Source organism: Mirounga leonina, unplaced genomic scaffold, assembly GCF_011800145.1.
Source record: "Mirounga leonina isolate KUSES-001 unplaced genomic scaffold, KU_Mleo_1.0 Mir_151, whole genome shotgun sequence".
NCBI classification, from domain to species: domain Eukaryota; kingdom Metazoa; phylum Chordata; class Mammalia; order Carnivora; family Phocidae; genus Mirounga; species Mirounga leonina.
The window spans coordinates 49,389,506-49,461,594 of NW_023270377.1; the positions used below are offsets into that span (position 1 = coordinate 49,389,506).

The 72,089-nt window shown below is 39.4% G+C and overlaps 1 protein-coding gene across 1 annotated transcript; it reads left to right on the forward strand.

Annotated features, from left to right (window-relative positions):
* The first annotated feature begins 22,112 nt into the window (after nucleotides 1–22,112).
* FRZB (frizzled related protein) lies at nucleotides 22,113–55,243 on the forward strand. The gene is made up of 7 exons (XM_035007591.1): nucleotides 22,113–22,263; nucleotides 23,005–23,767; nucleotides 29,972–30,019; nucleotides 45,712–45,777; nucleotides 50,064–50,268; nucleotides 50,659–50,722; nucleotides 54,010–55,243. Exons 2-7 carry the CDS (start codon nucleotides 23,290–23,292, stop codon nucleotides 54,124–54,126), a joined length of 978 nt encoding a protein of 325 aa, XP_034863482.1. The 5' UTR covers nucleotides 22,113–22,263; nucleotides 23,005–23,289; the 3' UTR covers nucleotides 54,127–55,243.
* Nucleotides 55,244–72,089: the final 16,846 nt, after the last annotated feature.

Below are 72,089 nucleotides of genomic sequence, written 5' to 3' on the forward strand. Positions count from 1 at the left end.
GGATGGCTCACATGATGCTCTATCAAGGTCACTAGCATTTTACCCTATCAAGCTGAAAAACTGCCACTATCAGAACAGTTGGGCTTATTTTATTGGGAAAATAATTTTTTCTTCATACTTCTGCACAAATAGAGTGGTTCAGTAATAAATATGTGAGAACTTTTGTTTGAAAAAAAAAAAAAAAGCCGGTTAAATGAAGAGACTGAACAATACTGAGTATACTTAGTTCCAAGGAAGAAAAGTATTTTTGAAAAAAGAGCCAGCAATCTTTTTAAGGTAGCATGGAAAGGCTTAATTCATTCGCCCCCTCACAGAGGGGTGGAGGGGTGATCATGGTTACACGGAGAGGACACCTGTCTGCCCCCGCGGAGCCCACGGGCAGAGGGGCATCCCGGGAACGTTTCGCCGCAGCTCGCAGCTTGGCTCCCAACAATCGGGGGGCTGAAGACACCTGCTGTGGGAGCAGGTGGTCTGGAAGGTTCGCCAGTGTATGTGCGTGTGTGCGCACGAGTCTGCTCGTGTGAGTGTGAGAACGTGTGTGTGTGTCTGTACGGGGTGTGCCCCGCGCTGCAGCAGGTGGCCCGATGTGTGTGGGGGGGCGGGGGGGCGGGGGGTGCGCTTTTCATCCTTGTGAGCCTTTCTCGACAGCTTTGGATGCATTTGGCCTTTTAAACAGTCTTGCAGGTATTCTACTAGCCTCGGGCATAATACGGTTTAGGATATTTTATATGAAAGGGGACGTTGATTTTGAGGTCTTTGAACTCAAAAATCAATTTTCACCATCGGCAGAACCCACGGATTTGACATCTGTTCTGCCTTTCCTGATGTTGCCTGATAACTGAGATGGTCCTTTGTTTTTCATTCCTTGAAAGGAGGGAGGAGAATGAATGATGTTTATGAACTTCGTAAGCTCTAACTTGCTAGTAGTTGTGGAAGACGAACATCTCTAGGCTCCAGCAAGGACGGCTCTCCTCCGGGACACCTAAGCCTTACCTCAGCAGGGCTCATCAGCTCCGTTATTGACACGGGAGCCAAGAAGCTCTTCCACTTAGAACTGGCTAGAAAAAATGTGCGAATGAGGGGCAAGTTATTAGTGTGGTGTTTAGTAAGACAGAAGTAGAGTGATCAATAGGGCAAATGAAGAGGAGAGTCGAGCAGAGAAGGAAGGAAGGAAGGAAAAGAAGGGAGGGACGAAAAAAGAAAGGGACAGGGAAGAAAGAAGAGAAAGTGGTGGGTTGTGTGGGGAGAGTCTAGGGCCTACTAAGGGTTTATTCAATATTCACTAGAGAGGGAGTAGGGCCTGGGTATGAAGACCCAGTTAGGTATCCAGTCACTTTCTAATTATGGCATTGATTCACTGAGGGAGGTTGTGGAATATTATTTTCTGACCGTGTTTAGATTTTGGAAACTTCCAGGCTTCATTTCTGAGATCTGTGTTATCACTAAAAAGACGGTGTGGTTTCCTGTGCCCTGGCTGCAGCACCTGAAAGATTTCCCCCCACCCCGCAAACCACTCCCTGTTTAGGTGGTTTGGTCTCACGAAGGCAGCTGCTTCCCCTACATGCTTCTGAAGCATTTCTGTGGAAACAAAAATTTTAAATTTTACTTGAAAAATAGTGGGATTACAATAACATAAGAACCACATATCCTATCTTTTTAATGTCATGGTATAAAGTGGCTAAATTCCCCTCCGTCTGGTGTTGCTGGAGTGGAGGGTGGGTGGGAGGGATGGGGTGGCTGGGTGATGGACACTGGGGAGGGTGTGTGCTCTGGTAAGCGCTGTGAATTGTGCAAGACTGTTGAATCTCAGATCTGTACCTCTGAAACAAATAATGCAATATAGTTAAGGAAAAAAAAAGAAGAAGATAGCAGGAGGGGAAGAATGAAGGGGGGGAAATCGGAGGGGTAGACAAACCGTGAGAGACGATGGACTCTGAAAAACAAACAGGGTTCTGGAGGGGAGGGGGGTGGAGGATGGGTTAGCCTGGTGGTGGGTATTGAGGAGGGCACATTCTGCATGGAGCACTGGGTGTTGTGCACAAACAATGAATCATGGAACACTTCATTTAAAACTAATGATGTAATGTATGGGGATTAACATAAGAATAAAAAAAAAATAAATTCCCCTCCGTCTGCTTGCAGCCACATTTAATCGCTTCCTCCTGGGAAAATTTTACCCTCTCTTACATTTTTGGCTTATCCTTTCCAATCATTCCTACGGAGATGCAGTGGTTTCTGCAGATATATGCAACTATTTCTTGCTACAAAACGGAGTAGTTCTATGTATATTTGTTTGCATTTCTTTCCCACTTCATACATCATGGATTTGTTTTCAAGTCACAGTGTGCAAATCTTCCTTGTACTTCTCAGTTGCTCTACAGAGTCACCTTTGGGTAGCTACCATCATTTATTGAAGCAGGCCCCTATTAATAGCATTTATGTTCTTTCCAACTTTCTCTTATAACCGTCCAGCAACAAATGTCCTTTTAAAAGCAGGGCTAAAATTTAGAGCATGTTTTTTGAATTTTAGAGCATGGTTTTATGAGCATGTTTTTGAATTTTAGAGCATGGTTTTATGAATGAGTTTAGTGTGCAAAGCTATAGTTTCTGAACACTGGTAGAGACAAGAATTGTGAAGACCAAATTTCTGTGTTTTCTCCTGAAAATTGTGGGATGAATTAGTTAGAGTGAGATAATTATACAAATAAGTCTAGTATATGTAATTAACTTGCTGTAGCCATATGTCTTGGTCTGCTAAGGGTTATGGAAGTGTTAGGATCTTTTATTATATTCTTACCAGTCTTTTTTTATTAAAGATTTTATTTATTTATTTGACACAGATAGTGAGAGAGAGAGAGAGAGCACAAGCAGGGGGAGTGGGAGAAGCAGGCTCCCTGCTGAGCAAGGAGCCTGAAGAGAGACTTGATCCCAGGACCCTGGGATCATGACCTGAGCCGAAGGCAGACGCTTAACTGACTGAGCCACCCAGGCGCCCCTATTCTTACCAGTTTTAAGATCATTTGAACACAGTCCTGCTTCAGGGTAGGATGAAGAATGAGATGATATGCAAGATTACAATCAGTTATTAATATTCTAGTTATATTATAATTTGTTGTATAATTGGAATAATCTAATTATAATTAGGTAGTATTATATAGTTTAATGATATATTGCTGTGTACCTCAAGTCTAAGTCAGTTGGACCTGATTTCTGTAAGCCAGTGTTTCTGAGCCACTTCCCCCACAGCTTACCCTGTTTAGAAATCTATTTAATAAGTTTATTTCACAAAAAATTTAGCCATCCAATATGTAATGAAAACCTATTTGTAAACGAGAAATACAAAAATACATATCCCAAAATTTCTGCCCTTAAGAATCTTACTATTGTAAGCAGTCAGAAAAATTTCATATTTCATTTCATTTCAACATATGAAAAGTTGAGTGAATAAATATAAATGACAATTCATAGAACAGTATGTGATGAAATGCTAAATAAGTCAGACAGTAAGTTTAATAAAGAAGAAATGAAGGAATTGAGTCAACTTGTCCTTGAAATTTCATTGTTAAAATGATTTAACATTATCAAAACTACAACTTACAAATTTATACTGTTTTAATATACACTATCTTATTTCACCCTCAAAATTGCTTTTTGATATAGAGTGAGAAAGGACTATTAGGCTCATTTTACAGATGAGGACACTGAGGATCAGAGAAGTTCAATGACTTAGACAAGGTCAAGATATTAGTAGGAGATGGAACCAGAACTAAAACCAAATATGCCTTGCTAGACTTTATATTCAGTAAGGTTATTATAATGAATAACTTCTCAATGTTGCTGTTCTTTTCTAGAACAATCAGGAAAGATTCTTTTTCACACTCATTCATTAATTCATGCAACAAATATGTTTTGAGTATCTACTAGATGCCTGGTTCTGTTGTAGGCACTAGAACAAAATGGTCAAAGTACTATCCTTGTGAGCTTACATTCTAGACAATAAAATATACACATATATAATATTGTTTATTGCAAGGTGCTAACAGTTATGGAGAAAAAGCAGTACAAGAGGGATAAAGAGGGCCATGGGGTTGAGCATTTACCTTTTTAAATAGGGTTGTCAGGGAAGTCTTCATTAAGAAGTTAACATTTGAACTTACAGAACTTCAGACAGAGAAATCCACCAATCAGGAGCATTTCCATTCCCAGCATGTTCAAGAAACAGCAAGGAAATATATGTGACAGAGTGGAGTGAATGTGGCTAAGAGTAGTAGGAGATTAAGCCAGAAAGGAAAGGGAAAGTTAGATCCCATAGAGTCTGGTTGGCCACTCTAAAGACTTTGATGTCTGCTTTAAGTGAAAATGAAGGCCATTGGAAAAGTAACATGATCTGACTTCTATTTTTAAAGTATCACTCTGACTGTGGTGTCGGGATTAGACCGTAAGGAGCTGACAGTGGAAGCAGAGAGACGAGTCATGAGGCTCTATGAATAATCTAGACTTGTCCCACTGTGCTAACAGTTGAGGTGACGAGAGGTGGTCAGATTCCTTATATATTTTGAAGGTAGGACCGAAGGAAAGAATGGCCCCAAGGATTTTGGCCTGAATTACCTGGAAGAATGGAGCTGCCATTCACTGAGATTGGAAAGATTGTGAATGAGCCAACTTTTAAATTTTTTATTATTTTATTATTTGTGAGGGTTGTTGGTGGTGAAAGATCAGGTGGTGAAGATCAGGAGCATGGTTTGGGACATGCTAAATTTGGGATGTGTATTATATATCCAAGTGGAAATGTTGAGTAGGAAGTTGAGTGGAATTCATGGCCAAACTTGGGCTAAGAGACATAAACCTGGCAACCATCAGTTTCTAGAGAGAACATAAAAAGCCATGAGACTGGGTGAGATCACCAAGGGAGTGAATACAGGGAAAAGAATAGAATCAAAGACTGAGCCCTGAGGCTCCCCAACATTACAAAATGAGGAAGATGAGGATTTCCAGGATCATCTTTTAGGTGGAGAACGTAACAAGACTCTCCTACATATACAAATAGTCTGCCGCCGCCACCACCACCACCATCATCATTATTATTACTTCCATGACCACATAGCTGTTATATGATGCTGGTTAAGTGCACTAGATCTCCCATAATAGCGCTTTGCACAGCAAGAGTGATCTCTTTGCATATCTATGAGAGTGGTGAAATTGCTGAGTGGAGAAATTCCTTAGCCAACTTTCATATGATAATGGATACCTCTTATTCTACTACTATAGAATATTGATTCAGAAAGGGCTTTGCTCTGGATTAACATGCCGTGATTAAAGAAGCTACGTAAGGTAATTCTAGAGAAAACAAAAGCATCTGTTCTCATTTAGGTTACAATACTAACCAGGTACTATGGGAGCCACACACTGGGAAGTATGGTGAGACATACAAAAGAGTTACAATATAGCTCTCAACCTTGAGGCCTCACAAATTATTACATGCCTCTATAGCAAGGGGTAATCTGATTAAGTGATATGGTTGTGAATGAGTCACTTCCTGCGGCCAGGGTTGGGGAAGAGTTCATGAAGGTCATGCTTATACAGCAGCTTTCCTGGAACAGAGCATATGTATGAAAGGCAGCTCTGTGTTCACGTGGAGAGAGGAGTAGGTAAGATCTAAGTAAGGGGTAATGAAGAGACCGGGACCAAGGAAGTCTTGGGGTGGTGGTGGTCTGGAGGGGAGCATGGCCTAAGCAGTGGGAGAAGGTCAGGGGTCTGGCCATCCTGGGCCAAGTGTCTAAAGGGTTTTGATTAAAACTTCAAAGGGTAAGTCTCTAACCACTTACACTGCTTTAAAGACACATGGATTTGGGAAAGCTGGGACATCGGGACTCTGGGCACTTTCTCATACTGGAGATGGAGGCTGAGCAGCCTCACTGACCTTCTGGGTCCTTCCTAAATCTCAGCACGTGAGGGGCACAGGAGTGACTTCCAAGGATTGCTTTCTCTCTTCCTTTCACCCCCACTAGTGTTAGATTTAATTTCACTAGGAAAATGTGTTGTGAAATTTTTAAAAACATGATTTTTTTTACATGAAAACATCCTTAAAGAACAGAAAGTTGCTATACCAGAAAAAGTGACACATATTCTTTTGTTTATTTTTTCATTCCCTCTCTGCTTTCACAGTCTACATTTATTGAACATGTATATAAGACATGGTGCTGAGGACATAAAATGGATGGAGCCTAATTTCTGCCTTCTGTGGAGGTTCTGGCCTGTGCTCACATCAGATTATGTTATAGTTGGAATACTTTCTGGTGGGAAAAAAGTCATTTAAGCATGTGCCCCATCACATCCACTCTTCATAACCTCAAATAGTGGGTTTAGTTTAATTTTGCACCTGTGTGCCTCAAAGGAGAAAGTAATGACCAAGCATTTTGTTAAATAAAGCCAAACTGTTCTTTTAGCTGCAGTCATCATGTGCTCTCCTTGAAGGTTAAGAGCCTACAGAGAAACCTAGTGCTAAAATTACTGAGTTTTATAATTTTATTCCACTAACAAGTGATGGTTTTCACTAAGTAGGGAAGAGGCGTAAGGCATTTAGTGGGACAGATGGTTTCAAGACTTTCCTAGTCAAAGGATTTTTATTTCATATTAACAACATCAGATTTTCTCTGAAAGCTTTCTTTTGGAAAGACCATATTGAACCTCAGAATGTATTTTAAGTGCCTTAATCACTGTAATAAAAAAAGATAAACACTGTGGCTGTTTTCATAAATTTCAGAGTTCATTTTATGTCTTTGCTGCAGAAGAAAGTCAAGAGGGAAAAAATGAACTCCAGCACTTTGGTATAGTTCATCTAAAATTTGTTTTATTTTTGTTTGTTTGTTTCCTTAACCATTAGGGCTGTATTTACCATTTGGGACGGGGTAAATGCAGCAAAAATGACTTTGGCAGAAACTTTTTTTTTTTTTAAAGAAACTGAGAATTTTGGAACATTTCCAAAACATTACACTAAGGAACCTTTAATTGGTAGCAGTAAAGTTTTGTTTAAGCTTAGCCACTTGGTGTTTTATGCTTGTCTGAAAAAAGTTGCCTAGTCTGAGGCTGCCAAAGAGCATACAATACACACAATAAGTTAAATTTGTAGTTCAGTATGCCATCTTGAAACAAAATGGTGACCGAGGAGAATTTTCAAGTCAATGTAACATTTTATGGGTTTCTGGGAAATATTTAATGTAAACTATTGTAGAGTCTTCTATTTTAGATTGGCAAATTAATCAAACTGTAATGGAAAGTCTAACTCTAAAGTTTTTCTAGTTCGTTTGCTTTAAATCAATGGATTTAAAATTTGTTGGTGGATATTCATAAGTTGGAAGAGCTCTATAAATTAAAAATTGAAAATCGTATTCTTTAGAATAGAATGGAATGCCTTTCCAAAGAGTTGTATTTTGTTCGTGTTTAATCCAATTTCAAAGACTCCTGTCTTCTTATCAAGCTGTGCTGCACAGATAAAGGCTATGGGCAGATCTTGGCTACAGTTGACGGCGTTATCACAAGTGTAGACTGTCTTGTCTTTGCTAGATGCCCTAATAATGAGGCACTGAATCTAATCCTAACGTTATGGTGCTTCATTTGTCAAATCAAGGCCATCTAAATCAGAGCTGGGAAGAGGAAAAGAGGTGGTGTTGAGAAATCTCTGAAGAAACTGGCTTAGAAGGCTCTCCTCTCTCTCTTCCTGCAAACTGATTCTGAACCTTCGATGTTTTCTCTGCATATCTCGATGATCTGGGTTTTTTTCTCCTTCCTCTTTCTCCCCTAAATTATCATTATCAATAAAATAATTAGTATGTGCTGCTGATCTAATAGAGTGATTTAAGTTACATAAATTTAATTGAATTTTCTTATCATTGAAAATAGGATTAAAAAGCCCCAACCCCACCAACAACCAGATAATTCAAATTTCAATTATATTCAATCTGGCTTTTTGTTCTTAATTAGTCAAATTTGTTTGTTAATATATAGATTCAATCATAGGGATGGGTAAATTGTTTCTGTTTTCTTTGTGCTTAAAATGTAGGCATAACATTGATCTAAAAATAAAATCAAGTAGGGGTGCCTGGGTGGCTCAGATGGTTAAGCATCTGCCTTCGGCTCAGGTCATGATCCCAGGGTCCTGGGATCAAATCCCGCATCTGACTCCCTGCTCAGTGGGGAGCCTGCTTCTCCCTCTCCCTCTGCCATTCCCTCTGCTTGTGCTCTCTGGCTTTCTCTATCTCTCTGTCAAATAAATAAATAAAATCTTTAAAAAAAATAAAAATAAAAATAAAAATAAAATCAAGTATATAGATACAGGTACATATGTGTATGTATAGTGCGAGAAAGAGAAAAAGGAGGGGAATGGGAGAGAAAGGAAGGGGGGAGAAGGGATGAAGGGGAGAGAGAGACACGGAACTTTTGGTTTGGTAAGGGAATGGGGTTTGAAGGTCACAGGTGAAGAAGTTATGCATTCTATGGAATATTTGCAAATGTAAATAATTCCTAGACCCTGTCCGCTCTTAAGTACAGAGATACATTTTGAAGTTTTTTTTTAAGATTTTATTTCTTTATTTGAGAGAGAAAGAGAGAAAGAGAGGGGGAGCACAAGCAGGGGGAGTGGCAGAGGGAGAGGGAGAAACAGGCTCCTCAAGGGAGCCTGAAGCGGGGCTCGATCCCTGGATCCCATGATCCCAGGATCATGATCTGAGCGGAAGGCAGATGCTTAACCGACTGAGCCACCCAGGTGCCCCCATTTTGAAGTTTTTAATTTCATTTTTCTTCTCTGCCACTGTGTTTTCCCCTTTATTAGTTTGAAAGTTACATTTGTAGTGGTTACCTTAGATACTTTGAAGGACAAATTTAACCTAATACAATCTAATGTTAATAATTAGACAATCAAATAATCCTTCCAAACAATAAAGGACTTTAAAATGCTTTAGCACTAATCACCACACCTTTGGAATTACATGCTATTGTTACCCAGTAAATAAGTACCTATGTGTGGACATTCTTTATTTATTTATTTATTTTTTTAAAGATTTTATTTATTTATTTGAGACAGAGAGAATGAGAGACAGAGAGCATGAGAGGGAGGAGGGTCAGAGGGAGAAGCAGACTCCCTGCCGAGCAGGGAGCCTGATGCGGGACTCGATCCCAGGACTCCAGGATCATGACCTGAGCCGAAGGCAGTCGCTTAACCAACTGAGCCACCCAGGCGCCCCTATGTGTGGACATTCTTTAAAAAAAAAAAAAAAAAGAAAGAAAGAGAAAGAAATTGGGACAGATCAGTTAAGGGTTCAACAGATGTAAATTTTTATAAATAATTTATAAACTAATTAATAATGGAAATGTACAGGAATTTTTTATTCCTAAGACACCCATAGTTTGTAACCATTCCATATCATGGCAGAACATATTTATGTTCTGACTCGAGTCTTGGTTCACAGGTTCCTGTGAGCATACTCATTGATTATTTCTATCAATGAGGGTTGCAAATAAAATAAGCAGGAGAATCTTGGTGATAGGACATGATAAGGCTGGTAAATTACAAGCAGATTACACAGAAGCTCAGTGGTTTTCATGGATCTTGCCTCAGAAACTTATACTATTTTATGGCTTTAGCTACAGTACAGATCAGATTCCTGAACAGTACTCATATTATAAAAAGGTACAACATAATTTTGGCCTTATAGAAACATACAATATGCTAAAAGCACCTTCAGTCCTGGGTTTTCTGGGGAGGGGGGAAAGGTTTTTGAGCACACCATCTGTTCTGTCTTATATTTATGTAATGCTTCATCCCCAGGGCATTTCTGTTTATAGATAGGCAAAGAACGGTCAACATGAGAGAAAAGTTAGTGGGAGGGTCATGGCAAACATGAGAAAAATAAAAATGGTATGAGTTGAAGGATTGGTAAAACAGTATATTTTTCATCTGTGACCTATTTATTCTTTATAATCCTATTTATAAAATTAAACAGTAATATTAATAAGAGTAGTACTTTGGCATCAAAACATCTTTTTGGAATCGTACCTTTTTTGGTGGTGTATTGCTGAGGGACCACACAGAGGTCCCATTACCATCCATATTATAGGGGAACTAGATTCCAGTGGCATACAGTTGTCCCTGAGGCTAATGGGGTAAAATTAGACTTCTGGTACATCTTGAAGGAGTCCAATAAACAAATCCCTCTCTTACCAATTCAAATTAGGAACCAGTTGGAAAATACGTTCTAGCAGAGAAACTAATGGATGTTATTACCAACAAAGTTGATTGGGGAATGTGGCTTTAGGTATATGGCTAACAGGGCTTGCTAATTTTTGACTCCCGGTTAGTAAGAATTAAGTACCCAGTCACAGTAGTGCTGGACCACCTGAGGCGAAGCCTCCCCACAATGGCTGAGCCACCCCTAGCAGTGACCACATGGGGCACCAGAGAGGGTGGAAGAGCGCCCAAGGGGAGGGGGGAAGCCTGAAGCATCCTTTGCTCAAATTCACAGGTCAGAAAAACTGCTCCTTGCCCAGGTTCCTCCCATGATCTTCCATCCTGGAGAGAAGTGTGGACATCTCCTCCTCTCTGTCGAAATATCTTCTTGTCTCTCTACTAGTATTTTTTTTTTTAAGGTTTTATTTATTTATTTGAGAGAGAGAGAGACTGAGAGAGAGAGCACATGAGAGGGGGGAGGGTTGGGAGGGTCAGAGGGAGAAGAGACTCCCTGCCGAACAGGGAGCCCGATGCGGGACTCGATCCAGGGACTCCAGGATCATGACCTGAGCCGAAGGCAGTCGCTTAACCAACTGAGCCACCCAGGTGCCCGTCTCTCTACTAGTATTAAGTTCATCCCCTGCATCCTTCCATCTTGTTCTCCTGTGCTTTCCTTTGTTCTCATTAACCTCCCTGGGGTGAGGGGGGTGGTTGCCTCCTGTATTGATCCTGCACAGCCATCAGACATTTTTTTCTGCATTTTCTCCTAATCACTTATTTCAATCATGTATTGTAGGCCTAGGGATATAGTATTAACATCAGTTATACCGATTTAAGATGCAAACATGGGAACACGTATTTTATGTATTTTGAGATCTCTATATGAAATGACACAAATCTTAATTATCTATATTCAGGAAAGAAAAATTAACTTTTTACTTTGGTTAAAAACATGGAATGTGTGAATGCTTAAGGAACATTACATTTGTTAAAACTATAGAATAAGTTTATTTATATACAGAACCTAGACGTTTGTTTCCCTAGAGGTAGAAATAGCTAGATAGAAGCCATTGATTGGCTATCTATTTGGGTAATTTTTCATTTCTAAATGTGATTGAATTCTGTTCTATGTAAAGTAGTTTCTTGATTGCCTTTGGTTCCTTTGTTATAATCTTACTAGGAATTAAGTGCTACAGTTTTTATGGTTTTCTATTTGGTTCTTCTTAAATACTTTAGGGAAAAAACCTTTTGTTGACCACAATCCTCAGAGAAAAACAAGTTCTAAAACAAAATGCATCAAGGTTGCTGCAAAGTTTCCCACCTAATCTTTTACTATAAATGATATTTGTAACACTAGGCAGCACACACTGACTTATTGATGCGGTGCTGGGTGACTGAGAGTTCCTTGTGGCTTGTGCAAACCTGGCAATTAGGGTCTTACAGATACTTCTGTGAACATTTTTTATATCTAGATGAAGAAATGCAATTTCTTGCAAAAACAAAACAAACAAACAAACAAAAAAACAACCAACCAAAAAAAAAACCCCAAACATGTCCACGGATAATGTAGGAAAAGAAACAAAAATAAAAAGAATATATGGACTTTTAATTGGGTGAAATGAAACATTAAATGTCACCTGCAGGACAAATAATCATCTCAAGTGTACACCCTTAGGGTATTATTATATGCAAGGTGACTAAATAAATATATACACCAACATGACAGCATGTCAGTGAAATGTAAGCAGTTTTTCAAAAGCTGTTTATATGCACTATCAAAAATGCCTAGTTAATCATTTTCTACCTGCTAGTTCTTTCTAAACCTCACCTCCCAGCCCTTCCGTCTTCCGCATTAAGCAAGGGGCCTGTCTGAAGATGAGGAAAATTTGTGGCTTGGTTTGCAGGTGGGGTCATCTACACTCTTGGAAAGGAAAGATATTCTGTCTTTCAATAGTAACAATTTTTAAGGGAACCATTTCAGGACTTCACCAACCTCTATCTTGAACATTCTTTAGATCTATTGTAACTCTTTCTTGCTGTAACATAATGTTGTAACTTAGTCTTTCCTCAGTTAAGATACAGGGCTGACCATTTACGGTTCCTGCCATTTTGTAGAGAAAAATTTTATCAGAATGCACATTTTATGATGGCCCTGACTTTGCTTTGTTTATTGTGCTCTTTATTCCACCTAAAACTATCTGGAAACTAACAAGCCAGCAGTAAGTGTTTAGTAAATGAATGGATGAATTTTTTTCTTCAGAACAACAATATTCTTTTAAACTTTTTCCAGAGATTACATTCCATCCCTGCCCCCCAAAGAAGATGTTTCATATTTCCTCTGTATCTTGTCCAGTTTGGTGCTTTTGGACACAGATTTCTAGACTTTAATAGCTATGTTGTCATTGTGTTAATCACCATCTTCATCACTGTAATAAAAAAGATGAAAACATTTATATTGTTTATAAAATAGTGTAAGTGGATGCCAATGGACATTCCCCTCCAAGGCCCTCTTGAAGATCTATAAACTGTTTTCATTTAAAGGAGATTATATTATGCTTACAAATTAAAATCACTTTAGCTTCAAAATTGGTGAGAAAGAAAATCTAAGAAAAGAGGTACTATGTCTTACTCTTGCAAAATATTTAAAGAATTCAAAATGTTTTTGTTTGGCAGTTACTAGTGAAAAGTCAAAATCTGAACTTCCATCAAGACAGGAGATAGATTTATAGAAATTCTGTACTTAGAAAGTATCTGGATGGCCTTAACTGATCTTCACGTGTGTTGTTGTTTTCATAACTTTGCAGGTTTTTATTTTTGGCAGGCCAAGAGGAAGGATGGCTGATTTTTTTGTCCCCATTTCCCTTTTCACCTCAGATGGAATAATTGAATGATGTTAACTCCGTATAACATCTTTGCCTAATTCTCACCGGGAAACTTTCACATGTACCCTGCTGCTTTTCAGAGGACATGTAACCAGGGGAAAAAGATGGTTTCGCAGAAGACCAGTGTGCAAAGTCCTATCAAATCCTAAACCTCATTGGGTCAAGCAAGGAATTGGAGAGACTCTTACTTTTCTGTTCCTTTAATAATGTACATGATCAGACTGACAGCCAATATTGAGGATCAAAATAAGTATTACTTATTATGAATTATAATTATTAAATATATTCTAAATAGGCTTAGAATCTATTTCTTATAAAGGATATAAGTAAAAACACATTTTTATCTAGATAGAAGGTATAGAAGAGATAGAAAGTATAATTCTCCCCTAGAAGTATTTTGGAGACTGTCATGTATCATAATGTTATAAGTAATGGGCTTAACCAGGTGTTTTTCCTTTGGGTTCGAAAAAATTACTTGCTACTGTGTTCAATTAATAATATTGTATTAATAACATATCAGTCATACATTCAGGGTAGGATTTGAAAATTATAATCTTCCTGTCTTGCCTTATTATTTCTGAGAGATTGCTCAAAGAAGACAAGTTTTACAGGACAAATTTCCTAAGATAAAACCAATCTTGGTATTAAGGTCTTTGCTACTTATCATCAGAATGAATCAGGATATCAAGAGAATCAGTAGAATAGAATTGTGAATCCAGAAACACCCTTTACATTTATGTTCACTTGATTCTTGACAGAGGTATCAAAACAATGAAATGGGGAAGGAATAATCTTTTCTACAAACAGTGCTGAGACAACTAGATAGGCACATGCAAAAGAATGGAGTTGGACCCCTTCCTCACACCATGAACAAAAACAAGCTAAAAATGGATGATAGCCCTAAATGCAAGAGCTGAAACTATAACATTTTTAGAAGAAAGCAGAAGAGTAAATCTTTGTGATCTTGGGTTACTCAAAGCCTTCTTAGATATAACACTGAAAAGCACAAGAGACAAAAGAAAAAGGTAGATAAATTGAACTTCATCAATATTAAAAACTTCTGTGCTTCAAAGAACACTATTAAGCACATGAAAAGACAAACCCTAGAGTGAGGAAAGATATTTGTAAATGATATATCTGATAAGGGACTTGTGTCTAGACTATATAAAGAACCCCTACAACTCAAAACAAAACAAGAACAAATCATCAATGACAACCCAATTAAAAAATGCAAAGTTTCTGAATTGAGATTTCTCTGAAAATGATATATAAGTAGCAAATAGGACTTGAAAAGATGCTCAATATAACTAGTCGTTAAGAAAATACACATCCAAACCACAGCGAGATGTCATTTCACACTCACTAGGGTGGCTATAATAAAAAAGACAGACATTTATAGTCAATGATTATGAGGATGTGGAGAAATTGGAACCCTTATACATTGCTGGTAGGAATGCAAAATGGTATGTTAATTGGAAAAGAGTCTGGCAGTCCCTCAAAAGGTTAAACATGAAGTTACTATGTGATCCAGCAAGCTCACTCCTGAGGATATACCCAATAGAAATGAAAACATATGTCCACACACAAAAAATGTGCACACAAATGTTATAGCAGCATTATTCATTATAGCCCCAAAGTGGAAAAAAACAGGTGCCCATCAGCTGATGGGTATTTGGTTTTTTTCCGCTTTTTGGCTACAACATAGGTTAACCTAAAAGCATTATAGGAGGTGAAAGAAGCCAGTCACAAAGAACCCATATTGTATTATTCCATTTATATGAATATGCACATATATTTTTAAAATAGGCAAATCTGTAGAGATAGAATGTAGATTAGTTTTTATCTAGGGCTGAAGGGATTAAGGGGGAAATGAGAAGTGACTGCTAATGGGTTTGGGTTTCTTTTTTGGGGTGATGAAAATGTTCTAAAATTGATAGTGATGATTGTTACATAACTCTGTGAATAAGCTAAGAACCACTGGATTGTATGCTTTAAAAGAGTGAACTTTATAAATTTTATGTAAATTATATCTCAATGCAGCTGTTATTAAAAAAAGATATCTGAGGAATGGCATGCAATTTAGTAGTTTGAGTATCTACATTATATTAAAGCATCCCAAACTGCTCCTTGTGGGCATTGTGCCTAGGGAGGAGTAACTGCTCATGCAGAGGACTGTCTGAATCGGAATCCTGATATGACCTTTTGTTAAGTCATGGGATCTTGGGAAAATGATTCATTCTGTGGTGCAGCTTCCTCATTCATAAAATGGGAATAATAATGCTACTATGGTATAGAGTAATTGTGATGCTTAAATGATGCTTTCATAGTGCCGGGCATGTAGTAAATCAGTCAATGCTGTGTAAGTATTTGTTATTAGGATAGAGTCTACAAAATTCAAAATTTCATCCTCTGGTGCCGACTGAATTCCAGCTCGTCCTGTTTCCAACTTAGGGAATAAATACGTTAAAAAAGGAGCCCAACTTTGAGTAAGGAAAATAGATTTCCTGGGACAAATTTCAGACAGATAGCAAAACAAGATACAGAGGAAGAATAAAATAACATCTGCATTTGCCTCCTCAGGATCCAGTTCTTTATGATGGAAAAATGGAGAGAATGATTGAAAAAGTATCAGCCAGAGGTAGAGTTATTAGCTAGTGATGGGACGAATAAAGTAGCTGAGGGCCACCTTGATGGTCAAGGGCATCAATTAGAAAGGATCGGGGGAAAAATTGAATAGGATGATTAATATTCTTGGGGTAGCAAGAAGGTCAGCAGGCCAGGATCCTGACATGGGGTAATTTAGTTGATTGGTGAAATAAGGGTAATAAACCTAGTCCCAGGAACGGTTCTGTTAACACTAGGAGGATCCATGTTAAGATTTAGGCCTTAACATTGGCTAAATTATTTTTGAAATACCTCATTTTGACCCTAGAAATTTTCCAGTAGCCATTTCTGATATTCTGATGAACATTTACTCTTCAAGACCGAGGGAACAAAAATTGACTTAAAAAAAAATTCATTGGCTTTTCTAACTGATATATTTGCCAAGTTGGCAGATTCATGTTCTCATTATTTATATCCATGGAAGAGAACAATTCATCTTCCAGGTTAAACATGAGATGGACAACTCACATTTAACAATGCACAGATGACTGAGGACTAGCTGGGTTATTGCTTCTTATTGATTGCTTTGCAGGATTTCTAATATTTTTTTTTAAGATTTTATTTATTTATTTGAGAGAGACAATGAGATAGAGAGAGCATGAGAGGGGATAGGGTCAGAGGGAGAAGCAGACTCCCCGCCGAGCAGGGAGCCCAACGCGGGACTCGATCCCAGGACTCCAGGATCATGACCTGAGCCGAAGGCAGTCGCTTAACCAACTGAGCCACCCAGGTGCCCGCAGGATTTCTAATATTGTGGGGATTATTTTAAGGCTTTTCTGACTTGGCCTTGATGGTTACAGTCAGTTGCTCAGTTGTTCAGCCATAAGCCTAAAGCCCACATTGGAATGACCTGTGTGCCTTTTGATCTCCCTTCACCAACAGAGGGGGAACTAGGGAGGAAATCAAAGACTTTTATTTATTTTTATTTATTTTATTTTTTTAAAGATTTTATTTATTTATTTGACAGAGAGAGACACAGCGAGAGAGGGAACACAAGCAGGGGGAGTGGGAGAGGGAGAAGCAGGCTCCCCGCAGAGCAGGGAGCCCGATGCGGGACTCGATCCCAGGACTCTGGGATCATGACCTGAGCTGAAAGCAGTCGCTTAACCATGAGCCACCCAGGCGCCCGAAATCAAAGACTTTTAAAGGTATAAGATGTAAGATGTAGCAAAACACGTAGGTCTATTCTAGAGTAAGATGGCAAAAGGGTATTCTAGAAATCATCTGTAATTAAATATTGTCAAAGGGAGATTAGAAAGAAATTCAGGATCACCTGAGTTTCAAGTGACGTTAGATGGGGGGTCACTACAGTCTGGGGTCCACTCGGATGTGTCCCATACCTCTCCTTCTGGAGTCCCAAATCCATTTGGGCTGTTTGGAAGGTTTGGATGACTTTATGCGATTGTGAAAACAGAATACCATTATGTTTAATTATCATACGTATTTTATATAGGCATTGGTGCTTCCAAATGAAAGAAAAACACACACTTCCAACAAAGAAGGATGGTGTAAATAGAAAGACCATTGAATTGAGCACCCATTAACTGCCATTAGCTGACTCCATGATTTTGCAGAAGTGATTTTTATCTCTGAGTTTTTTTCAAAATTAGGTAGGGAAGACTGGGAGATTAGAGGGGGAGGAACAGGTGGGTGGGCTAGACTGTTGAGGTTCATTCCATTACTAAGATACTCTGGTTACTCCTGGAACTTCTTTGAAGCTGGATCTATTGTTCTTTTATTGTAAGTGGGGGTGGAGTGGTGCTGTTTTCCTTTAGGAAAGTACGTGAGGGTCAGAGAGCCAGCTGATTTTATTGTCAAGTCTCACTGGGGCTCTGAGGTTTGCCTTTGAGTAACTAGTAGAGAAATCTAGTCCTCTTTTCCTCCCTAGCCACCCCCCTTCAGAGTGTCATTTAGCTGGTAGACTGCTTTATTGAAATTTTGTTTCTAAATTCCTCCTAAGAAAAGATCACCCGGAGATAAAATAATGGAATCTTTATAATATGCAAAGTTTACTAAGGGTAAATCAGGGCTTCATCGTTAAGGGTAAATCAGGGTTTCATCTGTTGTTCAAAAGGGTGATTCTCAAAGTGTTGTCCCTGGACAGCAATACCAGATCACCTGGGAACATATGAGAAATGTAAAATCTCAGGCCCCACCCCAGACCTACTCTACCAGAAACTGGATGGGGCCCAGCAATCCACGTTTCCCCAAGCCCTGCAGGGGATTTTGCTGCACGCCACAGTTTGAGAGCCCCTGCCCTGAGGCTGATGTAGCTCACCGGCCGGAAGCTTTTATTGGATTGTTTGCAGACCGGAAAGGTAATACCCTCCTAAAGTGGAACTTGAGGAATTATAAGGTCCGCAGAACAGTTTGAATGAGGCCACGAAGCAATAAGATCTCCCCATTCAAAGAGCAAGGCTTCATATTCTGTTCCTGGGAAGGCAAAGCCAGTGTCTGACAACCAGTGTGGACAGGGTTCAGGCCAAAACCTAGGTCCACAGAGAGCCCTGGTCCATCCTGTTCCCAGATCCTCTCTGCCTAGGAAGAAATGTGATTGTTGGAGTTGGGAAAGGAGCATGGATTCAAGTCCCACCTCCGACAGGTCCTATTCTAGTCGTGAGAACTTTGGGAAATTCCTCCATTCCTCTGAGCCTCGGTTTCTTTGTCTTTGCAACTAATACCTCCTGCAAAGCATCTAATGGCTTAGGTGGCTCACAGATAGTAGGTACTCAATAAACACTAGATCGCTTGCTCCCTGGGTATGTAAGGCTGATCCCCAGTTGGTACATTCATTCAGACTGATCCATGTCCATGCTGTACTAGTTGACAGTTATTTCACAGATCAGCCCTGACTGTAGAAATATAAGCACATTTTCTTAAGGGACAGATGTCGATCCTCTTTTAAATGCAAACCCGGAGTAAGTTTAAAGTGTGCTTAAACAGATGAAAAAGAATGTTGATACTTAAATTATTGTCAAAAACAAGACACTACAAATTCTTTTTTTTTTAAATTGGTCAAATTTAAATTTTGGAAAGATGGCTATTTCACAGTAAAAACCTCTAGGAAGATCTTTCTTTTTTTTTCTGTTTGGTATTTTATTTTTTATTTCATTTTATTTTTTAAAAAGATTATTTATTTATTTATTTGAGAGAGAGAGAGTCAGAGATAGCAAGAAAGAGGAGAGGGAGAACCAGGCTCCCCACTGAGCAGGGAGTCTGACTTGGGGCCATGACCTGAGCCTAAGGCAGATGCTTAACTGGCTGAGCCACCCAGGCATCCCTGGTATTTTATTTTTATCTTTTTAAATTTTTTTTTAAAGATTTTATTTATTTATTTGACAGAGAGAGACACAGTGAGAGAGGGAACACAAGCAGGGGGGAGTGGGAGAGGGAGAAGCAGGCTCCCAGCTGAGCAGGGAGCCCGATGCAGGGCTCGATCCCAGGACCCTGAGATCATGACCTGAGCTGAAGGCAGACACTTAACAACTGAGCCACCCAGCGCCCCATCTTTTTAAATTTTAATTCCAGTGTAGTTAACAGCCAATGTTATATCAGTTTCAGGTGTACAATATAGTGATTCAGCAATTCTATATAGGAAGATCTTTTCTTGAAGTCACTACTGGAACCCTTGTTAGGAAATTAGATGAAATGCCAATGACCATAGGGCCATGATGCATTCTGAGAAGGCTTATTGGCCATGCATAGGTCTGGGGGCACTTCCTAAGCAGCTGAGAGCCCAGAATTGACTCACAGCCCCAAGTAGGTGCTGGGGGCAGGTGCTATGCTGCTCTCAGAGAGTCAGGGGCCACACACAGGAGGTTACTTCGAAGTGCCCTCACCCCCTGAAGAGGCACTGGATGTGCTTTGGAGCGGGGGAGCCTTTTAAGGTCTTGTTGGAGTCTGGTCTTCATAGATGTTTTTCTGTACGGTCTTGGTTCATTAATAATTTGCGTTTGCCACCTTGACAACTTTCTCAAATATAAAATCCACTGCAAAAATCTTTGATTTTCCTCCTTAGTTCTAAAAAGTGAGTTTTAAAAGATTCCTATTGCTGTGCCTATCAGAATATCATTTAAAAAGCTTCAATTCTCCAGCCACTTATGTGTTGCCTGCAAATTCTTTAAGGTTTCTTCGGCAGATCTGGGGAGATGTCTAAAGCAGTCCGCTGCTTTCACGCAGCCCAGTCCCGCTGTTACAGAAGGATTCTGTCAGCTCAACACTGGTTAAATAAAACCGTGCAAAAATAACATCAGAGAAACAAATTACCTATGACCTATTTCCTCTGAGGAACCAGGTTTCAACCTTCCCTTAATTTTCTCTAACTGTGGGGCTGTTGGAAGGCACTCATTCTTAGGGGTATGGCTCATCCGCTAGTGGAGACTGTTTGTCATATCTAATTGGTGTTTCCTTCAGGATCACATGGCCTATTGTTTAAACTTCGCTATCACTATTTGTTCAAATTGTATTTTATTTCTCTTTAGAGGTTTATTATTTTTTACTTTTTTAGACATTTATATTTTAGTATTTAAAATATTGCATTCTAAGTATGCCAGTTCACATTTCTCAAATGTCTGTTTAAAAGGAGAAGATGAATTCTCTTCTTGAAAAAAATCACACGTGCCATTTAGGAAGGCAGAGCACACCCAGATGAAATAATAAAAGAAAAAAAATTTTTTTAAAGATTTTATTTATTTATTTGACAGAGAGAGACACAGTGAGAGAGGGAATACAAGCAGGGGGAATGGGAGAGGGAGAAGCAGGCTTCCTGTGGAGCAGGGACCTTGGGATCATGACCTGAGCTGAAGGCAGACGTTTAACTACTGAGCCACCCAGGTGCCCCAAAGAAAAAATTTTAAAGCAGTAAATTGACAGGTGCTAAAGAATAATTTGCAAAAATGAGCAAAGTTCAAGGGCAACTAGTTAGAAAAATGAACAGACCCAGGCAGTGTACTCAAAAAGGCTTCTGGGAGGCAGTGAAATTTATTTTGGGTTTTGATAAAGACACATTTGGATTAGAGAAAACTTGTGAGGGGACATGTTAGACAAAGTGGATAATTAACTTCTGTGAAGGGTAAGGAAAGCAGCTTTTATTTCAGATAGTTGTGGAACCATAAAAACAATTAGCTTGTTTTTTCTTACATTGTAAGATTTAGGATGAATAGGAGAACATATATAGCAAACAATCTCTTATAGCTACTCTTCGTTTCTTCCAATTTATTAAAAATCCCAGCTACATTTTTAGTTGCAGATTAGCCCACAAATGCTCTAATATTGACTGTTTTCAATTTTGTTCCGCCAAATTGTACTTGCTATATCATTTTTCATCTAATGCATGTCTATAATTTTTGGCTTTGTTCTCTTACATGACATTAAATGATTGTAGACCAGGCAAAGTTTGTATACTCAGTGACTCCCTATCTACCAGCTGTTGTGTTCTTTTTTCCCCCCTCCTAAGTGGAACAAACTTTCTTCTGCAAAAATTTACTTTAGTCACAAACTGGTGTTTATGGTCATTTTAGAGAGAAAATTCCATAAACCCAAGTGAGCACTGCTGTTTTGTTATGCCATCAGGTCAATGCTGGCGAATGGAAACCAGCATCTCCCAGTGCTCTGAAGTGGGGGCATCTTTTTTTCGGCTTCTTACTGTGAGAAATGGCTGGATTAAAGCAGCAAAATATTTCAATGATGCAGAGCAAAGGTGACTTCCTGTTTTGTTTTAGGGTTTGTTTCCTTCTCTTCTCAATGAAGGCTGTGTTTTCTGACAGTCTGCAATCCTTTTGCTGGGTGAAAGGGCAGGGTGCAGGGCCTCTGTAGGTCATTCCATTTACAATATGCCCTGAGAAGGCAGAGGGGGAGAGGAAGGAAAAGGGGCGGCTCATTAGTGGAAGGAGCAGACCAGGAGGGGATCTGTTTTCTATTTTCTTCTCTAGATTGAGCTAATTTGGATGGGAAGGGTTTTATTGTTGTCATCATCATCATGATTATTATTACCTGTGTGGTGTAATTTTCCTGCGCGGTTCTCTCAAGTGTTAGGTGAAATTGTTGGTGACAAGAGATAAATAATTAGTGTCATGTTATTGTAGTGAGTAAAATCAGAATAAAAAATATCCAAATACTTCAAAGCAGGTAGTTTTTTACTCTTAACCTTAAGAAGCAAAATTCAAAAATTCTAATTCTGCAGGGCAAAGAAAAAAAAAATTTAAACCTGTTTCTTGCTTCTGGTAGCCTGCTTGTAATTATGTATAGCATTTCTTCTTTTCTTTCTTTCTTTTTTTTTTTTGGAAAGGCCTCTTCCCCCCCCCCCCCCCCCCCCCCCGCCTCCCCACCACTTCGTTATTCATAACGCAGACTCGCGTAGACCTGACCCCTGGGTTGATAAGCCTCCACTGCTGCATGCAGGGGGCTGTGTTTTCTGTGACTTGGACATGTAAAGCGACATTGCTGCGGTCCATCCTCCTCAGGTCTGACTTTGTGCAGAGCTGGTGATCCGCAGAGGTAAAGCTGTAGTTTGCTTAAAGACCCACCTCCAGGGAGCGAGGGTGCTTGGGCGGGCTCCCAAGTGGGGAACTTGGGGTACTCCTCCGTGAGGGATTGTGGTTGGCTTCCAGCGAGGGGCTGGGGCCTCTTCTTTGGAGCCAGTGTGGGGATGGGGAAGGAATGCACGTCTCAAGTCAGCGCCGTGTGGGGTTGTAGCATCCGGGCTGCTTCTCCAGGCTGCCCTCCCCTCTGCCTCCAACGCGCAGACCTTCTCTCCTCCATCCCCGCTCCCTTCCCGGGAAGCGGAGCCGGCGTCGGAGGGCTGGGACTGCACCCGGCGGGGGGCGCGGGCGGAGCTGCCTCTCTGGCCAGGAGGTGGGAAAGTGAAGAGCCGCGGGTCCGAGGCACAGACCTCGCGTCGGGGCTCCTGCGGCCGGCGGGTCCTTCCAGCCTGCGGCGGTCGCTGCAGCTCACACCAAGAGCTGGATCTTTTTGCTCAGCCTACAAGACCTGAAAACTCTTAACTGCACCCTCCTCCCCCATTAAGAGTCTTTTCCCTCTGGTTTCCCCTCCATCCCCCGCACCCCTCCCCCCGCCCCCTACCTCCCCCCTTGGAGAATTTCATGCTTCTGTTAGCACCTTTTCGTAATCCAGGGGACGTGACAGTCCAGAGCTCCAAGTGCCTCAGCTGAATTCTACTTTTGTTTTTATTTCTCCCTCGCTTCCTCTTGTTTTCCTCTAATCTGATTCATCTGCGAGGTCTGACGCTTCTGCCAGAGGGAGCAAGGAATAAAGAGATGCTGCTGCCCCAGAAGGCTTAGACGTCGGGAAAGAAGAGCCAGAGCGGCAGGGGCGGCGGCGGCAGGAGGTCGGTGGAGCTCGTGGGACCCCATTGGGGGAATTTGAGCCAAGGACACTGAGATCGTCGGGGGAGGAGAAGCTCCCAGATCATTGTGTCCACTTGCAGGAGGGGAAGAGGGGACCGCGGAGCGGGCCTCTCGGCGTGCTCGGCGCTGCTCCACCCTGCCCCGTCCTGCCGGGATCATGGTCTGCGGCAGTCCGGGAGGGATGCTGCTGCTGCGGGCTGGGCTGCTCGCCCTGGCTGCGCTTTGCCTGCCCTCGGTGCCCGGAGCTCGGGCTGCAGCCTGTGAGCCCGTCCGCATCCCCCTGTGCAAGTCCCTGCCCTGGAACATGACCAAGATGCCCAACCACCTGCACCACAGCACCCAGGCCAACGCCATCCTGGCCATCGAGCAGTTCGAAGGTCTGCTGGGCACCCACTGCAGTCCCGATCTGCTCTTCTTCCTCTGTGCCATGTACGCGCCCATCTGCACCATTGACTTCCAGCACGAGCCCATCAAGCCCTGCAAGTCTGTGTGCGAGCGGGCCCGGCAGGGCTGCGAGCCCATCCTCATCAAGTACCGCCACTCGTGGCCCGAGAGTCTGGCCTGCGAGGAGCTGCCTGTTTATGACCGTGGCGTGTGCATCTCTCCCGAGGCTATCGTCACCGCGGACGGAGCCGGTGAGTCCTGACCTGGCCCAGCCTCTCTGCTGACCTCCAGCCACCCCGCTTCTCGCTTCTGGGAGTTTTTGCTACTCGCCTTTTACTTTCTAATTCTGCCTTTTTTTCTTGGGATCGCTTCTCTTAATCACCCCTCTGTGGGGCACCACTTCTTTCTTCTGTCTTCCAGACTGATGCACTCCGTGCCAGTAGGTAATCTGTCTTTCAACAACACACACTTCATTCCACTCCGGTTACACTTGTCAACACTGACCCTGCACTTTCCAAACTTTACATGTCCACCTAGCCTCATCTTGTATGAGTGATGCTCCCTTCTTACTGTCTTAATTTGTTTACAGTCACTGCACTTTCTTCCCGGATTCTCTTGCACTCTCAAGCATCCATTTTCCATAGCTTTGCTGTTTTAGCCGCTTGTCAAGATTGTGTGGTGAAAACAGAAAACCGAAGCACCCTTTTCTTCGAATCATTAGAACTGCCTAGATAATTTCAGTAACCTTACTCCAACCCACAGATGTTAGTGGTATGTGTTTGCTGAAAGTCCAATTTGAGCAATTACCTTCACCTTAAATTTCCTCCTCCTTTCAATGAGATAAATTGTTCTTCCATTCCTGACTGAAACAGCTGTGAAACATTGCTATGCGCTGCTAATTGGCTTCTGTGACTTGTTCCCAGCCACAGAGCTGGCGAAGTGAAATTGCCGGGCTCTTTTCACATTCCCACATGCCTTCAAGTCCTTTTGTAAGTGACATATGGATGAAAGGAGTTATATTTAAGGCGTGCTATCATCATTCACTCATGTAATGTTATTTTTAATCTCAGCCCTTATCCCATTGTTAGGCTCTGCAAGTATGTCTTTAATACCTTATTTCATGCCCTTTGTTCTGTGTGTGCATCAACCACACATTCATCTTAATTTTTCCTTACCGAAAAGCTGGATTGCAGTTCTACATTTAATGGAATCAATCACAAGTTGTTTTCTCACTAGTGTTTGGTCTAATTTTGACACTCATAACTCTGAAGACCTCAGCTAGACCTAGTTCATTATGGTTCATTTAATTCTCACTCAATGTCACTCTTACCAGTTACCCCTGAACTCAAATTTCACCCTCATAGAATTTCATATTTTATGGTTGGTCCTTTTTCATACCCCCCCCTCCCCCCACCGAGGAACTCTGTTATTAGATGTGATGACTTGATTGCCTCTTCTGTTCATTTCCTGGGCATCAGTTTTTTCCTTCTTCTGCCTCTCAACTTGCTCAGCCTATGCTCATGCCCTTAGTCCATTTCTAGGTAATAGTTCTTGGTTGTCAGAAAAATGATGTGGGGAAAATTGCTTTCTGTGCACATTGACCTGCTTAACGGAAAGTGAGTGAAGAGGCAAAAAGTACAAATAGCTGCAAAACCAACACTGAACAGAAAGATTCCAGAAGATTTTCCATCGTCCTCTCACTTAGCGAATCGGTCTTATATAGACCTATTGTCCTCTTGATTTTAATCAAGAGCTAAGAACTGGTTGTATGCTATAAGCAGAAAGGAATGTATTTCTTATTAATCTTTGGGCTAAAAGAGCACTCTTGAGCCTTTGTACTCACTAACGTCACAGGCTGCGCAGAATCTGGAAGAGCTTGGTCAGTTGCTGCCCTGGTTTGCCAGGCACTTAGAATCAGTTAAATGCTGGCGCTTCACTCAGGCCAAGGACTAGGAATGAGGTGGCTGTGGTTCACTCTGAAATGCTTTCCTCCCCTTAAAGGAAAAGACTTGCTCTGAAACCTCTCTTAGACATGGACCTCAGATGAGAGAGGTTTGGCAAGGGTAACAGCTTTCAAAAACCATGGTCAATATGGATGGGAAGCCGTTTCCTTAAGTGTCCCTGAATTACCTATCATTGGGGACCAAATGCAGAACAATTGCCTCATTGAAGCACTCAAATAGGCCATGCATGGAAACAATTTGTCTACGTGGGACCTGGTTTCTGAGCTGCTTTAAAATGCCATAATATCTGCTTTGTTGACAGCATCTTGCTAGAAAAATAGGGAGGGTTAGGTGGCAGTGGGAACCGTATTTTTGTGACAGTCTCCCTTTACCACAACCTTCAGTGTAAGTCCAAGACACCAGCGGCAGGAGGCAGCTGCAGGGGAGGTGGGGATGGGGAACGGAGAGGTGGAGTCTACCCCCAAGGGTCTCCTGGCTTCCCAGGCCAGCTTGCTGAAAATTGCATTCCCTATCCTGGGTCAAACTGTCAGGCACCTGGAATTACTTAGTAACTACCATATGTGGCCAGTTTAATTTACGATGCAATATACTCTTTGGTTCAGTGGGATATGATAGTTCACGAAGCCCTTTTTTTCCCTTCCTTTAGGTATAAACAGAATTGCTTATGTTTTATGATTAGAAACCAGTCGAATACAAAAATGAGGTCTCCCTGAATAAAAGGGGCCACCCTTCACATTCCTTCAATGCCAAGAGGATTTTTAAATCCTACCATTCACAGGGGTCTGTTCCCTGCACAAACAAGTTTAGGCCCATTTACAAAGCAAAGTCTTATTGAAATGGAGTAGTGCTTCAAACTATGTTTTGCTTTCAAAATACTAAGGGCCAGCATACATTTAAAAAAAAAAAAAGGCTCCTATCCTGACCATTACCAACAAATTCCTATGACATTTGTTCTCTTTCCACATTGTCTGTTTACTATGGAGCTGTGGCTTCATGCACAACTGCTTCATCTGAGAATTCATTTTGGCCAGTTCAGACCTCGAGTCCAGGCTTCAGGATCGTGTGTGGCAAGTCAGGAGTGCGGGCCGGGAGCCCGGCAGACCAGGCGCTGAATCTGGACTCTGCCTCCTCTCGAGTGTTATTATGGGAAAATTCTGTAAACTCTCTGATTGAAAGTTTCTGATCTGTACCATGGAGACAGCCCGCCTCTACATCCCCCCGGGGCCTGGTGAAGATGAAATGAAGCAGCATCGTACCTGGGACGTAGTCCCTGGCAGATCGTGTGGCTGCTTTGCTCTTTCGCCACGATGATCGTCGTTCTAGCAAAGTGAGGTGTTCTTTTTTGAAGTGGTATGCTGGTCCACGCAGATACAGCTTAGAAGTTTGATCACTTCAGCTCTGGAAACCAAGCTCTATGCCGGGACCCAACTGGAAAAGCAGATCTTCCTTCTGAACACATAAGCTTAATATTGCATTTTCCACAAATGGACCTGGACCTCAGGCTCAAGAATAAATCCCTTTTGGGAGCACCAGGAAGAAGGAATGAGTCTGAGGGATGTTGGTCAATTACAAGTAGTTTATCTTGGAAATGTAGCGATCAAGAATTTAAGAAAACTTGTGGTATGATATTTACCAGCTATTTATTCAACACCCATGGTTCGCCATGCCAAGGGCTTTATAATCAGTCCTCAGTCACTGCTGCTTTCCATGGCGGTGTTAGCTCGTCAGCCCAGCGAACACATGTCTCCACATCTCTCTCGCCTGCCTGTGCTGCACCCGCTTTCAGGTGCAGGCACCGCTGTGCACTCCTTTCTCCGTGCTCTGAGGAACAGGCAGCCTTTTCTTTAGCTCTGGTCTGCAAATATTTGAGGGGCCGAATACCAAGAAGGAAGAATTATTTAGTGTGATAGGAAGGCAAATGGAGTGGGAAGGAGAAATGGAAATTTTAGATTAAGGCCAGAGAGAACCCAGTTCTAAGGATCCCTCATTCCATAAAATATTGAAAGGCACTCCGGACGGGGTAGGGAAGAGGGTATCTCCGCGAGTTCTGGTATTTCATTATAGCTAACCTAATTAGTGGTAATAGAATCTTGCGTAGTCCCCAAATCTTATTTTAATAACTCCTTTTCTATTTCATTCCTACTACCAAACTTCCAAATCATTGTTGCTATAAATACCAAAATCGACTCCGTTCTGTTTGGCCTTTGTCTTTCCACGAGGTGTATAGAAAGAAGAGCTACAGTTTTGAATAATTAAGAATTGGTTCTGTTTCTGCAGTTTCACAGTTTTAGAGGTAGACGCCCTAAGTTGGAATTCCAGTTTTGCCATTAATGTTAGACCTTGAGCAAGTCATTTGAGATTGACATTGGGAATAGAGAAGAACAAAAGAACTCTTCATATGAAGTGACTGACAAATGGCCAAGCAGAGTCTGAGCGTTTAGCAACAACAGCTAAACAACAATATGTCCTCTCAGGAGAGGGATCTTGGGCAGCAACAGAATGTACCAACATATTCTGTCTGCTGTTTTAAGTGTGTTATGCATATCGACTTATTATAATAACTCCGTGGTAGGTATTTTGAAGAAAAGGAAGCGGAGGCGTACAAGTGATTTGTGCAAGTTCATAAAGCTATTCAGAGAAAAGATTCAAGCCAGAAGCCATTCTCCACTACACTTCCTGTCTCATGAAGAAAGAGGTGATTCATAACTTTAGAAAGAATCGGCGTCTTTTGACTATCAGATTGCAGTTAAAGGATCAAATTTTGTCCATTGTATTTTGAAAGCCCACTTATATGTAGCTTAAGAGAATAGAAGACAGCCCTGGACAGGGATTCCAAGAGATTAGAGATAACTACCTCACTGCCCTTTTGAGATAAGAGTGCATTCCAGACTCTCACATCTAACCCAGAGCCCCTCAGTCTCATCATGCCACAAAGTGAACTCCTCATTTCCTTAGCCTCATCTGCCTATACTTTTCTAGTATCCTTTATATGGTTATGAGGCCCCAGCATACCCATGCTCCAGGCCTGGGAGTCAGCTTTGATTTTTACCTTATTTTTTTTTAAAGATTTTATTTATTTATTTGAGAGAGAGAGAGAGAGAGAACATGAGCAGGGGGGAGGGGCGGAGGGAGAAGGAGAAGCAGACTCCCTGCTGAGCAGGGAGCCCAACACGCAGCTCAATCCCAGGACCTGAGATCATGACCTGAGCCCAAATCAAGAGTTGGATGCTTAACAGACTGAGCCACCCAGGCACCCCCAGAGAGATAATTTTTGTATAGATCATTTGTGTGTTATGATTATTGGACTTGTTCAGGAATAAAACCATTGGCATGTTACTTTAACACTTGGATACATTTATCATGAATAAAGTCTTTGAATAGGGTAAAAGTCATTAAATTAATAGTATATGACTGAGTTGAACTAATGTTTTAGAATTAAGTATTTGTTGCCTATTTATTTGGTGGTTACTATCTTTCCTTGTATATAGCTTTTTAAATACCAGATGAATAAAAATGAAAAAAAAATTAAAAAAAATCCCAGATGATCATTACTAAGCCTGTGAAAGTAATTCATTAATTGTAATTTTGAGTGCTATTGTCCTAAAATGGTATTTAGCCACTCCTTTTTAATTTATTCATGATACATCCTATAAGGAAAAAGGACAGGGGAAGAATGTTATTTTCTGTTAGGATAAACAGATATTAAACTCATTTAACATAAAGTGTTAATACAAAATTAAAACTTATATAAAAGTTTGGAGGTGAAGTATCAATAAGAAGAGATAGCGAGGTATAGCAAGTCTCAGCATGCTGTTTTGCTGAGGCACTCTTATTCACTAGAGGCTATGTTCTTAAATAGAACACAGAAGAACTTTATATAAGTACTATTTACTGTGTATCACTACCATTTTCTGGGATTATGGTAGAGTCATTGGCAATTTCCAGTTATTACCATGTCTATTAATCGTACTGGCTTGAGTGGCCCTTGCATGGTATGCTTGCTTTCTGCTGAAGAACTGTTTAGTTTACAGGTAACAAAGGGCATGAGAATGTGTTCTGAATGCTTTCTTGATGCACTAAGAATTTAAATATATGCTAGTCACGTGTGATACATCTATTTATTGAAGAGATGTGTTTGCTTCTTTTAGTTAAGACACAAGTGTTAGGTGAACGCTTAATATATACGTGGACTTTATTGTGTCAGAAATTTCATGAGACTCAAAAACTTACTAAATCCTGAAATTTTATGTGCAGTTGATGAGGATTCAAGAAAGTGTATCATCTCTCAATCACACAAAAGAAAAGATCTTGTTCTTATTTGACCTAAAAGTAATAGAGTGCCAAGCTCATGGCACTAATAAGAATCCACTTCCTTGAGACTTCTGGGTTCTTGCCCAAATTAAATTCACAACTGAATTGGATTTTTATACGGGAACTTTTGAAATAATAATGAATAAAGTATAATTCTTTCTTTATTCTATCACCTTTCAGATTTTCCTATGGATTCTAGTAATGGAAACTGTAGAGGGGCCAGCAGTGGTGAGTATATCACTATCTTCCTAATTTTCGTTTGTTTTCAAATTAGTCTTTGTAACCTAGATACTCAACTCTAGGTTACATTTATGCCCTATGTTTTAAAAGTAAACTTTAAAAATTATATTTTATTTTAAAAATTAGCATATAACAAAATTGACCTTTTCTCTTGGTCTTTAAAAATTGTGTGGATTTCATGAGTTCTGTGGATTGTAATGCATGGGTAGACTTGTGTAACCCCTACCACGATAAAGATACAGAATAGTTGTTAACACCTCAGAAGAAACTTCCTCATGCTATCTCTCCATAATTACAAGCTTCTGTCACCCTTAACCACTGGTCATCACTGATGTATTCCCCACTCCAGCTTTGTCTTTTTGAGATGATCTTATAAATGGAATGGTAGAGTATGTAACCTTTGGAGATTGGCTTGTTTCACTTACCATAATGTCTTTGAGCTTCATCCAAGTTGTTGCTGCATGTAGCAGTATCGATTCGTTTTAATTGCCAAATATTTTATGACTTGAGTCTATTCCATTTGTTTAGCCATTCATGTCTTGAAGGATTATTGGGCTGTTTCTAGTTTTTGTCAGTCATGGGTAGATCTACTATAAATATTTGTGTAAGGGTTTTTGTATAAACATAATTCTTCATTTCTCTAGGGTAGATATCTAGGAATAGAGTTACTGGGGTTATATGGTATGTTTAACTTTGTAAAAAGCTGCCAAACTGTTTCCAAAATGGCTGTTCAGTTTTACACTAGCAATGTGTTAGAGTTCCAGTTGTTGTGCATCCTTTCTGGCATGTGGTATTTTCAGGTTTTTATTTTTTTAATCCTAGCTATTTTAATAGGTTTGGAGTGATAGCTTACATCTATGAAAGTAGTGCTGTATTCTGGATATAAAGAACCATGTTTTGGTTCCATTGATTTTTCTCTATCGTTTCTCTGTTTTCAATTTTATTGATTTCTGCTCAGTATTGCTTTCCTCTGCTTGCGTAGGATTTATTTTGCTGTCTTTTTTCCCCCCTTAAGCTGGAAGCTTAGATTATGATTTGAGACTTTTCTTCTTTTCTAGTATAGTAATTTAATGCTATAAGTATCCATCTAAGGATGGCTTTGTTTGCTTCTCACAGAGTTTGATAGGTTTTATTTTAAATTTTCTTCTGTTTAAAATATTTTATAATTTCCCTTGAGACTACCTCTTTGACTCATGAATTACTTGTGCTGTTATATTTGCTGCTATTTGGAGATTTTTCTCTTGCTTTATGTTGTTATATTTCTAATTCCCTTATGATTAGAGAACATACTTTGTATAATCTTGATTCTTTTAAATTTGTTAAGGTTTATTCTGTGACCCAGGATATGATTTATCTTGGTGAAAGTTTTATTTGAACTTGGGGAAAAATATGTATATTCTGCAGTTGTTGGGTAGAATGTTCTTTATTTATTTACTTGAGAGAGAGAGAGATGGAGATAGAGAGAGCACAGGCAGGGAGGAGAGGGAGAAGCAGGCTCCCTGCTGAGCAAGGAGCCCAATGCGGGGCTTGATCCCAGAACCCTGGGATCATGACCTGAGCCAAAGGCAGACACTTAAATGACTGAGCCACCCAGGCGTCCCGGGTGGAATGTTCTTTAAATGTCAATTAGATTAGTTAATACTGTTGTTTAGTACTTTTATATTCTTGCCCATTATCTGTGTGCTGCATCTATTGATCACTTTGAGATTAATATTTAAGTCTCCAAATATTGTAGACTTTTCTATTTCTCTTTTCAGGGCTATCAGTTTTCTTTCATGTATTCTGAAACTCTGTTATTTGGTGCATTCACAGTATTTTTATGTCTAATTGGGGAATTGACCATCATGTAATGTCCCTCTTTATCTCGTAATTTTCTCTGCTCTAAAGTCTATTTTCAGGGGCGCCTGTGTGGCTCAGTTGTTAAGCGTCTGCCTTCGGCTCAGGTCATGATCCCAGGGTCCTGGGATCGAGCGCTGCATCAGGCTCCCTGCTTGGCAGGAAGCCTGCTTCTCCCTCTTCCCGCTCCCCCTACTTGTGTTCACTCTCTCGCTATGTCTCTCTGTGTCAAATAAATAAAATCTTAAAAAAAAAAAAAAGTCTGTTTTCTTTGATATTAATATATAGCTTCTTCAATTTTCTTTTGATTGGTATCTGCAAGGTAATCTTTATCCTTTTATTTTTAACATACTTATATTATTATGTTTTAAATAAATTTCTTGTAGACCTGGTATAATTGGGTCATTTTTTTGTTGGTATTGTTTTTTTGTCCATTTTACCAATCTTTGTCTTTTGATTGGTGTGTTGAGACCATTTACATCTAACGTGATTATTGATATGTTTGTATTTAGATCTACCATTTTATTATTTGTTTTCTGTTTGTTCCTTATCTTTTTCATTCCTGTTTTCTATTTCCTAATTTATTTTAGATTATGTGAATGTCTCTCGCTCTCTCATACACACACACGTATATATCTGTGTTATATATATATTTTTTTCACATGATACATGTATCATGAGAATATATATACCTATATTTTTTCTTTCAGACATAAAAAATGTTTCTTTTAAAGATTTATTTATTTTGGGGGGGAGGGGCAGAGGGAGAGTGAGAGACAGAATCTCAAGCAGACTCTGTGCTGAGTGTGGAGCCTGATAGGGGGTTTGATCTCATGACCCTGAGATCATGACCTGACCTGAAACCAAGAGTCAGATGCTTAACTGATTGAGTCACCCAGGCACCCTGACATTAAAAATGTTTTAAACAACTCAATAGGAGAATAGCCTACTATGTTTACACAGCTATTTTTAATTTCTATCATTTTTCCCAATTTCTAGTATTCCTTCTACTTGAAGAGCATCCTTCAACAATTCTTTTAGAGCAGTTCTGGTGGCAACAAATTCTTTTAGTTTTCCTTTATCTGAAAATGTCTACCTTTCACCTTTATTCTTAAAGGACATTTTCACTGGATATAGAATTTTGGGTTGGCAGTTCATTCAGGCTTAAAAAAGTTATTCCACTTACTTCTGTCCTCAGTGTTTCTCATGGGACATTGGTAGTTATTCAAATCATTGTTCCCCTATATAATTCATCAGTTTTCTCTGGTTGATTTCAAGAATTTTTCTTGGTGTTTAGTTTTTAGGAGTTGGATTATGCTATGTCTGGAATTTGATTTCTTTGGGCTTATCCTGTTTAAGGTTAAGTGAGTTTCTTGAGCCTGTAAATTTTTGCATTTGTCAAATTTAGGAGGCTTTCAGCAACCATTTCTTCAAATATTTATTTTTACAGCACATTCTCTTCTACTTCCAAGTCTCTGATGATGTGAATGTCAGAGCTTTTGTTATTGTCCCACAGGTCTCAGAGGCTCTGTTCATTCCCCTCCCGATCTTTTCTGTTTCTTCAGATTAGATAATTTCTTTTGGTCTGTCTTCAAGTTCATTGACTCTTTCCTTGATCATGTCTGTTCTGCTATTGAGCCCATCCAGTGAATTTTTTAATTTCAGTTATTACAATTTTCCATGTTCAAAATTTCCACTTGGTTCTCCATTGTATCTTCTATTTCTTTCTTGAGACTTTCTATCTTTCCATTCATTTCAAGGGTGTTCACTATTACTTTTTGGGGATTTTTTATAAAAGCTGCCTTGAAATTATTGTTGGATAACTTTAACATTTGTGTCATCTGATTTTTTTTCCTGTACATATTGAGATTTTTCTGGTTCTTCATCTGTGGAGTAATTTATTGCATCCTGGTCATTTTGATTATTATGTTCTAAGAATTTGGGTCTTATTTAAAGTTCTATGAAAAATGTTGACATTTTTATTTTAGCAGGAGTCAATCTTGCTGGGTTAAAGTAGCAAATTCTGACTTGTCTTCTGTGGGTTGTGCTTTCAGTATCCGTTTCATTGTCAGTCTTTGCAATGCCTTTCAGATCCATTCCATGTGTATCCTACCCAGTGGCCAGTGTGAGATCAGGGCAATATCTGTCCCATAATTTAGTTTTCAAAGTCTATGGTATACTGCTTAGTGTCAGATTCCTATATACCACAGGTGAACCTACCAGTTCATAAACAATTTTATGGAATTTTTTCTAAGTTCCTCCCTTTCTGTGGTCGTCTCAGTACTTTTCAGTTTGTTGGGGGCTCCCCAGCTTTGGGCTTTTGGCCAGAAAGCTGGAGCTTTATTTATCCCACTCTCTGATGTACTTCCTGTGACTGATCTGCATCGAGGCCAGATGGGGGGAGGACAAAGCAATGGGACTTTACCCCAATCTCTTGACACTACATGTTCAATCAGAAAAAAGGTTCTCTAACATCAGCAGTTTAGGCTTCTGAGGGCCTCCCTTGGTGCAGCTATCGTCAGTACTGCCCCAGGATTTCTTGAGGGATACAAGAGAATGGAGTGTTAGAAGACCTTTTCCGACTTCTTGAGTCAGAACTAGAGGGCTTCTCTTGAAGAATTCTGTCTGTGTTGAAACTAGGCTGGAGGGTACCAGAAGGGAAAAATTGATGATCCTACTACCAGTTTGATAGTATTGGTCTTCTTTCCCAATCCTCCTGCTACTATTTACTTTTTGGAGTCCTTAAGTAGTTGCTTCATATATTCTGTAACTGTGTTCAGTGGGAGAGACAGGGTGGAGTCTAGTTACTCCATCTTACTGTAAAATAAGCTTTCAGTGAAGTATGATATATGTGGGAAAAAAACCCCACAAATCATAAGCATGAAGCTCAGTGACTTGTCACAAAGTAAACACTCTTGTGTAACCACTGCACAGATTAGGATATATACTATTACCAGCGCTTCAGAAGCCTCCTTGTGCCCCTTCCAAATTGCTCCTTCCACCCTTCTTTCCAAAGGTAACTACTAGCAGAAATTCCAATAGCATATATTAATTTTGCCTAATTTTGATCTTTTATGAATATAGTGTGTGTGTGTGTGTGTGTGTGTGACTTCCTCTGCTCCTTATTATGCTGTGTATAGTAGTACTTCTGAATTTTCATTGCTGTGTAGTATTTTATCATATGAATATACCACACATTATTCTAATGTTCTTGGATATTTGGGTTGTTTCTAGTTTTTATTTCTATGATTAATGCTGTATTTGCTCTTACAAGAACATTATAACTACAATTAGTTACTGTATACCTTTTCTATTTCACTTTCCTCTAGGAATTTGCACTGATTTGGGTCTGTGTGTCCTGCCTTGTAAGGTGTCTTTTCTTTATTTTTAAAAGATTTTTTATTTTTTTGAGAGAGAGAGAGGTGTCATTCCCCTCCACAGCCTTGATATTAGTGGGAAGTTCTTTTATATTTGCTTTCATTTCTGATTTAGCCTCCACAGTTGACACATTCTTTCCTTTTGGACTGGACAAGCTTCCCTGAGCACATCCTTTCCTTCTTTATAGCTCCTTGAGTTCTCAACACCCACCATTCAAAGTAGAAACAACAAGTAACGGTTGCACTTCACCCACCCACCCCCGAAAAAAACCCAGCTTTAGTTGTCTTTCAATGTGTTGAATCCCTGTCATAATAAAAATATTTAATGAAAAAAAAGCAGGAGGAATTAGGTTTTCTTTCTTGGCTGTGGAGGATGCTGGTGGTGGGAAGGCTTAAGGGAAGATCTAAGAATGGGAAACGGGACTTCCCAGTAGAAAGTAGCCAATCTGGTTTTATTTGTGATAATCAGTCAACATTCAACTTTGAATTTCAACTTTCTTCCTGACTTTGTTAAATACTATTAACTCTATACTTCTCTCCAAATTCAAGGGAAAATGGAAACTTAGAGGGAAAATACCATTCCTTTTCTATTGAGAATCCTGTAACTTTAAACTATTAATGTCAGAACAAAACAAACTATTAATACCAAAAGAACTACTTTAGTTGTTAATTTACCTGCTCATCCTCTATAAGAATTATTCCACTGAAACGACCTGAGATCATGACCTGAGCCAAAATCAAGAGTCGGATGCTTAACCAACTGAGCCACCCAGGTGCCTCTGCCTTGTAAGGTGACTTATATGTGGAAGTGGAATATTTATTTTACTGAGTTGTAAATAAGTTCAAGATATGAATTTTCATTAGACTGTGGCAGTTTTCACTGTTGATTTCCATTGAATCTTGTCAGAGTGACAAGGGCTTCCCAGAGGCAATGTCTGCCAAAGGTGCCCAACAAACATTTATCTTGTGAAAAAACGTAAGTGAATGAAAATGACTTATTTAGAATTATTTCATTACCTTCTTGATGCAATTGAGAATGTTTTGGCAGTGTCATAAAATCAGCTGGAAATTACCGGTGTCTAGCCTTGGTTCTATTTTAATGATCATTCCTACTTTATATTTGATCAAAACAAACCACAAGGCTCATTTGTATAGTATAATTGGTAAGTCAACATTTTTGGCCAAGTGCAGGCATGTGCTATCAAATTGTCCAGAAGTTATGGCTAGAATAATATAGCACTTCAGTGTGTCAACAAAAGAAGATGGCATAAACAATACTATAAATAATATGCGAAAACAGTTCAATGTGTAAAACTACCTGGAATCAATGTCATTTCCTGGGTTTAGTGTTTACTGTTCCTCTTTTACAAATGTTTCCCTGTTTCCTGGTATAATGGGAACGATGAAAACCAACCAACCAACAGGCAAAACCAAGATCATTCTGCTTGCAAAAAAATGCACTGACGTAGTCACATGTTCTGTAAAAAAAATATAAATTATTCACACTCAAAATTTTATGCTTTGGAAAAATGGAGCAGCTGAGGTTGATAAAACAGGGAATGAGGAAGGTACAAAAACACTGTAACCCACATAACCTCACTTTCAAAAGTGTCAAGCTATTTCTGCCTGGAATTTGGAAAAGAAACTCCAGTTAATTTATCCTTTGTCGGAAGTTTAACAATTCTTTTCTTTTTTCTCTCTTTTCTCTGTTCTCTTATAGAAGCATAACCAAATTACTTTTCTGATTTGTTTCTAAATACAAAATCAGGCTGTATTGACCTCTGAGCTTCCATCGGATGTATTTTCGAATCACGGAAACATTAGCAGTATCCCCAGTGTAAGTTGGGTGCTCTACAAAGTTTTCGCTAACATCTTCCTGCCCCTATCTCAAAGGTGCTTCAGAGAAACTCTTCTGGGGGGCTGAGGGGCAGCTGCTGAGTAACTGGATTCCTGATTGCCTGCACCTGCCAGGTCTGCCCCAGCTACCCCTCTTCTGGGGATGGCCTAGGCCTGGCTTGGGTAGTATAGATTCATTCTCTCCCTCTCTCCTTCTCCAAACTTCTTTCCTCCCCTTTGACTTCCTCCTAATTTAGAGAAGGAATTTGTTTTTTTTCCTTTGGTGCAAATGTTTATTGACAATAGCAGCTGAATTAACATGGGGGCAACTTCTGCCCTTTGCTGGAAAAAAATTAGGGTAGATAAAAAGTAGTATATTTACGGGGCACCTGGGTGGCTCAGTCGTTGAGCATCTGCCTTCAGCTCAGGTCATGATCCCAGGGTCCTGGGATCGAGCCCCACGTCGGGCTCCCTGCTCCGTGGGAAGCCTGCTTCTCCCTCTCCCACTCCCCCTGCTTATATTCCCTCTCTTGCTGTCTCTCTGTGGCAAATAAAATCTTTAAAAAAAAAAAAAAAAGTAGTATATTTACAATTTTATAACAGCCTATAAGTATATGCGTCCTTTATTTTATTACTTTGCAATATTTGACACTTTTGACTCATTTTTATTCATAAGCATTCTCCTCCTCGAGCTGTTACCCAAATCTGCTGGTGCTTCTCCTACCCCCCCAGCAGTGGGCATTCCCTGAGGCTCTGTGCTTGGTCTCTGCCCCTATCTCTCTGCAGTGGTTTCTTCCCACTGGAGTGCAGCCAGCTCCATGGGCTTAGTTATCACTCTTGTGACTCCAGGTCTTATCACTGCCACGGGGAGAGCACCACATTTCTCCTTCAGTAAACACTTCTACCCGGGCCACCTAGTTGTACTTCAAATACAACCTAGTTAATAATTAAAGTTATCTTTGTGTCACAGATTTCTTCCTTGCAACTTTCTTTTTTAGTATGTGGCACCGTTGTTTTCTCAGGTCCTCAGTATCGAAACTTCATAGTCTGCTAATTGGTCCATCCACCCCACTGTTCCTTAGAAATGTCATGGCCGCCTCCTCTTGCCAGGCATACTGTATACCCGGGACATGGGGTGAGGGAGTGAGCAGTGACCGCACCTCCCTTTTCTGCCCTGTTTTCTATGTGCTTGAGAGGGCTAGATAGATACCTGATGTTCTTTTTTTTTTAAGATTTTATTTATTCAAGAGAGAGAGCGAGCGTGCCAGAGAGCCCAGGTGGGGGAGCGGTAGGGAGAGGTGCCAGGGAGAAGCAGGTTCCCCACTGAGCAGGGAGCCCAGATGCAGGGCTCCGTCCCAGGACCCTGAGATCCCAGGACCCTGGGATCATGACCTGAGCCGAAGGCAGATGCTTAACCGGCTGAGCCACCCAGGCACCCTGATATATGATGTTCTAAAAGACTGTGAAGCCCACTTTATGTTTTTGTTAATTGAGCTCTTTAGAGTGTATCACTGAACATAATACTTCAGCTCTCACAGGAGAAAATGAGCAAATCTCATTGATTATATTTTGTATATCCTGAATGACCCTTGGATCCAGAAATGTTGTGAAGGACAGTTTATTTAAAAATTTCCAAAGACCTAAATCCTAAAGGAATAAACTAAATTTCCTTTTCTTATTAATACAGTGTTAGTCCTCTCAATCTTAAACAGTTCCCTTTTACAAAGTACAAATTACTATGAATAGAGACCTTTATTACAATATTTGAGGTTTGTTTTTTAAGCTAAACTGAGCAAATGTTATTTTTGCTTTTTAAAGCCTTATTACCTATGTTCACCAATCAACTGCATTGCATTTTCCACATACTGCTCTTATCCAAAATAAAATCTAATAGATTCTTTGCCTTATGCTTATGATTGGGAAATAAATATTATTTTAAACATATAATGAACAGCTGCTGAGTCATGGCACAGTTCAGTTTATGGAAAAATGAAAGGAATGTCTCATGAATTTTTATGTTATTGGTACTTTATCGATATATAATTCACTTACAGTAAAATGTATAATTAAGTGTATGCCACACTGAATTTTGGCAAATGTATACATCTATGTAGCTATCACCCAGATCAAAATAAAGACATTTCCATCACCCCTGAGAATTCCCTTGGGCCCAATCACCCACCCCACTGTGAGGCAAGCACAGATGTTATTTTTATCACCATAGATTAATGTCTGTTTTTCAGATTCATGTAAATGGAATCATATAGTACAATATTCTTTTGTGACTGGCTACTTTTGTTTTTGTGTAACGTTTTTGAGATTTATCCACTTCTGTGTATCATTTCATTCTTTTTTGTGGAATAGTAAACCCTTGTGGGAGCATAATACCAATGTGATTTCTCAATTCTATTTTTTTATATAGTTCCCCCCAAACTAAATGTAATACATATAAAAGTTTCTATCTCTAGGAAAAAATTTAGTAAATTTTTATCTTTAAACTTAAACTTTTAAAGTTTTTTTTTTTTTTTAAGATTATTTATTTATTTATTTGACAGAGAGAGACACAGCTAGAGAGGGACCACAGGCAGGGGGAGTGGGAGAGGGAGAAGCGGGCTTCCCGCTGAGCAGGGAGCCCGACACGGGGCTCGATCCCAGAACCCTGAGATCATGACCTGAGCCAAAGGCAGACGCTCAATGACTGAGCCACCCAGGTACCCCTTTAAACTTAAACTTTTAAGTATAAACTTTAAACTTTAATTTTTAAATCAACTTGCAGATGTTTTTGGTTAGAAAGTCATCTCTTCTGTTTCATCATCTGCTCTTGAATTTGCATAAAATATCTTCAGATCTTTTTGTTTATATATTACTACTACTGCTAAGAGCTAACATTCAGTGGATGATTTACTAAGTAATAGGCTTTGTGCCCAATTCTTTAAGTGAATTATTCTTTAAATTCTTAACAATAACCCTATGAGGTAGACAGTATTAGATAGAAATAGATTTTGCCGAAGGTAACTTGCCCAAGGTCACACAACTGGGAAGGAATGGAGCTGGGATTCAAACCCATGTGCCCTTAATCATTTTGTCATATTCTCTTGCATTCTAATACTTATTAGAATGGTTACATATGTGATCATTTTGGCTTGCTAAGTTTGATCCTTCCAATTTTGAATATGTACATGACAATTCAAATGGACTCCTTACATCAGGACAGAAATTAGCTTGGTCTACCTGAATCAAAATAGCAGAATCTGGTACTGTTGAAAAGCCTGATTGTTTAATTTTGGTGGGCACCACAGTTCTGTAGGTGGCAAGGAACCTTGGACAAATAGTCCTTCTCTTATTCATTAGGTGGTCTTTATATATAATGGATTAAAAATCCCAGTGAATCTTGATTAAATCTGACATTTATGAGGCAGGTATACCAGGTACTGTGATAAGTATTTTATGTGTATTCCCTCATTTATTTCTCCCAGTAATTCTGTAAAAGATAAGTCTGAAATTACCTAAGGGCGTACTTATTGACACCTCTTATAGGTGAGAGCTGGATCTCAGTAAAGAAGTCATAGTTAAGAATATAGAGATTCAAATTGTAAAAATTTATTTTTTATGCCTGTTTTAAAATTTGTGGTTTGCTCCTGTTTCTTAAAATGGAGGGAAGAGGGCAAGTGGGCTTGTAGGGTCAAATGCCAAGATATAAAACATATAATACATTTGGTACAAACTAAAATTACTTAAATTCTAATCTGATTAGAATGAGTCCATCTTGAAAGAATTAGAGTAGAAATTGTAAAACAAATAGAATTATATTTTCTTTAATCCCCACATACTTTTTGACAATAGATCCTGCACACAGATATAAGATGTCTTCTCCTAGAAAACACAGAAAATTACTAATTCATAGATAGTAGTATTCCAAAGTCATGGTACCTGAAAAGCTATAGGGGTTTTAGAATCCAGCAGAGGAAGTCAGTTATAGTCTTATGGCTCTGGATGGGGCCCAGCAGTAGGGAATCTCAAGCAAAGGTCAAGAATAGAAAATTGTATCACCCTTAAGCATGACCTTGAACAGATTGCATTAAGTAGTGAAGGTCCACTGAGAATCAAATTTCATAGTTTTATCAGGTACTTATAATTCTTTAGATCTTATGAAACCATATGACTCTAAAAATACTATTATCACTGTTTTCAATAAATGAGCCCATTTTTATGAACAAAAATTTGAATAAAGGAGGATGTGATTACTTTCCTCTCTGAACTATCTTTATAAGAAGGCTTGTTGTTGAGACAGTGCATGGTGGGTGTGGGGAACGGGGGGTATCTCCTCTGAGTTGCAAACCAGGTTCTGTGGAGCTCAGGCATGTTAATTTTGCAAACTAATGTTTGCATGAGGGTGATAAACTCATGTTTGTATGAGGATGATAAACGGTCTTTACTTTCATTAGCAGAGAAGTAGGAAATCATTGATTCTAGGAGAGTGCCTGAGAGAACCAAGTAAAAACGTGAGGGAGAGCTGCCAGAGGTGGTTTCATGATGGAGGCCCATGAATGCTTGTGGGTTATAGGACGCCATGCTGTTCTGCAATTCAGGATGTTATACTCGATCCTAGATGTTGAGGCGAATGAATTATTAATATAAAACCTTCCCCACATTTGAAGAATTTTTTTGTCACTTATTTTTGTTGTAGCCAGCTCCTTTAACTTGTTCATGTATTTTTTTTCCTGAGATGAAAACACCAAGGCAGTTCCTTTACAACCTTTTCTTCTCAACCAAATCAATATCTAATGTTTTTTGGAATGCAACCAAATCAATATCTAATGGTTTTTGTGCAAAGCTCAGTAAATAATAGATTTTATTTTGCCACTGTGGAAACCAAAATTTAAGAACCTTGTGCAGTTGGGAAGCTGGGAGAGGGACACTACTAGCAACATTATTAGCAAATTAAAGTAGAAATGATGATAATATTACTGGCTCTCTAAAAAGTCTGAGAAATCAACTATTTATAGTAAAAGAAGAAAAAAAAGGAGGCTGTTACTCTGATTTAGGGTGGCAGGTAAAAAAAACATAATGAATAATGCATGTACTATATCCCTCCATGATTCTTTGCAATTTCTCAGTTCCTGGGCTTTCAGGGATATATTTGTAGATGTGAGTAAAAGTACTTTAGAGGAAGAAGAATTGATCTAAGATATATTTTTCATGAATACACTCTCATATGAATATATTTGGTTTGAGTTAGCATAAATAAGTGAAAGGAAGTCCTTCCATATTTGAGACTTACAGATACAAATTTCCACTTCTCCTTTTATTCTGTTATTTTATTGAGTTATTAGTTCAACTAGGCAGATGTTTGTAGCAAGAGCTACAAACTGAAGCATGACAAGGGTCTCATTTATGGCATGGCCTTGCCAACTCTGAGGCTAGCAGAGATAAGTGCACTCTAGATGAATCAAATCTAGTCCCAAGAATAAACTGCTTTGCTCCTCAGCTATTAGGAAATGGTCTAGCTATGTATATGTAGTTGTGTATATATGGGTATGTAAATACCTACTTGAAATCTTCCTAAATCACTTTATGACTTAATTTTTGAAAAATCTCTGCTTGGGAAGGTTATGGGATCTATTTGTTTATGCTTCAAGCAAAGTTGTATGGTAACAACATCCTATTAGACTCAATTCAGTGATGGTTGGTATAGTTTTGCCAAGAATTATTATTAGAGTATGAGCAAATTTCTAAAGAATTACAAATATGTAGATAATTTATATACATGCATTATGTTTGAGAAATATCTATTTTTAAATGCTAGAAAAGCACAAATCCCTATGTGTATATCAGTGAGGATAATTTGTAAATCAGACCATAGCAGTTATTTCTTCAGAAATGGTCTCATCTCGAGAATATCTCTCCTTGGGGCGCCTGGGTGCCTCAGTCGCTAAGCGTCTGCCTTCGGCTTAGGTCATGGTCCCAGGGTCCTGGGATCGAGTCCCACATCAGGCTCCCTGCTTGGCAGGAAGCCTGCTTCTCCCTCTCCCACTCCCCCTGCTTGTGTTCCCTCTTTCTCTGTGTCTCTCTCTGTCAAATAAATAAATAAAATCTTTAAAAAAAAATATCTCTCCTTAAAAAGGAACCCTTGTGGACTTTTCATGGGAAAGTAAATTGGCATAACCACTGTGGAAAATAGTATGGAGGCTCCTCAAAAAATTAGAAATAGAGGGGAGCCTGGCTGGCTCGGTCAATATAACATGGAACTCCTAATCTCAAGGTAGTGAGTTCAAGCCCCACATTGGGTGTAGAGCTTACTTAAAAAAAAAAAATTAAAAATAGAAACCCCATATGATCCAGTAATCCCATTAGTGGGTATTTATTCAAAGAAAACAAATACGCTAATTCAAAAAGATATATGCACCCCTTTGTTTATTGCAGCATTATTCATAACAGCCAAATAAGGAGGCAACCTAAGTGTCCATTGATAGAGGAATGGATAAAGATGTGGTGTGTACAGACACACACACACACACACACAGGAATATTATTGGGTCAAAAGAAGAATGAAATCTTGCCATTTGTGACAACATGAATGGACCTAGAGGGTATTATGCTAAGTGAAATAAGTCAAACTGAGAAAGACAAATACCAAACGATTTCACTTATATGTGGAATCTAAAAAACAAAACAAATGAACAAACAAAGCAGAAATGGATCCATAAATACAGATAACAAACTGGTTATTGCCAGAGGGGATGGGGTGGGCAGGATGGGCAAAAGGAATGAAGGGGAGTAGGAGGTATAGGCTTCCAGTTATGGGATGAGTAAGTCACAGGGATACAAGGCACAACACAGGGAATATGGTCAACATATCCCAACATAATACAGGGATAAAAGGCATAACATAGGGAATATGGTATTCTAATAGTGATGTATGGTGACAGATGGTAGCCACAATTTTGGTGAGCATGGCATAATGTATAGACTTGTTGAATCACTGTGTTGTACTCCTGCAATTAATGTAACATTCTGTGTCAACTATACTTCAGCAAAAAAAGAATATCTCCTTAAAAAAATTTGTAACATTTCAGTACAAAATAAAGCAACTATACAATAGAACTAGATAACTTTCCTTTTTTGACAAATAGGAATATAAGTGTTTTGCGAATAAGAAAGTTATTATTGGAGTGGACTTCTTTAGAATAGCAACCAACACTGAACTTACCCATAATGTATTGATTTGAGATCTTTATTCCACGGAAATTGTGTGTTAAAAATTATCTGCAGAACAAGGGAAGCGCTGTGTGTAGTGTGAGAAGATCCTCACCTCTCTCATGGATGAGAATGATGTTGCTGCTACTGCTTTGTAGAGTAGCACCGATCCCCAGTAATGGTGATTTCTGGAACTTAAATGCTGCTAGGAAGGGTGCTTGCTACTCTTCTTGGGACTGCTACTTTAAAGCATGTTATCCGTAAGTTCAACTGGAAGTAAACTTTATTTTGATTAGAAAACATCGGCTGGTCATCAAAAGCTTCTGCCTTTTATCTATGCTAACATAAAACATTTCTTAAAATACTTCTATTGGCTTTCTTTGATTCATGTGTTCTTTTTTCCTTTTTCTGTGTCAAAGCATAAACAGATGCCATTTATCCTTAATGAAGCTTTCTCAGGGACACTAGTTTAAAGAAATCTTTACATGAACTAAAATGCCTCCTGAGATAATTGTGTATTATTTTCTATTTTTATACTGGCTTTAATGACTAACAACTTACAGCTATGATGCATATATGACCTATATTTGTTAGCTAAGTAATCTATGAGCAGTGCAGTAATCCACTTTCCAAGATGTTAAGTGATTTATCCTATATATGAAACATTTTGAGACAACTCAAGTTTTAATTACATATACCTGTCTTATATGTAAAAATGTATTCTTGTCACTACTCACCAGATTTGAAAAGCATGGAACTTCTCATTTCAAATTATGTATTAGTAATTTCTTCCAATAAACTTAAAAATACCATTGAGTTAAATAACGGTTATTCGGCCTCTAGGTGGGATTTGTGGCTGCTCTTAAGAACTTCATTAAGTTCACTGGGTTGTAATCATACCGCTTATCTCATTGAGTTGCTTCTTTTAGATCAGGAACTAGGATTTGGAAAAGTGTCATGTGATCTGTAAGGCATATATGAATGCAGGTGGTACCCCACAGAGCTAAACCAGTTACCTGAGCATCAGCAGGAAATTGCCTTTCAGTAGGCATTGATTCTACTTCCATGGGCACTAAACATGCCTCTTTCAGGATTCGGGGTTGATGCCCTCTTCATGCGTGGTGGTGAACAGGGTTTCCTCAGGATTCCGGTGGTTTGTTGAAGACTAGGAGCTTATGAGCTTATTGACATTAAATAAGAGGCTGGGTAAATAGAATAAACATGAATGTATCCCAGGAGAAAGAGATCAGACACAGAATTATGAATACATATATGTGAATATATGTATTCATAATTATGAATTATGAATACATATGAATACAGAATACATCACCTCACCACCAAATTTGGATCGAATCTTATCAACAAATGTGAATGAATAAAAGAAAGCTCATGTTGAATTTTTGCTTATAGCTAAAATGTTGTATTTTTCAGAACGCTGCAAATGTAAGCCTATTAGAGCTACACAGAAGACCTATTTCCGAAACAATTACAACTATGGTAAGGATAACTTCATGGTTGACCTATAAACTGCTGTGCTAAGAAAGGGGTGTGTGTGTGTGTGTGTGTGTGCGTGCACGCGCCCATGCACGTGTGAATTCGTAGAGCAGTTTAAAAATAAGGCTTAAAACCAAACAAGGACAACTTTTAAGCACAAGTGCCCTGTTCCTCCTGAACAATTAAAATGTCTCTTGGGCAAAATTCTTTTTTTCTTTTTTCTCATGGGCAGAACTCTTAACAAATGCTTGGTTTTGCAGCATCTCGGGCAGCACTCCTGCTGTCTTAGCACCATGTAATTAAGTAAGTACCCAGAGCTGCATTTCAAACGAGATGGCAGGGACTCTTCCTTCCCTGACGTGCTAAAGAGGGTTTGAGCTTGAGTGTTGGAGCTGCCTGGGTTTTCAGTCGTGCTTCAAAGTCCCCTTCACTGGGGTAAACGGAGGAGTGCTTTGATGCATCAGGGAGGGATGGGTAATAGAGTACAGCTTGGTTTCTCCAATCAGTCCATCTCATGGAACACATTGGCAGAGTTGGAAGATAACACTGACAGAAGTTGTTAGTAATTCAATTAAGGAAATGTTTTTTGTCTAGCTTGACCAAGAAAAGTGACATTCTTTTAAAGTATTAACTGAAGAACCACCACTCCAAATGTAGCTGGCAGACTTAACTGCAGGAGGAAAAGCCTCCTGTCTGTACCAGGTACTGTGCTGGGTGGTTCCTATACACTCTCTTTTATAGTTTGCTCACCTGCCCCAGGAGATGCATTGTTGTGCTATTTTTATCAGCGGTTATTGAACCCAGATTGTCCTTTCTTAAATTATTTAAAATATATTTTTGGGTACTGGCATGCTTGAGAGTCACAGATATCAATTATTATTATATTTGGAAGGCTCAGTTAGAATTTTCGAGCCGATAAAATAAGGGACAAATCAACATCTGTTGTAATCCATAGGCATTTTATTGTGATTTTTTTTTCCTAGCATCTATGAGATTAATAAAGGTTGTGTGACTATCTCTGAAGAAGATTGTTGATGCTGAGTCAATGAATAAAAACATGACAAATAGATTTTTAAAGGAAACTTTATTATTAAAATGAGAATTTTATTATTGAATTTTTGTGCCTTATTTTAGAGGACAGAGGACATATAGCACAGATTTATTTTTATTTCTATACTGTTGGGAATTGGAAGGAGAGAAATTGGTAAGACTCTGTAAGAGTGATCTTTGATATCTATGAAAATACTGTGTATTAGAAGGTATAAAGTAGAAAATTCTCAGTGTAAATAAATCTTTTTGAAATAAATATACTAGTTTCCCAAGTTTTTCTTCAATGGAATCAGTTTTTATTTTTTTGCTTAAAACTCATCTTAAGAGGAATCTAATTTCTCTTAGCCAGTGGTGGATGCACTTTCCAAGGTTGAAAGGTCATGTTTTTCTGAGAAGTCAAATGCCTGGCTGCTCATCTGAGAACCCATTCCTCTAAAAACTGATGTGAAAAATCACAGGGAAATGGAGGTCTTGATTTTGAGGAGATTAGGTTTCTCAAGAGTGAAAAATGTTATGTGAACTTTTAAGTATAGGTATACTAAAAACAAAATCATAATAAAAATTGTTATTTCAAGGAATTTAGTTGACTTCATATTTATTTTACTTCTCTTATCAATTTTTACTTTATCTCACTTTTTTAGTGCTGTGACGGTTGGTGCTGCTATTTTGGTTAAGAGTTAAAATACAGGTGGTTACAAGTCCGAGTGAATATTATAACGTAAAATAGAATACAGGTCACAATTAGTGGGATGGAGATAATTTCTTCCTCATAGCCAAACAATAACCAGGTTGCCCATAGTTGAAGGATTTTCATGTATCTGTAGTCTACTTAGAGCTTCTTTGGGGAGAAAGCAGGCACTCAAATAATTAAATAGAAGGAAGAACTCTGAAAGGAAAATGCAATTTAAATTCTAAAATATGTTGATTTTCATCACTAGTCTCTGCCTGTGTCTCATGAGAAAACAAAGTGGGAGTGGGAGTGAGAGTAAATGATAATTCAGACAACCTCTGCTTCATTCAGATTAATTCAGTAAAAGCTCTTGAGCTTTAACAAAATTACTTGAATAATAAAGTAAGTCTTGTAGAGAGATATTTATTTTGGAGTGGGTACATGTGCTAAAAATTTCTAATGAAAGTAGTAGACATGCTGGATAAATAAATCATTAATTTGAGAACATTTGCACAGTTTGCTAATCTCTAAGAGTTGATGGATGCTCTGAGGCACATTTACATAAACCAGGACACAAAAAAATGTCTGCTAGCCGGGCTTGTCAATTTATCATCTGAATCTCCCAAACGACATTTCAAAAAGGCAATCTTATTTTTTGTTAAAACACAGACTTGAGAGAACACGAAGAAGGGATTCCTTTGCTCACAAGTTGCACCAAGCAGGGACAGCTGGGTAGTTCTCTTTCATTCACGGTAGTCCTCACACTTTCTCCAGAAATTGAAATACCTGTGGAGCAAAAATGAGGTTTTGTCCTAAAGTTTTTAGAACAAGCAACTTAATTTCTATCATCCATATGTCCTACTGGTGGAATTTTTTTTTTTTTTAAGATTTTATTTATTTGACACAGAGGGAGAGATAGCACAAGCAGGGGGAGCGGCAGGCAGGCAGGCAGAGGGAGAGGGAGAAGCAGGCTCTCCACTGAGCAAGAAGCCCGATGTGGGGCTCAATCCCAGGACCCTGGGATCATGACCTGAGCCGAAGGCAGCTGCTTAACCGACTGAGCCACCCAGGCGCCCCAACCTACTGGTGGAATGTTAATGTTTCTCATTTCTATATGAAGTTGGCACATTGATAGGAGGAATGGTTTATTAGCTGACTTTATGTTTTCATGGATTACTTTTTTCTATTCCTTTGTAGTCCAAAAAACCCTAAAATCCATGGGAAGGAACTCAGACCAAAGTGGTTTGCAGATATGTGCCTAAGAGGCTTTGAAAAAGTGGATTCATTTGGATACGTTGTGTCTTCCTCTCTAACATCCCTGGATATTGGACTAGGGAGCTGGGCCAAAAGCCACTGGCTTCTTGCTAATTGACATTTTTACTTCTTTGCAGGCTTTTTCAAACCCCTCCTTAAAAGAAAGAAAGGAAGAAAAAAAAAAAAAAAAAAGACAAGCTCATTTATCAGAAGGAGGAATCTAAAACATTTGGCTCTTCCAGAGGACAGAATATACAGATTAGAAGCAGAACTGTACTTTGTAGATTCTGAGTCAAATACTTTGACTTTGCAGCTGAATTGGTTACTTTAAGGCAGTTCATCTTCATACTGAGAAGTGAAGCTGGCTTTTGTGAGCTACATTGCATGCCAGTATTTCCATTGAGAGAGGTACATCATGCAACAAACATAGTAGACCATGTTCCATAGCGGAGGGAATGTTGGAGGGTCTGACTTCAAAGCACATGGAGGAAACAAGGTCTCATGGTAGCAGTTTTTTTTTTTTTTTAAGATTTTATTTATTTATTTGACAGAGACAGACACAGCGAGAGAGAGAGAGCACAAGCAGGGGGAGTGGGAGAGGGAGAAGCAGGCTCCCCGCTGAGCAGGGAGCCCGATGTGGGGCTCTAACCCAGGACCCTGGGACCACGACCTGAGCCGAAGGCAGACACTTAATGACTGAGCTGGAGCCACCCAGGTGCCCCAGCAGTTCTTATTCAAGAAGAAAATGTAGTATACCTATAGGAGAGTATAAAAGATAATTTGTACTGAAACGAAGGAAGAAAGGAGCTGTTGTCTGAACAGTCCCTAAGATGAGCAAGGTGGAAAGATCACAGAAGCAGCTGGGGAGCACTGTAGAAGAGACTTTAAAATACTGAAGAGGCCCCGACTCTTTAGAAAATCCATTAATACATCTGATAGAAACAAAGCATATTAAATACCAGGTCTTTACATAGAGTGAAATTGATAACAAACCACATATGTACACATTCAAAATAAAATTTTGGAGGAAAATCACATCAGATTCACTCAGCCTTTGATTAAGTGGATTTCTCACATGCACACGTGTGTGCATACACATACACAAATATGTATGTATACACGAATTGGAAGGGGATCAGGGCTGAAGAGGAAAGGGGCAGGTGTGTGTTGTGTAGTGTGTCATTCACTACCATCTAAGGCAAAAGTATCTGGTTGACTTTTATGAATTGACTAGAAAGGAGCCTACTTGTCTTTTTTGAATGGGGCATCTATTGTGTTTCATATTACCACATCAACTTTATTTTCTTTTATCCAGTCATTCGGGCTAAAGTTAAAGAAGTAAAGACCAAGTGCCATGATGTGACTGTAGTAGTTGAGGTGAAGGAGATTTTAAAGTCTTCTCTGGTAAACATTCCACGGGACACCATTAACCTTTATACCAGCTCTGGCTGCCTGTGTCCTCCACTTAATGTTAACGAGGAGTATATCATCATGGGCTATGAAGATGAGGAACGTTCCAGGTAATTCACTCCCTAAGGATTCAGAATAATTGCTGTGTCTATCCTTTCTTTATTGCATTTCTCTAGACCTCTCACGCTGGGTTTCTTACCTGGGGCTCTGTCTACCTTCTATGGGCTTATAGCTAGGTTTTTTTGGGTCCCTCAATATCATGTATTGGATAGAAAAGTGTCTGTGTGCAATTTGTGGGCATGCATTTTTCTGGGGAGAGGGATCATAACATCATTTCTTCTTAAGTGAGTCCATGACTCCCAGTTATTAAGAATTACTGTTCTAAAACTTGGCTGTGCTAGTCTAGAGTAAATAGTAAATCTTTCTTGACAACGATTCCCTGTGTTTTTCAGTAATATATTTTAATTTTTCAAAAATGGTTGCTTCTTTAAAAAATACAGATTACTGTTGGTGGAAGGTTCTATTGCTGAGAAATGGAAGGATCGACTTGGTAAAAAAGTTAAGGTAAGCCTGTATTTTATGTTCAAAGTGATACATAAAAATAAAAGTAGGAAACCAGCCATTTGTCATTTAAACAAAGAGTTGCCCTTAAGAGCATGAGAAATACTGAAACCTGAGATGTGTGTGTCTGTCTGACTGTCTGTGTCTGTGTCTCAAATTCTAAGGACGGAGATTGTTTTTAATGTCAATTTAATTTAAGGAGTGAATTCTCTGTAAGTGCATCAGAGATTTCGCCAGAGTTGCCTCACTTCGCACAATGAGAAATCTGGCTGTGGTTAGTCCAGTCCTGGTTGGGTGGCTCCACGTTATCGTTAGGGCTCCAGGATCCTCCTAGCTTCCTGTTCTGCCATTTAAAGGGTACTGCTTCAGTGCAGTTCCATGTTCACCTGGAGGTCACAAGATGGCTGCCTACCTCCAGCATCACACCTATATTTCAGGGAGAAAGAAAGGGAGGTAAAAAGGGCTTTCCAAGGGGCTCCTGGGTGGCTTAGATGGTTAAGCGTCTGCCTTCGGCTTAGGTCATGATCCCAGAGTCCTGGGATCGAGCCCCAGGGAGCCCACTTCTCCCTCTCCCCCTGCCTACTGCTTCCCCTGTTTGTGCGTGCTCTCTGTCAAAAATAAATAAAAATCTTTAAAAAGAAAAGGGCTTTCCAAGTGCCACATCTGGCAATTTACATGTAGGTTTTAGTCTCCCATCCATCCCTAGCTGTAAGAGAAGCTGACAAATATAGTTTTTTAGCTGGACATGTTGCTTCCTTGAACTAATTGTAGTTCTGTGAGTCAAAGAAGAAGGGGAGAATAAATGATGGGCAGAAAACTACCAATGTTGTCCCAATTCAGAGACACCAATTCCTCTGTACAAAATGAAGCCACATTCATCTGTATGTAAGAGATCTGACCGAATCAGGTCCTTTAGAGCAGTAATGGAGCTTTATTTTTAAGCCAATGATTCTTAGATTCTGGAAATGTTGCATTTTCAAAAAGCACAGTAAATGACCTTATTATAGAAAGTTAGAAGGTTTCATTTCTTCTTACTATACTAAACAAATCTGTTTCAAAGAAAGGAATGTATGCATGGAATTGAAAAAGGTGTGTGTGTGTAGTGGGCAGGGAGGGAGAAAGAAAGAGTGGGAATTGTACCAAACATAATACATCCCCTTCCTTCTGTGAGTTTGAAGGCTTGGGAAACATTTACAGGGTAAGTTAAATACCCCTGGGCAGTTTATCTTCTACATCTGGCACTTGACAGAGCAGACACATTTGAGTTTAAGTGACCTACAAAAATGTAAAGGGCATTATTTTGCAGGGAGAAACTACCCTTTGGTAAGTTCTTTTTTCCCCCAGTATATTTGTCAAAAGTGAGATGTATTTCAAGTTCAGACTTGTGGGAATTCTCCATTTGTATCTCTTTTCAATTACTTTGGTGTTTATTAAAGAGTGTCTCTTCTTCAGGAAATTGGAATCTCTTACTGTCCTTTTAATTTGGTTTTCTGCTTGCTAATGCAGAACAGGAATTTGTCCTAAATTCCTGTACCAGTTGGAAGAGCTTTCAACATCCCTGCTGCAAAGCATGTAACGAGGCTTGCTGCTTCTCTTTTGGTACCAAAACAATGACCATCATGTAAAGACCCAGGACACACGGCTTGTTTATCCTATTTCTTAGGCAAACATATTTTCCATTGCTTTCTACAGGAGACTCACAGAGTTACTGTGAAATCTTTTATATTCTCAGTCTGGATTTAAACATGCTAAAGGGAAGAATTAAACCAATAACGTGAACAATTTTTAATTCATATGCAGATACTCATGGCTAAAGATCTTGGATAGAAAATCTCTTTAGGCTAGAATTATTGAGGTTCTTACTTTAGTTTTCCAGTCAATTTGAGGATGTAAAAAAGAGTTTTATGGAGGATACCAATTTTGTTTTGTTTTGTTTTTCAAATAACAATTGCCCTTTTCAGCTGATTTTTTTTCTTTTTGTTCAGTGAATAGAATACGAATTAAATAAAGACCTTCTTATGGTTTTGCCATACAAATGGTTGGCTTACCTAAGTCTCTTGATACAGCAGGTTGTTCAAATCAAAATATTTGGTCTGCCTTGGGCAGCTGAGAATCAGACTATTTTTTAATAGGAAAAACAGTAAGATTGTGGAGTAAAGTATGCTAAAATGAAGAATTATTTGCAGTAATAGAAAAATGATAATTTATTATGTACTAAGCCCTTTATGTATTTTTATTTATCTTCAGAACAGTCTTGTAAGTATGTTCTATTATTAATTCCAATGTGTTAATGATGAAAATGAGGTTTAATAAGTTCAAGAAACTTTGCACAGTAACTGATGGAATTAGAATTTGAACTTGGGCCATCTGACCTTAGTTCCTTGCTGCTCGAAGTGTGGTCTCTGGACCAGCAACACTGGCATCACAGGGGAGCTTACTAAGTATGAAAATCTTGGGCCCCATCCCAGACCTACTGAATGAGAATCTGCAATTTTAACAGTATCTCCAGGTTATTTCTATCTTTATTGAAATTTGAGAAGTACTGCTGTAGTCCTTATTCACTATCTATAATACCTGAAATAGAACTTCCTTTTAATTTATTATTTTACATGTAGACACTCTTGGCATTGTTAATATGAAATATTAGTGAACTTGATTGTGGTTATTAGAAACATTGGTAATGTCTGCTTTGTCCAACTTTGAGTGCAGAACCTTGTCTGTTGTGATTGTTGCACTTGGTAGAGATTACTTGGAAATATATTTTTAAGAGATCCCATTTGCCCCCCAAATTTCCATTTTTTTCACTGCTTAAATCACATATGTTTTAAAAGGCTGTGTTCTGATGTGTCGTCAGAGAAGAAGACGAAAAATAGCCCTTTGAATTCTGTGTGTAAAACTTCCATTTGTTGATCACCAGGGGCGTGCCAGACTGTATGTTACCTCCAGAAATACCTGCAGATTTGGATAGATATTTGTGTCACCATTAGACATGGAAATTTTAAGTTTAAGGTTTATTATGAAAACATGACAGACATATTCTAGGTGGCCACTGTTGTGATCTTTATGATCAGAGAATTATGTCCATATAAACATCATCTGATGACAAAATTTTATACTTTTTTTATGATCAGAGAATTATTTTCATATAGCATCACAGGATAACAAAATGTTATACTTTTGGAAAATGCTTTTGAGATCTGACTTTGTGGTCTCACTAAGTTGTTAGAATAATAGAAATGATGACCCTGGCAATATGCGCATGCGACCATTTTCTGTTTTAAATTTCACAGCGCTGGGATATGAAGCTCCGTCATCTTGGACTGAATAAAAGTGATTCTAGCCATAGCGATTCCACTCAGAGTCAGAAGTCTGGCCGGAACTCCAGCCCCCGGCAAGCACGCAACTAAATCCTGAAATGCAGAAAGAACATCAGTGGACTTCCTATTAAGACTTGCGTTGCTGGACCAGCAAAGGAAAATTGCACTATTGCACGCCATATTCTATTTTTTACCACAAAAATCATGTGGTAACTGATATTACTTCTATTTTCTCTCTTGTTTTCTGTTTTTCTCTTCCCTCCCCCCACCTCCTTTTTTTGTGGTCTGAGTGCAGATCCTTAAATATATGCATTCTGTTTCACTAATCCCGGGAAAACTGTTCTTTGCAATAATAATAAATTAAACATGTTGATACCAGGGCCTCTTTGCTGGAGTAAATGTTAATTTGCTGTTCTGCACCCAGATTGGAAATGCAATACTGGATGCAAAGAGAGTTTTCTGGTATCCACAGAAAGCTAGATATGCCGTAAAACATAGTCTGCTCATCTAATTACCATTGCCTCATTTTCACATGCCTTTTGGGCATTCTCTTCATGCTTAAAAGTTCTGAATGTTTATAAAGGTAAAATGGCAGTTTGAAATCAAATGCCACACAGGCAAAGCAATCAAGCACCAGGAAGCATTTATGAGGAAACGACACACAAGATTAATTATTTGCAAGATTGGCAGGAAGCAAAATAAATAGTGGTAGGAGCTGGGGAAAGAACATTTCGCCTGATTGAGAAGCACCACTGAAACCAGTGGCTATTGGGGTGTAAACAGTAGCATTTTTCTTTGGGCAATACATTTGATTTGTTTATGAATATATTAATCAGCATTAGGGAAGTAAATTATAACTAGACATCTGCTGTTATCAGTGTGGCTCTGTTAAATTTGCTTCCCTTTAAATAAACCCATTGGTGTAAGTCTTTTTTTCCCCATCTTTTAAAATAAATCTTGACTTGCTGCATTGACCAGGGAAAGAAAGTATGTATGCATGTGCACCGGGGTGTTATTTTTAAAAGATACATAGCTCTATAAATTGCTGTAGTTTGCAGGATGGTAAAATGTGTGAGGGTGTGCGTGTGTGTGTGTGTGTGCACTCACACCCAAGCTGTAGTGAATTACAGGCCTGTACTTTATCACTTGGATTTGTGCTGTTTAATGCTCAGTAAAATATGCCTAATAAAAGGAATTCTGGTTGTCAGGAGAGAGGTTTTTCTGACTTTTGAACCAAATGCACAATCTCACTAGCCAAGCTGCAGTATCCCCAGGGACCTTGGGGAACAATGGATACTTTTCCTTCCTTCTTTCCTCCAGAGGGGTTCTTCCCTTCAATTTACATATTTGATATGAGCAGAATCAAATTTCTTTTTTTTTTTTTAAAGATTTTTTATTTATTTATTTGAGACAGAGAGAATGAGAGACAGAGAGCATGAAAGGGAGGAGGGTCAGAGGGAGAAGCAGACTCCCTGCCGAGCAGGGAGCCCGATGCGGGACTCGATCCCGGGACTCCAGGATCATGACCTGAGCCGAAGGCAGTCGCTTAACCAACTGAGCCACCCAGGCGCCCCCAGAATCAAATTTCTAAGCTATGGTATGCTGAAAATAAAACATTTATGAAGGAAAATGGTGCTGTGCTTCCTTCTACAAGGGCAATCGTGCCAGAATGAAATTCATTCTGGAACAAACATTTCCCCAGTAGTAAATAATTCCTCTAAATTCTCCCTTCTGAAGGTAAAAGAACATCCTGACTTTCCAGCTGATGCCCAAGCCCTTACGGTTTCTGGAATTCCAGAAGAGTTCCCACCTTTGCCTCCGTGAAGACTGCATGCTCTTTTGAGCTGCCTGATGGTTGTTATTGGATAATTTGGCCACATGCCCTTTGGGCTTTATTCTCAAATGGCTAGAGCAGGTGCATCTCTTTCTAGATGCTGCTGTCATAGCCTTAAAAAGGTGAGTTTGGGTGTCACAGGGTAGTTGTGAAGTGGTACAAGGGAAGAACTGCACCTTGGGATCTCTCATCATGATGTTGATGCCTCAACTTGAGCTTCAAGGATTGAAGACTGGAAAGTTGTGCTTCTTCATTGTCCTGTTTCTCTCATGCGTTTTTCATGTTCACTATGGGCAGAAGGGCAAGAATGGACCGTAGGAGATTGAAAAGAATCGGTTTCTCAAATCCACAAAATGTCATCATCTCTTCCAAAGCATAGTAAAGAAGACATTTTTTGAGAGCGAGAGACTGAGAATGGGGGAGGGGCAAAGGGAGAGGGAGAGAGAGAATCTTAAGCAGGCTCCAGGTCCAGTGCGGACCTGGACACGGGAATCGATCTCACGCCCCTGAGATCACGACCTGAGCCAAAATCAAGAGTCGGTCGCTTAACCAACTGAGCCTCCCAGGTGCCCCACCCCCAATAGTAAGAGGAGTCTTAAGTGATGAAATGTTTTGATGTACAATGAAAGACCCAGATGGGTCCAGCCCATGCAGTATTTTTTCAGGGCTGGGAGGTAGCGGTGGTCAGGTGGTAGCATTTAGTTTCTGTGTAGAGATGTGACACAGTTTATGCTCAGAACATATACAATTGTAAACAAAAGAGCGCTCCATTTTTAGATTCAGCTGTGATCTTTGCCACCTTCCCTTTAGTGGTCTCTACAGGCAAGTCTTAATTTTGCTTATCTGTATGGGGTTCTGTCACTTAAAGTTTCCAATGGCACGAGGTCCATGAATAAAATGCTTTTGGTATTTCAGTTTGATAGTTGCAATATCTTCATTAATAAATTATGTGCAGGCCTCTTTTGGGAGATAACATGATTTTCATCATGATGGTTGTGTTTCTAATCAGACTGCAAAATCACTTCTACTCTGCAGTTGCCATAATACAAATGCATCTTATTAGTGCCTCTGTCCAGGCTTTTCTGACAGGTACTAACTTTCAAAGCCACTAAAAATTTAATATATATGTCCCCTTGTTGGTAACCTTGAGACTTACAGAGTTAATTTAAAATTTCTTTGAAAAATTTTGTTCACCTTCAGGATTTTAATTTCCCCAGCCAAGTAACACCACCAAAATATTAGGTGTGTGCTGAATAGACTAGCACAAATTAAAATAACAGCAAATTTGGATTCTCTTCACAGATATGTGAGTATTTACTGTGTCACATATAGAGTGTAATCTGATTCGGTTCCATATGTTGCACTGAGCATTTGGGGCTGGGGTGGGACAAATCTGTGGCTTTCCACATCTGTTCTGTATTAAGAAGGCAAATACAAAAATTACAATCACTGTGAGTAAATACCACTACTTATTGCCTTCTGTAAGAAATTACTTGCTATTATTTTTTCAACAAGTAAAATGACAAGTATTTCAAGATTGGTGTTTATTCAGACTGTAAGCTTTAATATTTAAAAAATATAAGCTTTCAAGAAGATGTAAAAATGAGATAGAGCAGAGATTTCTAATACTGTTCCGGAAATCCAACTGATAGAATTTTTGAACATGGTTCCCAGCTGTATTAATAAGAAAAAATGGTATAGTCAGACCTTTCTTTAGTTATCTCTTCGGGTGATAATATCTAACGGTGGCTAGAGCTTTATAGAAAACACCTGTATTGTATTACCTCATGTAATCCTTGAAAGTCTGTGAAGTAAGGATTATTTCCATTTTACAAATGCAGAAATCAAGGCCTTAGAACTCAGAGTTTTGTAAGTAGCAGAGCTGGGCCTCAGACTCTTTTATTTTTATTTCCCAAGTTATATGTTTTCCACTATTGCAAATGCTGATAAAAAGATCAGTGCATCCTGACATTGTAAAAAAGCATAAGGTCAGGCATGCCCCTACTAATGTTTTTTCTTAAACTGAGGTCTCCCGACTGCATGCCAGAAATCATATATAATATAGTTCCAATTCTGATCCCAAGTACTGTCATTTTTGCTTTTCAGTTTTCCTTGCCTACAAAATTAAAGTTTCAATGGAATGATTCTTATAGAGGATGAGCAGGTAAATGAACAATTAAAGTGATTCTTTTGGTATTAATAGTTTGGTTTGTTTTGGCATTAATAGTTTAGAGATACGTGATTCTCAGTAGAAAAAAAATGTTATTTTCCCTCTAAGTTTCTGTTTTCCCTTGAATTTGGAGAGAAGTGTGGAGTTAATAGTATTTAACAAGGTCGGGAAGAAAGTTGAAATTCAAAGTTGATTGTTGACTGGTTACCACAAATGAAACCAGATTGGCTACTTCCCACTGGAAAATCTTGTTTCTCATTCTCAGATCTTCCTACCACCAGCGTCTTCCACAGCCAAGAAAGAAAACCTAATTCTTCCTGCTTTTCTTTCATTAAACATTTTTATTATGACAGGGATTCAACAGTTGAAAGACAACTAAAGCTGGTTTTTTTTGGGGGGGGTGGATAAAGTGCAACCGTTATTTGTTGTTTCTACTTTGAATGGCGGGTGTTGAGAACACGAGGAGCTATAAAGAAGGAAAAGACGTGCTCAGGGAAGCTTGTCCAGTCCAAAAGGAAAGGATATGTGGACTGTGGAGGCTAAATCATAAATGAAAGCAAATGTAGAAAAGAACTTCCCACTAATCTCAAGGCTGTGGAGGGGAATGACAGCTCTTGATAGCATAGCGGTGCTGGGGCTGCCCTTCCAAACAGCACCCCTCCGCACACACTTAACATCATGAAATGGGATTGAATGGGCTTGTAGTGTTGGGTCTTAGGAAAATTGGGGGCATCAGCAAGGGTAGGTTGGGGTGACACATGAAGCTTAGGATAGCTCTGAGATGGTAAATAGTCTGTGAAACAGAGAACAAAGTATTTCTTGTCTATACTAGATGGCAAATAAAGCTAATAACGTTGATGTGGTTCAGTCTAATTTTATTCCTACATTATTTTGGTGACTCTGGTGTGGGGGGGGAATCAGGGCTTCTCTGAGATAGGATCCCTATATGGTATTAAGAAGAGAATTTGAGGTAAATAAATACTTATGACTTAACTGGACAAAAGAATAGATGGATATAAACAAAATCTCTACTGCAGAACTCTTTCCCTGTGACTTATAATTCAAGTATATATCCAAGCTTTAAAAAGAAGCATGGAGCTCAGAAATATTATACCCACAGAGATTGCATTGTCCTGTCTGTGCACATTTATCTCTTTCCTCTTGTTCATTCTCCCTTATTCTGCTTCTCGTATTGCTCTGCTCATTAAATGAAATACAGGCCTGTAGGAAGTATATGCAGAATTGCTAGAAAATCAAGCATGAAATAAACAGAAGAGATTGACATTCTTTAAGCCCATTGATCAATATCCATGAAGCTCATCTGAATTTCTTTGAAGTTACTAGTTCAGGCAGTCTTGTCTTTAGCTTCTCTTACATACCCAATACCAATGGTCTGAAACTAGAGGTGCCAGCACTCCTTCCTTAGAAACATTTGATCATTCAAAATGGCCCCCTTATCACACCTTGAAAAGAGCTTTGAAGTTAGGGCACCTGGATCCAAATTCTTGCTTTGCAACTTACTGGCTATTTAGCCTGCTCTCCAAGTTCTAAGATCAGGTGAGTGGAGCTGGGCAGAGCCTGTTGAGCAGTGCCTGGAGCATGGTAAGTGTTTAATAAATATCAGACTTATTCCACATTTTACTCTTGAATTCTCTCTGTAAGGTCCACAGTTCTCAAACAGGGCTCTACTGAGTGCTTAACCAGCTGAGAAGAAAAAGTGCTTCCAAGAGATCTTACACCCTGCCCTGCTCTCGCTCCACCATCTTTAAGATGCCAAACTCAAAAAATTCCCTTCATTCATTCGCAAATTGAAGAATGAAATCCTCTTTCTTTTCTTCTTCTTCCTAAGCAGATGTGCTTAGACAGTAGCATGGTCAGGAGACAAGATGAACACTCATTCAATTAAGAAAGATACAATTCTGGAAAAACCACGTAATACTCAATTCTACAAATACTTCTATAACTGATAAATATTTGTTTTCTTCCAAATAGGATTTATTTTGGAAATAAAAAAACCAAGATGCTTCTCTAATCACTTTTAAATACAGAGGATGGTAAACTAATGGGAAGCTTAACATCTTTATGTTGGTTTTCTCTATGGAGATGCCAACCTCCAGATTGATTCACTTAATCTTCCAGCTTTGGAAGTTGGTTTTTATGCTTTGCTGTTATTCATTGTAAATAATAGATTATTTCACATAGAGGAACAAAACAAGTAAACCAATGTTTTTCTTAATGTTATTGGTAAAATCTTGGTCCCCAAGAACGGTTATTGTTCATTGTTTAGGTGAGCAAGAAGACATCTCTTGCAAAGATATGTGTTCTCAATGTGAGCTGAATTTTGTCAGAGGAGCTTCTTGGTGTTTTTCATTTCCTAGAGAGTTCCAGAAGTACTAAAATTATATCGAGACGAAGTGTTTATGTTTCAAAAGAGCAGGTTCCGCATTCCAGGCTACACACTGAGGGTTCTCAAAACAGAGGTGGCTTTAACTGAAATTTGGGAAATAAGGATAACTCCTAAGGACTTGGACCAGTACATATTGGAAAAATAGAAGAGAACCTATCAGCCAGCTGAAAAAGGAAACAACCTGATTCTGGGGATTGGCACGCCTTTCTGTACAGGGTTGCATAGTAAATACTTAAGGCTTTGTGGGCCATAGAGCCTCTGCTGCAAGCTCTGCCCTTGAGGCTTACCAGCAGGCGTTGACAATACATACATGAATGAACATGGTGGTGTTCCAATAAAACTTTATTTACAAAAACAGGAGGTAGGCTGGATTTGGTCTTTGGGCTGTAGTTTGCCTACTTTGTGGGTCATCTAATCAAATGTTCACTAACTAGTTTGAATGATTTTATCATTTTTTAGACTTAATGAAATAGTTTTGGTGGCATAGAGAATTAACTACTGAGAAAGGTTAGGCTTGTGCTTAAATAGGACTTTGCCTAGCATTTTGCCATTAGAGCATGAATCTATCAGGTAGAACATTGTTCTCTTCAGGAATAAAATGCAATATAAATAAAATGATATATTGGGAAATATATCAAATATATCAATTAAGTAACTAGGGCTGAAAGAGGCCTTAGAAGTTGCAGGAGAATACGTGGTACCTGGCCTAGGGAATAAGGGAGTGAAAGAAGCCAGGAAAGGGAGGTGTAAGTCGCCCCCTTTAAGCAATTATTCACAGGACTCATTTGACCACCCAGTAATATTTTGTTGTTTTCCTGCAAAGGCGCATTCTTTAGGACGATCCAGCAGGGAAAATCCATACATAATACAAGATGGTAGAACCTACAAAAGAAATAAGAACAAAAGTAATTCTTTTAAAAGTCCCTCAAACTGCTGGTCTCATTTCTCTCTCACCTCCCCTCCCATTCATTCTAGTTTGGTGTATTGAAATGTGTTCCTACTGCTAATTATCCCCTCTTTTTAAAGCTGGCATGCCTATAGTAATGAAAAACTATAAATATGGTTTGTAGTTGTCATTTTAAAAAATGTTATTTACTCTTTGCTGTTTCCTTAACATTTCCATTTAAGTTGCTAAAAATAAAAAAAGAAAGAAAGGAAAGGAAAGGAAAGGAAAAAGAAAAAGAAAAAAAAAAGATACTAGGAAGTGTTGCCCATGCATTAAAAACACTGTTGTGTGTTTAACCCATTCACCATAAGCTTGATTTACAACTACTTTCCCTGCCTGATGAATCCCACATGCCTCATAATTTAAACATCTTAATGTGCCTCTCACTGGAGTCCCTTTTTATTTGAATGTAAATCGATTCTGAAAGTGCTCCCAGTCAGAAGTTTGTGTTTGAAATACTGTAGCTTAGAGTCGAATATGTTCAATCTGCAAGGTATAGGAATGAGGTTCAATTGCCGGCATAATTAACTTACCTCGGGTTAATTTAACCATAAAATATACACTCTAGCTGACTGTTGAACCTGCCATAAATAAATAAATGACAGAGATCCTGAGCCATTCAACAAATGGACTGCTGTTTGTTCGTATAAATACAAAAGAACCTTGAGTTCCTTTCTGGATTTGTGCAGTTTATTCTTTTTTTTTTTGAGGACTTTTAGGGATTTTCAGTGGAAGGCAGACATGATTCTTGTAGCATTCTAGACCTGAGAGCAAGCCCACTAATTCTTATCTAGTCCAGGTAAAACCCAAATATAATCTATGTAAGACAGTGGCTTATCTATCATCTATCTCATTCAAAGAGTATTCTGGAAGACATTTAATGATCTCCTTTTGTAGATAATTCTGGAATTTAATAATAATTCCTGCTATTGGCAAGTTCCACCACAGGTTTTAGCACAAGAAAATGTCAAATTACATGAAATATTTAGTGACAATTATGTTATACTTTTTTAAAAGTACTTGTTCAATACCTTACATTTACATAGCCAGATCTGTAAGTATTTTGGACTTAGACTGGATATTCTCTTAATAAGTCTTGGTAACATTTCAAGTCCTACTGTTCTCCTTCAAGCTCAGGAAGGAATGTGTTCGCTTCAAATATGCCTGGGTTCAGCTGTTAGCCGTCTTTGGAGACAAACCACAGACCCTTGACCTGATCCCCTTCTCAGAGCCATAGCCTGGAGAGTGGGAAAACGTCTTGTGTGATGAGACCACCAACTAAACAACAACAACAACAACAACAACAACAAAACACGGATAAATGAGGCAGTGGGCGCACAAATGTATCCAAAGATAGGCTTGAGCCTAGAAAATGTCTGGAGTTCCACCGAGAAGGCTAATACCCTGGCCCTAGTCTAGTGTCAAACAGTCAGAAACCATGTTGAAGCAGAAATCTGCCTCCAAAACACAGAGGACGGTGATTTTGACCCAGGGAACCAACCTCTTGGACAACTGCTTTTTTTTTTGTCTCAGGAAATTAGGTTGTGGTCTTAAAAATTCCTGAGGCTTGGAGCAGATATAAGGGACATAACAATTGTTTTCTCTGCACCAGGAATTGTGCTATACTGTAAACTTCTTCTTTCCTTAGAAAGGGAAGGAAAACAAGCCTGCTTGAATAACATGCAAACGTAAGTTGTAAAATAGCTCTTTGCATTGGTCTGGCGTTCTCTCAAGGACACTTGGACACTCATTCAAGGGCAAGTTTTTATTGAGTGCTACTGTGGCAGTTGCTGCATTCTTGCATGGTGCCTGCCCTGCTGTAACTTACAGTGTGATGCGGGAAGCAGACAAGGCAAGTGACATACTGTGAGAAGTGCTAAGAAGGATAAATACGATGCAATGATATTGGGGGTGGAGGTAGAGAGGGAGGTGGCAGGGAGCAGGTGACTACCTGCTGAACAAGGGCAGTCATTGAAGTAGAATCTCTGTGAAGCTGATGAGACTAAGCTTTGGTGTCCTTCACTTGTCCCGGCCTCTTCCAAGTTCCTGAGGCATCCCATGATCATGTGTTTTGTGATGTTTGCAAATTTAAGATTTTAAAAAATTATTTTTCCATAAAAAAGATTCCCCCAAATTGTGTAAATTTTAGGGCTCAAAAAGTCTGAGTTCAGGCTTGGTGGTTGGGGAAGATTTCTCTGTGGAAGAAATATTTTAATTGATTCCAACAGGATAAGAAGGACCCTGCCATGATTGATGTGGGGATAGTGGTCCAGGTAGGTTGCAGGACCATTTGAAAATTCTGAAGCTGGAAATTGTCTTGCCAGCTGGAGGACCTGTGGAAGGAGGAGAATGGGGAATGGAGAGAGGTGGGAGATAAGGTTGGAGATGTTAGCAGGGGCAAACATGGAGGGCCATGGTGGCCATATTATGTAGTTTGGTTTATGTCAATGTGATATGTAAAACCACTAGCATGTTTGAAGCAGGAGAATAACATTATCAGATTTATGTTTTTTAAAAAGATGATTCAGGGGCACCTGGGTGCCTAAGTCGGTTAAGCTCCAACTCTTGGTTTCAGCTCAGGTCATGATCTCAGGGTTGTGAGATCGAGCCCTGTGTGGGGCTCTGTGCATAGCACAGAGTCTGCTTGAGATTCTTTCTCCTCCTCTCCCCCTACCCCTGCTATCCTTCTGCTCCTTCCCCCGCTCGCACACATGCTCTCGCTCTGTCTAAAATAAATAAATAAACAAATAAATTCTTTTTTGTTTTAAGATTTTATTTATTTATTTGAGAGAGAGAATGAGAGACAGAGAGCATGAGAGGGAGGAGGGTCAGAGGGAGAAGCAGACTCCCTGCAGGGAGCCTGATGCAGGACTCGATCCCAGGACTCCAGGATCATGACCTGAGCCGAAGGCAGTCTCTTATCCAACTGAGCCACCCAGGCGCCCCAACAAACAAATAAAATCTTCAAAGATGACCCAGATTTTATAAGAACGTTTGATATGAGGTTGGAGACATGCTTAGAGAAAGGAGGCTCTTGCAATATTCCAGGTGAAAGATATGGTGGTTTGGATTAGGGTGGTTATGGAGGGAAGTAGACAGGCTTAAGATGCGCATCAGATTTTGGAGTCATAGGACTACCTGATGGGTTGGACGTACAGAGCTGGAAAGAGACAAGAGTGAAAGGTGACAATCCACGAGCGGATTCTGACTTGAGCCACTGGGTGGATGGTAGTGTTACTTACTAGGATGAGGAGGGCCTAGGAAGAGGGAAAAATTGGGTGGATGGGTTGTGGGGAAATAAGAGTTCTGATTTGGTTGCATTAAGTTTAAGATACTTATTACTCAACAGGAAGATACTGAATAGGTGGTAAGATACATAGTCTGGAACTTAGAAGAAAGCTATAGGTACAAATTTAGGCGTCACCAACATATATATGATAAGTAGCATATTTCCAAACTATGTAAGTTTCCTATTTCTGCTTTTTTTAGCGGTTTTTCATTCCATAATTTAATTAAATGAGGCGGGACAGTTTCTAAACAAGATTAAGTAGAAATGCTCAGTTGAAGAGTTACTTTATGTGGAACTACAGGATTCTTATAAAAAGATGTTGGAGTCTGGAGTGTAGCTAGAAGGTTGCAATAATCACAAAAAGTTGTATTAGGAATATCTCGAAAGGCATTTATTATTATTATAATGGGTATGGATTTGTAAGTGTAAATATGTCAATGTTGACATCTCTTTGAAGGTGATATACAAGCAGGATTATGGAGTTAGACGTGATTTGGCGTTATTTAATCCCACTCGAGTGTGCAGGAATGAATTGGGTATGTGAAATATGTACCCCGTCTTAATAAATCAGACTTTAACTTTGTTATCAGAGTAAGTTTACATTTCTTAGTGGCCTGTGAGAAACAATTATGTGACTACCAGTGAATCATTCCAATCAATGAACAGACCAGGCTTTTAAAGCATACATGAAATGTGGCCAACATTGTGTTTGCCTGTGGATTAGGACCTTGACTTTAGGAGGTTTCAGTTAGGCGATGTTTTCCTAGAGTTAAATACACATTTTTGCAAATAAGCAAGGAATAGGAATATTGGCTAATCTGGCTGAAAAGTTCCAAATGTCAACTATAATTAAATACAACGTGAGGGTTTAGGATCCTGACAAAACCATATTTGTACATGGTGTCAGTAACATTAGAGACAATTTCAAAGAGCTGTGAGACAGAGATACTGTACTAGAAGGGCAAAGTAATTAGTTAGGCCGGTCTTTAAAAATTCTTACCTTTTCCTTATGGAATATAGATTAGTATACATAATCAGTACTTGCAAATGCAATGAAAGTTGTGTTATTCTTAAATAATTTCATTCTTTCATTTGTTCAGCTTTCAAAAAATACACAGGTATTGAGGTAACTTTGGAATTCAGGAAGGAGATTATTAGGCTACAAAGTAAGATTTGTAGGGATGACCTCTGTTAACTATGAAATGTGAAGAATGCCAGAGTCAACTCAACATTCGACTCCATAAGAAATTTTCCACGAGCGGATTCTGTATGAATGAGTTTCTATCTTATTACAGACCCCTTTCTTGAGATTCTTCTCTGTTTTTGATGAGAGTTGGGGACCTAGAAGTTTTTGTATCATATCTTTGTGGGGTTTCTGTCCTCTACTACCCTCATACATTTAATTCCTGAAATACTTATTTTGAAGCTTAGCAGTATTTGAATGAAAATCTGGTCTAGAAAAAATAAAGATAGGCATGAGGAAGGTAGCAGAAAGGAATAAGCACAAGAGACAAGCCGACATGAGTGCTTTCAAGGAGAAAATCATACTTTTTCGGTTGCTTGACATTAGAGTGTTAAACCCTAAAGAAGGACACATTAATGATAAGATAAAAACATTTTAGAGAAAAGTGGGCTAAGAGGCAAAGACTGTGCTAGGATTATAATGGAACAATTGAAGAGACCTGGCTGATAGCGCTGGAAAGAAGAGCAATGCGGTTGCAGATCCTGCTCCTTGTAAACTTTTTGGTAGGTAAAGGAAACAGGGCAGGTCCAACAGTCACCCGAAGCTGTTTGCTTGTGAAATCTGCCTCCAACGCAAACTCTCTGGAGTCACCAGCTAACAGCGATGTCCCAAGTCAAACCTAAATCGTTAAGAAGTGTTAACACGTGGGAGGTGCACGGTGCCGAGCGTGACCTCCCCAAAGTGACCCCTCCCTCCTTCCGGCCAAGGGGCTGCTCAACAGACCCATCCCTGCCGCTGTGGCGCATCTCCCGGCCCAGCTCCTGGAGACGTCCCGGTGACCTCTGAGCTCGAGCAGGCGACTCGGGGAACTGGTGCCGTTAAACGGCTCCAGGGAAGGACTGTGCCAGTGGGACGCGGAGCTGCTGCGCGGGCACTGCCCCTGGATCCTTCTTACGGAGCCCGAGTCCCCCCCGCCCCAGGAGCTCCTCACACTCTGCCTTCCGAGCCCCATCAGCTTACCTGTGCGTCGCTGTTCACACGGACCGGATTGTCTCTTACCAGTGACATTTGAACGACCATGGGCCGCTAAAGGAGGCGGTGGTGCTGAGGCCACCCAAATACCAGGGTTGACTGCATCACCGCTAGAATCCCCTTATTCCATACTTAACTTTGTTTGCCTGCCTTTGGTTAAAAAAAGATCACGTTTGAAGGAGAAGAAAACCTTGAATGAATATGAGGTCTTTATTTCATTGTTGCCAAGCATGGCTTTTGTTAAAGCTTGAAGACTTGAGAAAATGGGTGACTTTTCATCAGCTACTAATGGAAAAAAAATAGCTTACACATGTGACTTGCCTGACGATTAACTTAAATTTGGGAAAACTGGCTAGACTTTCCCCATCGTGCTCTGCAGTAAGTCCACGAGACAACTGCGTCGCAGCTAAGTTTGCCCTTGTTTTGTATGCTGAGAAAATGAGCTGCGTGTGCAGTTTGGGTGACCCTGCCTTCGACAGCCCGGAGCTCCTTTGGCATGCTAGTTGAATTGTCGACAATAAACACAGGAAAGGAGGCCCTTTAAGCTACCATTTACACAAAAACTTCACTTCAAGGCTGCCCGCTGTTTCCTCCAACTATGCATGAAAAGCAATTAAGCAAAGTCTTGTATAACTGTAGTGGGCTAAATGAAGGCTAAGCGGTACGCTGAACTAACAAAAGACACACAAAATGCTTACAAATCTTCTCAGAACCAAACTGTGTGCAGCGGTCCTTGTAAGAATGTGTGGCCCAATTAATGGCAAAACACTTAACTAAAAGTTAAATTGCCCCGCTGCCTTTTGCCCTATAAATTGGTGTCTAGCCTTAAGCACGAGAACCCTAGCTGCATGCTTATTTTACCAAGGCGGAAACACAATGAACCAAGATATGAACCAGTCTAATAACTTTACCAGTCCTGGGCCAACGATTAATGCTAAGAATTTTCACTGAATGAATACATACCTCTTTGTTATGTCTAATTGTGGCGGTGCAAAGGTTACTAAGTTCCCACATGGGATGGTACAAAAGACGCTGTACCAACACAGCAACTCTATTCCGTGCCGTGGAAGGAAGGGACTGCAGGCGTGGAAGCGGAGTTCAAAAAATAAAATAGAATAAAGGTGGCATGTGCAGGCCAGTGGTTGTGACACTAAGTTACCAGTTTTGAAATCTGTGTGGAGTTATTCTCTTGTTACTAATAGCTTACGATTTTGACATACAGTGTACCACTAAAAATGACTCAAATTTTTTAAGCTCCCAGTGACATCTCAGCTTGAAGTATTATTAAAATCATCCCTGGGATAAAATACCTATAAGATTCTTTTAGCCCTAAAGCCATGCTCTGGTGGTAATAGTGTGTGTAAAAGTGTGTGACATCCACTTTAATCCAGGAGAGGCCCCCCCCAAAAAATGGGCCCATAGAATCTGGAGGCATATTTAAAGCCATTGGTCAACATTTTATTAAAAGTAAGATTTTGAAAATAAAGTAAAAGCTCGAAGGCTGCTAATATAAAATAGTTCACCTTACAACATTGTTCCACATGAAAACAGACATTGTAAGCCTACATTTTAAAATGGAAAGTAAAAATTAATGGTGGAAATATATACAAACTTTAAAAACCCTGATTTATCAAAGTTTTAAAATTAACATTAGAGCAGGCACGAGTTTGTGGGAAGTATATATGAATGTGTATGTGTGTGTGTGTTCATATAGGTATATGGCTATTGGAAGTGAAAATATTTTCATCAGCTGATTCCAATTGGCCCTTAATTATGTTTTTAAGTTAGGGTATGACATACTGTAGTAATTTAATTGTTAAGGATTATTTTTGTTATTTCAAGTGTGGACAGTAAGTGCCTTTACTGTAGACAGCAACATCCTTTGTTCTGTCAAGTAAAAAGCAGCTGTAATAAGACTGGGTTCTTTGCTTCTGTCTCTATTTTTAGTAAATCAAGGATATGTCCTAGAAAATATTTCCTCTGATCATTTTTCCCCCTTTTCCTGACAGTGCCCGATGGAAACTAATCATCTTTAGAAAATTAAAGTCTAAGTCATACAACATGTTGATTCAAAATCTGTGGATTATGAGGCTAGCATGGATTTGGCATTTCTAATAACCAAACTATTGCAACTAAGTGCAGAATGGATAAACATGATACTAATAATGCTGCATCACACTCACACTCACTCATGGAACTTTACCTAAGTTCGCTTAGGTGAAATGGAGTGACTCTCAGGAAGAGGTTGTAGACCTAAGAGGTAGGAAAAGGTTTTCTTTCTCTTTTGGCTCTTCTCATTTTTCTTTCATGCTTGTTTCTAAGAATCTTGTGGCAGGAATTACTGGTATTCAAAACATCTACTCTGACATGACTGTCCTTGCTTATCGATTTGAAGCAGTGCAAAACCTGCGGGGATCAAATGAGTTTCCAATTTCCACAGGCATTTAGAAATGCCTGTGATATATCCCACATGATCAGGATTGTTTTGCATTCTTGGAACAAAGCTCGTTGGGTTCCTGGGTTCTCCTTGAGCCTCAGTGAAGGCTTTGCAATTCCTGTGTGTACTTCTGAAAATATTCGGATACCAAAGGAAAAGTTAGCAAAGAAGAGAAAGTTAGTCGTCACAAGATGTTGCCCCTAAATGTTTGCAGTCCATTAAAGCCACGTTCAAGGTTAGGCTGGCGTTCCTCCAGCTGTGGTGTTCCCTGTAAAATAAAATATTGCCAGGTGTGGTCAATTATTTGATTTCCCTCTGAAACTCGAGAAACATGTAATCACTGTTAATATGGTAAAAATTGATCAAGTGTGACATGCCATATAGCTCACTGATTGCAATAGCCTTGTAGGTACCAACTCTGAGAGCGGTACCCACTGATTAGTTTCTAGATCTCTAGAGCTGAAGCAAGAATTGGATTAACCTTTAGATTTCAAATTTAGCTTTAGTCACATGATGGAGAATTGGTTAAAAGACCTATGGTTTATCTACCTGAGAGAACAGAATCAACTATTAAATGTTTTTTCGTGTTTAATGTAAGAAATGTTTTTGATAATCTGAATGAAGAAAGCAGGACTCAAAGTTGTATATATAATGATTCCAGTTGCATAAAAAAATCTGGGGTTAAAAAAGTCTAGAACATCAAAACAGCTTTTTTTCTGGTTTCCCTTTCTACTGGGAAAAACATTTTGATTCAAAAAGTACAATTGGCAGTCTGCATATGATTTGGGGGAAATGCAGAGGCAAAAATAAAGGAAAAAATAAAGCACTAAAAGCACCAAAATTGTAAAGAACCCAAACAAACAAAAAAACCCCCAAAAACAAAAAAGTGAAAAGTAGAGGAATCTGAGGGCCCAGACATACAGTTTCACCACTTGTGCCGAGAAGTTAAGTCCCATACTTCGTGTGCTTTGGGGATAAATTCTTGGAGATCTTAATATGCTGATTATCTTTGGAGGAGGTAATAATGATGAGGCCATATAATTCTGTATAATTATACATAGAGGCTGTATAAGAGGGTGAGTTCAGGAGCTAGTCGTAAATTCAGCATCAAGTTTGTCAGATTTCAGCCTTCTCACCTACAGTGGGGGGGACCAGTAGGGTTACCTACCCCGAAGGACTACTAGTCAACCAAGTAAGATGATGCACAGAAAACATTTAACATGCTGCCTGGTCACTAGTAAAAGTTCAGTAAGTGTTACCTATTTTTATGAGTTTCAAAATGTCCTCATTTGTATTTTTCAACTTATAAACTATAATCTGTAAGTTTTTTTCTTAGAAGATTTTATTTATTTACGAGAGAGAGAACACGAGCAGGGGGGAGGGGTAGAGGGAGAAACAGGCTCCCCACTGAGCAGGAGCCCAATGTGGGGCTCGGTCCCAGGACCTTAGGATCACAACCTGAGTCGAAGGCAGACGCTTAACTGACTAAGCCAGCCAGACGCCCTGCAGGTTTTTTGGGGTTTTTTTTGGGGGGGTGGGGACACAATATGTAATCAGCATTAAAAAATATTTTCATGGGTACAAAATACTTTTAAATCTCTCTGATGAATGGGACACCTGGGTGGATCAGTCGGTTAAGCGCTGACTCTTGATTTCAGCTCAGGGCATCATCTCAGGGTCGTGGGATCAAGCCCCACGTTGGGCTCCATGCTCAGCATGGAGTCTGCTGGTTTCTCTCCCTCTACTCCTCCCCCTGTTCGCGAGCTCTCTCTCTAAAATAAATAAATAAAATCTTAAAAAATCTCTCTAATGGAGATTCAAGGGTATTGTCTTTTGCTGCCTCTCTGGGTCTAAGCAATCCTGTCCTTTGTTAACTTGACTAGTTTACACACATCTTTCGGGATTCGCTCCAGCATTGCCTTCTCTGTGTTCTACTTTTGGCCTTTAAATTCTACCAAAATTTATAAATTCACTTTTTGTATTCAACAATCATGTAATTTTGGAGCAGAAAAAGTCCAGTTTTAACTTTGGCTCAATATAGCCGACTAATCAGCAGACGAGTGAGACAATGGCCAAGGACTAGAGCCGAAGTTCATGTTTCATCTTCTGGGGGTCACAGTGTCATCTAACTTGAGTAAAGGCTCTTAAAAGCCCATCCCTTTTATTTTATGGTATTATGTTTTATTTACTGAGGTGGAATTGACATGCAATATCAGAGGAGTTTCAGGTGTTCTGCATAAAGATACCCTAAGAAGTGATCATTACAAGCAGTCTAGTGACCATCTGTCACCTTATGAAGTTAATTCAGTGTTGTTGACTATATTTTCCAGGCTCTACATGACCTGTTTATTCTATAATTAGAAGTGTGTATTCCTTAATCCCTTTCACTTGTACTCCCCCATCCCCTGTGGGAACCACCAATCTGCTGCTGTATCTCTGAGTCTGAAGCCCATCATATTTTAAATTCCAATTTTGACTATTTTGTAGCTCCTTAGAGTTATGATTTTATTGGTAATAATGACTCAAAAGGGGAGTAGGGAGCACAAAGTGTTTGAGTTTCCTGTGTGCATTGGTCCATTTAAAGAAACCAAATGAAACATCTCCCTCACAGTTCACAGGCCCTTTGGTCATGCCTCAGAAGAGTGGCTAGGGCAAACTGGCCAGCTGTGGTAGCTTTTACCTGTCTAAGGAAGGTCACCACCTTGGTGCTACCTCAACCAAGAGGGCTCCTCACAAAGGTTATATCTCTGGGTCA

What these genes read in the sequence shown, in the direction of transcription:
- FRZB (XM_035007591.1), top strand. Translation starts at nt 23,290, where the DNA reads ATGGTCTGCGGCAGTCCGGGAGGGATGCTGCTGCTGCGGGCTGGGCTG. An exon ending in CGTCACCGCGGACGGAGCCG is followed by an intron (nt 23,768 to 29,971) that starts GTGAGTCCTGAC and finishes ATCACCTTTCAG; the next exon opens with ATTTTCCTATGGATTCTAGT. An exon ending in CTGTAGAGGGGCCAGCAGTG is followed by an intron (nt 30,020 to 45,711) that starts GTGAGTATATCA and finishes TGTATTTTTCAG; the next exon opens with AACGCTGCAAATGTAAGCCT.